This window comes from Melanotaenia boesemani, chromosome 8 (assembly GCF_017639745.1).
Source record: "Melanotaenia boesemani isolate fMelBoe1 chromosome 8, fMelBoe1.pri, whole genome shotgun sequence".
In the NCBI taxonomy this organism is placed as follows: Eukaryota; Metazoa; Chordata; class Actinopteri; order Atheriniformes; family Melanotaeniidae; genus Melanotaenia; species Melanotaenia boesemani.
This window is the reverse complement of record NC_055689.1, coordinates 1,942,783-2,003,730: the sequence shown is the minus strand read 5'-3', so window position 1 is coordinate 2,003,730 and position 60,948 is coordinate 1,942,783. Positions and strand designations below refer to the sequence as shown.

The 60,948-nt window shown below is 42.7% G+C and overlaps 4 protein-coding genes and 1 long non-coding RNA gene across 6 annotated transcripts in view; 1 reads left to right on the top strand and 4 right to left on the bottom strand.

The window, feature by feature from the left end:
• Positions 1–811: 811 nt before the first annotated feature.
• Positions 812–44,559, bottom strand: LOC121644860 (fibrous sheath CABYR-binding protein-like). Of its 2 annotated transcripts, none has more exons than XM_041993105.1 (13): positions 44,395–44,559; positions 36,208–36,369; positions 35,452–35,496; positions 34,627–34,695; positions 11,704–11,793; positions 9,742–9,834; positions 7,858–7,958; positions 6,635–6,718; positions 5,817–6,212; positions 5,453–5,759; positions 5,298–5,345; positions 5,139–5,183; positions 812–2,850 (listed from the first exon to the last, which is right to left on the bottom strand). In XM_041993105.1, exons 1-13 carry the CDS (start codon positions 44,435–44,437, stop codon positions 2,843–2,845), a joined length of 1,491 nt encoding a protein of 496 aa, XP_041849039.1. In that variant the 5' UTR covers positions 44,438–44,559; the 3' UTR covers positions 812–2,842. The 2 variants fall into 2 exon arrangements, with proteins under 2 accessions (XP_041849039.1, XP_041849037.1); XM_041993103.1 differs by lacking the exon at positions 44,395–44,559 and adding an exon at positions 38,830–38,981.
• On the bottom strand, positions 13,952–19,618 carry LOC121644862 (myb-like protein X). Its single transcript, XM_041993107.1, has 3 exons — positions 18,969–19,618; positions 16,486–16,986; positions 13,952–14,197 (listed from the first exon to the last, which is right to left on the bottom strand). The coding sequence occupies exons 1-2, from the start codon at positions 19,051–19,053 to the stop codon at positions 16,538–16,540; spliced, it is 534 nt and encodes a 177-aa protein (XP_041849041.1). The 5' UTR covers positions 19,054–19,618; the 3' UTR covers positions 13,952–14,197; positions 16,486–16,537.
• On the bottom strand, positions 16,981–18,603 carry LOC121644861 (uncharacterized PPE family protein PPE62-like). Its single transcript, XM_041993106.1, has 2 exons — positions 18,378–18,603; positions 16,981–18,226 (listed from the first exon to the last, which is right to left on the bottom strand). The coding sequence occupies exons 1-2, from the start codon at positions 18,453–18,455 to the stop codon at positions 17,366–17,368; spliced, it is 939 nt and encodes a 312-aa protein (XP_041849040.1). The 5' UTR covers positions 18,456–18,603; the 3' UTR covers positions 16,981–17,365.
• On the top strand, positions 31,201–46,787 carry LOC121644863. The gene is made up of 3 exons (XR_006011323.1): positions 31,201–31,211; positions 37,199–37,207; positions 46,712–46,787. It is a non-coding gene; the product is annotated as an uncharacterized LOC121644863 (long non-coding RNA).
• Positions 46,788–54,302: 7,515 nt separating this feature from the next.
• Positions 54,303–60,948, bottom strand: part of ttpa (tocopherol (alpha) transfer protein) — a 16,932-nt gene continuing 10,286 nt past the window's right edge. Inside the window, exons 3-5 of the mRNA XM_041992644.1 lie at positions 59,136–59,329; positions 55,027–55,137; positions 54,303–54,943 (exon numbers count right to left, since the gene is read on the bottom strand). Of these exons, the coding sequence (XP_041848578.1) occupies positions 54,695–54,943; positions 55,027–55,137; positions 59,136–59,329 (554 nt within the window). The 3' untranslated portion in view covers positions 54,303–54,694. The remainder of the gene's footprint in view (positions 54,944–55,026; positions 55,138–59,135; positions 59,330–60,948) is intronic.

Sequence of the window (60,948 nt, the reverse complement as noted above, 5' to 3'; positions counted from 1 at the left end):
TGTGGCTGCGGTGTGGACCCCGGCCTGTCCTGGCCTGGGTGGTTCCTGTGGTGGCGCCCTCTGGATTCCAGTGTGACTGGATCCCCAAGATATCATTTCCTCACAGCAGTGTCGAGCCAGATGTTTGCATTTTATTATTAAACTTTTAAGTTGAGAGACACTGATTAATAAGGGGAGGGTTAGTACAGAATGGGCTATGAGTGGGCGAGGCGAGTGTGCATGAAGCTTAGTTTGTATGTGTGGGTTTGTGCGTGACTGTGTGTGAACAATTATAAGGTATGCCTTTTTACTTTGTTATAATTTTTGATGTGAAGGCTTTTAAAATCTGTATTCACTATGTTTTATTTTTATTATGTACAGCAGTTTGTGTTGCCTTGTGCATGAGAAGCGCTCTATAAATAAAATTTGATTAATTTGTTTCTCCTTCTTTCTCAGCAGGAATCCCTGCTGCTCCTGCTGGTTGACCCCTTTCCTGTCCTCTCCACCCCCAACCAGTTCAGGAAGATGGCCGTCCTTTCTGGTGCTGGAGGTTTCCTTTCTGGTCCTGGTTCTGAGGAAGATCATTGGTTTCCTTAGCGAAGTCATTTTTTAAATTTGTTTATATTAACCCAGGTTTATAGGTCGGACTAATGTGGACCATATGATTATTTGTTTTAACTGGATTACAAGTGGACTGTGTAAAACTGCCTTGTGATGGCTGATAACTGGCAATGTATAAAGCTGAACTGAAACTAATCTGCAGTCTCAGAAGTCAACCTTCACCAGCTGATCTGCACGAATATCACAAAGACTGAAGAGTCAGAAGCCAGTGTTGTGTTTTCCCAATAATTTTATTGCAGTTCCCAGATCTTTACAGAAAACTTTGCCACTTAAAATCTCAAACATTTCACCAATACATCATATTTTAATCAGCACACTTAGCGTCCAGCCTTTGGCCTGCAAACTGAAGATAGAACCTGTGAGGCAGAAAGTCGTCCATCTTTTCCTGATGTGTCCCACCCCAGATGTCCTGCATGATTTCCTTCCTGTCGCTCGGCTGCCTTTTCCTTTTATTGCTCTACATTTTTCTGCTATAACACAAGTTTGTCCGGATGTTGTGCAGCCCCTTTAACCAGCCTGTCAAACAGCTTATGGCTTCTTAAAAAGCTTATTAAAGCATTTTTGGAAAATTAGATTTTTTTTTTCTCTAACTTCTTTTGTCTTTATTTTAAATAAACATTTCTTTTAAAAATCTAGAAGCTCTCTCTTGGTAAAGATTGTAATCTTCAATGTTAAAAAGGTGTTACAGGTCACACAGATGTACAAAGTGTTAGGAAGTAGAAAAGACCGGCTAGTGTTACAGGACAAACAGAAACAGCAACTCCACGCCACTGGAATGTCTTACGTCCTTAATGGTGAGATAGTTAGGGTACTAAAGGACCACGGACACAAAATGGGACATTTACGACTAAAAATGATGCATCAACGTTGTTTCCACACGTCTGTCAGATCTCCTTCACTTCATGGTGATGTGCACGTATTTATCTGCAGATCTGACCATGAAAACAAGATCTAAAATAAAATTATCTAAATTGCATTTTAAAGACTTTTGTGCCTAAAGGAGCCCCACTGCTGAGGATCCTTCATTTAATCAGACACACAAACGTCAAGCTCAGTTCCAATGTCTCCAAATAAAAGGGGAGTGGTGAGAAAGAAGAAGCATAAAGGTGTTTCTCTGTTTCCCTTTACGAAAAAATGAGGCAGTAAAGTTCCACATTTTAACCAGCAAGTTCTGGTTGGATTTCCACAGGAATACATCTGATCTGGATTTCCTCCAACAGACCTGCTACTGCTGTCTGCAGCAGTTTTTGTAAAAAAAAAAAACAAAAATAAAAACCAAAAAACATCTGAGTGTCCACGGTGTCTTCATTTACATCACAGTTCAAACTCAAACAGTTGAAGGTTTAAGTTCAACTTCACTCCATGGCCTCAGAATCATAGGAAAAAAACAGCTAGGAAATTACACACACTCAAAAAGTTGTAAGATTAAGAGTTAAACACAGTCTGAAACTACATCTTGACATCTACGGCTCAAAGAGAGGACTGATTAGTGAAACACTCGTCAAACACATACAGCATTTACTGAGTTCATGGCTCATCCTGGAGTCCACACATACTGAGTGGTAGGTTAGCTGGCTGCACCGTTGCATAGAATCTACAGAAGGACCACAGTGGAACATCTCCACATTTTCCAATGGCGCTCTAACGAAGGGCAGACGTGATCTGAACGACACAGAAAGAAGTTTGATGCTCAGATTTGTTGTCCAGCCTTTAAAAGTCTGATTCTTCTCAGAGCGCTAGGAAACAACTGCTGTTTTCCTTCTGTCCTGAATGTCTACGACTGGCAGCAGAATCCAGAAAACCAAACATGATGAAGGAGAATCGCAGGCCAAAGCTCCAGACTGCTGGATACACTCCTCGACATGCCTGGAAATCTGGCAACAAACACACTCAAGGAATAAAAAAACACCCTAAAAATGAAAAAGAAAAAAAAAATCTGCTTTAAGAAGAGAAAAGACTCAATGCAAAAAACAAAAAGAGAAGTTTAAGAAACCAAGGGAAGACCAAAGTAGTACCGTGTTACTAAACAATTCTTCAAATTTCACTAAGAGAAAAAATTAAGAGTGTGAAAAGAAAAATAAACATGGAGGGAGGGGAAGAAGGATGAGGGGTGTTGTCATGACGACTCAGTCATTTCTATGGAGGTGGAGAGATGCATTGTGGTTTAGCATGAGCCCGGGTGGTGCCGATGCTGCAATCAGGGGGGGTCTCTGCTCCATCACCACAGGGACTGCCGCTGCCTCTACGTTTCTGTAGAGAAAACAGACAAAAACAAGTCCACCTTTAAATCTGACTTTTAGGCAACTGCTGGATCTTCCTCATAAATATCTAACCTCTTCTCAACTGGACCCCCCCTATGCAGGAGGCAGCATGAGATCCTACAGTCCAGAAGATTCCAGTTCTAAAAAACTCTGCTAATGTGTTCTTCTCTGACTCTGCCTTTGGTTGAAATGAAACATGAAGGTCCTGCTAGTTTCTGTGGAAATGAAGGAGCAGTATTCCCCCTTCCCCCGCCCTGAGGTGGAGGAGTTTGCGCGTCACAAAGATCCCTGGCGCTGTTGTCAGGAGCTTTGTGACCATGGAAAGGGTCACACATGGCAAATAGGCCTCTAGGGGAGGGACCAGACCAAGCGCGGCTCAAAGACCCCGATGATGAACATAACCATTGGAGCCCAGTTTCCCCTTGCTGGACGCGGGTCACAGGGGAAGGGAAACTTGGGCCCCCCTCTGAGCCCGGCCTTGAGGTGAGGCACACAGGTGAGTGCCTGGTGCCCGGGCCATTGCCCATGGGTCACGTTTGGATGGGGAGACGGGCCCTGACTGTTGTTTGTGCCTACGTGCCAACAAACAGTTCAGAGTCCTCACCATTTTTGAAGTCCTTGGAGTGAGTCCTGCTTTTGGGTACTCCCTTGTTCTGCTGGGGGACTTCAATGCTCACGTGGGCAATGACAGTGAGACCTGGAGGGGGTGACTGGGAGGAATGCCCCCCCCCCCCCCCCGATCTGAATCCCAGTGGTGTTTTGTTGTTGGACTTCTGTGCTCGGCATGGCTTGTCCATAACGAACACCTTGTTCAGGCATAAGAGTGTCCACATGTGCACTTGGCGCCAGGACCCTCTGGGCTGCAGCTCGATGATCGACTTTGTAGTCGTATCATCGGATTTGCAGGCGCACGTTCTGGATACTCGGGTGAAGAGAGGGGCGGAGTTGTCAACTGATCACCACCTGGTGGTGAGTTGGCTCAGATGGTGGGGGAGGATGCCGGTCAGGTCTGACAGACCCAAGCGTGTTGTGAGGGTCTGCTGGGAACGTCTGGCAGAGTCCCGTCAGAAAGAGCATGGACTATGTCCTGGGTGAGGCAAGGGACATTAAGTCCGTTGTCAAGGAGGTCAGCAGGGCTGTAAGGTCATCTGTGCTCATCATGGCAGTAATCCCCAAACTCCTTGGTGGACACCAACAGTGAGGGACGCAGTCAAGCTGAAGAAGGCATCCTATAGAACCTTGTTGGCCTGTGCAACTCTGGAGGCAGCTAACGGGTAACGGCAAGCTAAGTGGAACGCAGCTTCAATGGTCGCTGAGGAAAAACTTGGGCATGGGAGGAGTGTGGAGAGGCCTGGGACAATAACTTCCAGACAGCTTCGAGGAGATTCTGGTCCACCATCCGGCGGCTCAGGAGTGGGAAGCAGTGCTTCATCAACACTGTGTATAGTGGGACATTGTAGGTTGATAGAAGGACTACTTCGAAGACCTCCTCAATCACACCAACACATCTTCTGATGAGAAAGCTGATTCAGGACACCTAATGGTCTCTGCTTTTTGCGGATGATGTGGTTCTGTTGGCGTCATTGGGACGTGATCTTCAGCTCTCACTGGAGAGATTCACAACTGAGTGTGAAGCGGCTAGGATGAGAATCAGCACCTGCAAATCCGAGACCATGGTCCTCAACATAGAACTCAGAGTGGAGTGCTTTCTCCAGGTCACCAATGAGGTCCTGCCCAAGTGGAGTAGTTCAAGTATCTCATGGTCTTCTTCACAAGTGAGTGAAGGATGGAGTGGGAGATCGACAGGCGGATCGGTGCGGGGTCTGCAGTGATGCGGACTCAGAGCTGAGATAGCTTCTCCGCTATCCCTGGTTCTCTTGAATGGCCATTGATAGAGGTCTCCATCATCAGCCTAATGGCTTCCCCAGATATTTACCTGCGCAACACCTCTATTAAAACACTTGGAAACCTGCTCATGTTCACTTTTACCTTCTACTGTAGCACAGTTCCTCCTCAGATATTACTTTACTCATTCCCTAGAACTACTTTACTCATTCCTAGCTGAATTGGGCTGCTGTCCTCTGGTTTTCACTGAAAATAATGTGGTCATCTTTTAGGAGGAGATAGCCATTTTCTACTGTGTTGCAGGTGAATTGACTGACATTGATGATAAAATCAGATTTGAGCTCCAGAGAATTTCTTCAGGATAAGTTTACTTCCACAGTCAAATCCACCAGAGATCTGATGCTTATATTGGTTCTGAAGTTGTTTGTTTACCTTTGGGTTCATCGTGAATCTGTTCCTCTGGTTCAACAAACTCAGCTGCAAACAAACAAGCAAATTATGAAGAAATGGGACCAAAGCTTAAAAAGTCCTCATAAAGCTCCTAACTACACATCACAAAAAATATCTAAGAAGTTATATGTCAACACCCACCTTCCTCTGCTGCCTCCTCCAACTTTTGTCTGACCTCCTCTTCTGTATCTGGGACAAGAAAAGCAAAAAAACAAAACAACAAGAAACAAAGTTAATCATTTCAAAGCAGGACCAGCCGCTGGGTTCTGACCCAGAGTGGTCTGGTATCTTCTCACCTGTTACGACTTGCTCTTCTACATCTTCTTGTTGAATTGCCTCCTCCAACTCCTCCTCTGTAGGGGCTTCCTCTTCCTCAGCTGCTTCTGAAGGAGTCTCCTCCTCTTCTAAAGCAGGTTCCTCTGAGGGTGCCTCCTCCTCAGCAGCTTCTTCTGCTTCCTCAACAGTTTCTTCAGTGCCTGCTTCCTCTTCAGTAAGCTCCTCCCCAGGCTCTTCTGAAGGACCTTCCTCCTCTTCCTCTGCTATATCCTCCACAACTTCTTCTGCAGCCTCCTCCTCTTCAGGTTCTTCTGCAGGAGCAGCCTCCTCTTCAGGTTCTTCTGCAGGAATAGCCTCCTCTTCAGGTTCTTCTGCAGGAATAGCCTCCTCTTCAGGTTCTTCTGCAGGAGCAGCCTCCTCTTCAGGTTCTTCTGCAGGAATAGCCTCCTCCTCTGCAGGTTCTTCTGCAGGAACAGCCTCTTCCTCTGCAGGTTCTTCTGCAGGAACAGCCTCTTCCTCTGCAGGTTCTTCTGCAGGAACAGCCTCTTCCTCTGCAGGTTCTTCTGCAGGAACAGCCTCTTCCTCTGCAGGTTCTTCTGCAGGAGCAGCCTCCTCCTCTGCACGTTCTTCTGCAGGAGCAGCCTCCTCCTCTGCAGGTTCTTCTGCAGGAGCAGCCTCTTCCTCAGCAGCCTCAGCTCCCTCCTCGGTCTCCTCTACAACATCAGAGACAGCTTCAACTTCTCTCGGCTCATCTGCCGCCATCTCCTCAGAAGGAGCAACCTAGATCATTGTTAGAAATAAAAGAAAATAATTCTTTATTCTAAAATATTTGAAAAGATGTTAGTTTAGTTTTATTATTGGAAAGATCACTGTTGATCCAAAATGCTGCAGGGAGGGTGCTGATGAGAATTATCAGGAATTACATCACCTACACAGTAAGCTATCCATCACGATTTACCCCACAGAGCTACACAATTCCAATACTGAGATGCTGGTGATGAGATAAGAAGCAGACCTCAGGAACGCTGGAGATTTAGTGGAGTTTTAATATTTAAAGTGTGTAGAGGTTTCATGTTGTGAATCAGTGCTGCATAAATTAAATCTGTTGTGTGTTAATGTGACTACAACACATCAAATTGCTACCACTTTAATCATTCCGACTTTTCTGTCTTCTAAAGCAATAAACATAAAAAACCACAAACCTCCTCCACGGTCTCCTCAACAGGTGCCTCCTCCTCTGCAGCAGGAAGCTCCTCCTCCAGCACCTCTGGATCCTCCTCGATCACCTGCATGACAAACACCAAACACACGTCATCAGTTTACTATAGCGACAGTAGTTTCAATCACTGAAAGGGGACATGTTTTACAAAAATCACTTTTTCAAATGCTTAGAAGTGTCTCATGTGACGATCCAAGTCACTAAAAGACAACAAACCCCTAGAAACTCTTAGAAAGGAAGACATAAATTCTCCTCAGTCATGACATCCAACCTGGGAAGTAAACTCCTCTCACTGGTCTTCAACCCCGCCCATGTGTATAGCTGATTTACTAGAGAGAGAGGAAAAATATCCAAGAGCAGAAGTTCTGAGAACTGAGAGCTGCAACCCTAAACTCGAGAAGAAGAGCAGAGTTTTGAGAGAGCAATATATTTGAGCATGAAAACAAGAAATCTTTCTCTCAAATCAAACAATTACATTCTTAATTGAAGAGGGAAATACCTCCATGTCCAATGATCTATTTATCTCCAATGAGCTTATTAAATGGTACTGGATCTAAAGAAAGGCCCCGGCCCTGCATGCTGCCTTCCCGTGCAGACGTAGCTACAGCTGCGGCGCTTCTGGAGGCAGCGATGCTGATTCTATTAAGAAACATGAAACGATTTCAGTCTCTGCATTTTCAGTATAGCCGTGGCGGCTGAGGCAGTCTGGGGGAAACAAAGAAGTTTCTTTTGCTAGTTACTGTGATTTAAACACGAGTTGTGTTTTTTTTTCATTAGAAAAATGAGGTGCGTCCCCAGAACGAATTGATAGTGAGTTTTCTGTGTCCTTTCACATTTAGCGTGTCAGGGAGGCAGGACGCGTACCCAGCAACATCACTGCACAGCTGCAGCCATTTTTCAAGTTCTCCCTGAAACTTCACCGAGCCCCACGTGGCTCAAGCATGAGCAGAAGCAACATCCACCACAGAAACGCCACAGAGTGTAGACATGCTTATTTTTCCCCGTTGATCAGAGGTTTAAACGCCAGGCCTCTGGATCATATAGATAATTCTTTACAATCGAATCCGCTGACGCATTTTTATTCCGACTAAACGTTTAATCGGATTAAAAGTGTCCCATGTAAACTCAACTACTGAGACAAAAGGAGAAGTTCACTGCTGCCAAAATTTCACTGACATTTTTATCATGAAAAACCACTTGACTAACCTCAGGACTCTCCACGGGCTCTGGTTCAGGCTCTGGTTCAGGCTCTGGTTCAGGCTCAGATGCCAACACCTCAGGTTCAACAGCTGCTTCAGGTTCAGGCTCTAGAAAGAAGAAGCTGAGAGCTTTACAAGCTTTCCTCTCCATACAGGAACCCCTTCCTATCAGTTGGTAACTACAGATCTACTCAAAGATGACGAGAAGTTCCCAGAGTCTCCACGCTGGACCTCCTGTTGTTCAGCATCTGGCAACCAAACATCCAACACGCATGGGAAAGCCACTTGAATTTTTAACAGCAAACAGCTACAGATGCAGAAAACATCGGTCTTGTCTGGCAACTCTTAAGAGTTCTAAGAAAAGTTTATTAAATAGTTTAATTAAATGTTTTGTATTTACATGTTTATAAACTTTACTGTTTATTTTTCTGAACCTTTTATTTTGAATGATTTTTATCACTGCATCATTCTATTGATCAAATTTCCATCTTTTTCAAGTCACTGCATTTTTTTATTTGCTTTTAAGATCTAATATTCAGTAAATTATGTTTTTATAAGCCTGATTTAAGCTTTAAAATCTGTTTTTGTGGGAGCCTGATATATTATTATCCTATTGAGCCTGATGTTGTATGTACAGTTTCATGTACACGTGATATATAAACGTCTTTTATTTTAAAGTTTTTAGCTGTTAAACTGCAAGTGGGTTTGGTTTAGTTATTGAATACGAATTATGGCCCATTAATGCTCCCTTACACACGTGAATCACGGTGTACGTTTCAAACATTGTCTATGTCGCCGTCCTCATACTCCCACGCGCTGTTTTCAGAGTTCACTCCACGACTTTCGGTGGTGTTGCCCCGTCTTCTGCAGATAGCTAAGCTCCCTGAAAACGGACCAAATTCTGCACGTAACCGACGAAGAAGACGGACGAAACTGTCCATTTGTCTGCGTCTCCGCCTTTCGGTGGAGCATAAATGGGTCTTTAAACCAAGAGTGAGGTAAATTCAACCAAAACAGCGTTAATTTCGGAAAGCTGCCAGAATCACTTTGTTCTGGAAAAGCTGGGCCGCAGCCAAGGTGGTGATTCCTACAGAGAAACTGAAAGTGGACCAAAATAAATAAGTGCTAATGGAATATTTTTCATCATAAAGATTTTAATTAATTACCAAACTACAAAAATGTAATGGTTTTGTTGTGTGTGCTCATGTCAGTAGAATTAAAATCCAGTAATATATCATCACTGTGCTTTAAGTAAATTAGTTCATATGATAAAAACTGAACTATAAGAGCATTTAAAGATATTTAGTTTAATTTTTTAAATGCATTTTAAACTACATCAGTTCTATGCAAAAACCTGATGAAGGGCCAAACACACTCCTCAGTGTGTAAATCTGACATCATTGTGGGTGAAGATAAATGTCCCGCTTCAGTCAGCAATGTTAAAACCAAAAGATCAATCCAGAAATCTTGGAGTCTTCTGGACTCTGAGCTAAATTTTAACGACCATATTAAGTAGCAGGAACCAAATGAGCCTTTTAGCAGCTGAAGAGTTTGCCGAGCCTCCAAGACTTCTAAGATTATCTGGGTCCAGTTTGTTCTCTATTCCGAGCTCAAACTAAACCTGAACCCTGGTCCAAACCAGAGTTCTGCTAAATCGCATCTGAAAACTTTTCATTTGCCACCATTTTTAATAAAGATGGAGAGTTTCTCATTTTTGAATATTTGCAGTGCCTGTATTGTTCTGTCTGAATGTTTCCTCTGGTCTTTGGGCAGAAATGTGCTGTATTCTGTTAAAAAAACCTTTTCTCTATGGTTATTAGGAACAATTGAGATAAATAAGACTGAAAAGTGTGACGCGATCAAACTGCTTTCCACCGGCTCACCGACCCACCTGGTGGTGGTGCAGCAGCTTCCTCTGCCACAGCAGCTTCCATCACTTCCTCCACCACTTCCTCCAGAGGGACGGGGTCGGGCTCCACCACAGCTGAGCACAGAAACGTACCATAAGAATAACAACAAAAGGTCAGTGTGTGAATTAATGTCCACTCACGTTATTTAACTAATCGACTTCTTCTGAATAACTCAGGCAGCTGGTTGATGAATGAATTAACAAACAAAAGAAAGCAAAGAAGAAGAAGTGTTTGTTTGCTCCAGAGATCTGACTTTATGAATCATCCTTGTTGCTCCTCCTTGTGATGCACACAGTGGGCATCGTGTGCTTTTCTGTGTTTATATCTCCATACAGTATTAAAACTAAAATATAGTGTGTTCTGGTTTTTCTAGCACTGCGTTTGTCTGCGATGCTAATTCTTCTTTTATTATGTAACATGAGGCGTCCAGCAGATTTAATGCTCTTACACCCAGAAATTTAAATTCACACACCTTTTCTATACATTTCCCACCATTACTTGTTTGTAATTACTTTTTTTTTCTAATCACGTACATTTTTTGCTAAAATTTAAAGACAAACAACAGTTTGTTTGTTTGTGTCCCCTGCAAATATTATAACTGTCAGTACGTTTGACACTCTGCATACTGACGCCTGAGCAACACCAGAACACCCATATATTCATATTTAGACCTGGTTCTACTGGCTCTCACTCAACACGGTCGACCAGAACACCTCACTAGACTGGCTGGAAAACTGGGTCGGACTTTCTGCCACTGCAAGTAACTGGTTTGAGTCCTATTTAAAAGACAGGGACTACTTTGTGTCTTTAGGTAAATCTGAGCGAACCAAAATAACTTGTGGAGTTCCCCAAGGCTCCATCCTGGAGCCACTGCTTCAACATCTACACACGAATGTGTATCATAGACCTCCAGTCAGATCTTTACACTGGCATCTAAATCCTGAAGTTGGTTTACAAAGAAAAGTCCACTCTCCATCTTCATTCATTTTGAACCTGATCACTCAGGTCATCAGGGTCAGGTCTACTTCCTGTTCCCAGAACTAAACACAGAGGCAGCGTTCAGGTTCTGGAACAAACTCCCAGAAACCTGCAGGTCTGCTGAAATCTGCAGCTTTAAATCAGCTTAAAAACTTAAATATTTGCTGCTTTTTATCAGAACAAATGTTAATTCCTCAGAATGGAACTTTGATTTCTGGCATTTTATCTTATTTTTGCTTTTTTCTGCTTTTGAATGTATTTTCAATGCTTCCTCTGCACCCTGCTGTAATGCTTTGAATGTTTTATGTCAAGCACTTTGAATTAGCTTGTATATGAAATGTGATGTACAGATAAATCTGCCACTGTTTGGCTTGTATTCTTCTTCTACAAGCTGCTTCCTGCTTGTAGCTCAGCACCAAATTCAGTCCAACCCGTCTGATTCGATACCTTCCCAACTTATTATCGACAAAAATGTCACAAGCTTGTTTTAGTATCTATAAATATAATAGCATTTATTGTTTACTTGGTTAGTCCTTGCAGTGGCAGGGATGTCGTGTTATTTCTGAGCCCATACTGGCTGTCTGTATGCAGCATGTGTTTCTCTGTGAAGTCGTCTTATCTGCTTGTTAAGAGTTTTTCTAGAATCTTGGAGAACTGAGAGAGAAAAAGACTAAATAAAAGGTATGTCTGGAAATACCGTTTGGTACCGTTTACTACCAACATAAATCAGAAAATGTATCTGTTGCCAAGTCTGAGATATGTTGAGAGTACACAGCTTTTACATTCCTGCCTTCTTCCCTCTATTCACTGTTGTTTATGCGACTAACGGCCCCTCACTGTGAGCTTCATCGAGATTATAAGTTCATTATAAGATGGAGCTTCATCATTGATCATCATCATCATCTCTGCTGAACTACCTCATCATTCTGAGAGTTTGTGGAGATGTCAGCATCATCATGCGTTACCTTCTGGTGTTGGTTCGGGTTCTTCGGCCTCCACGGGGTCAGCAGCCTCCTCGCTGTGGGAGGCGGCCACCACAGACCTCTCTTTCAGTCCTACATTGAACGATGTACATGTTGTTGGCAGGATTCACACACATGGGGACAAACAACATCTGACGTATGTGTTCAGGCCAGTAACTGCTGGTAAACCGGCCTTATGGACCATTTCATGGACATTTAGGTGAAATTAATCCTGCGCGTTCACTAACAGGACCTGGACCTGTCAGTTTCATGACTCAGTTTTTTCCTCGTTTCAGGGACAAAACATTGAAATTATTATGGCCTGTAACAAACAGAACATCCCCCGTCTGGCCCCACATTTCCAGTTATGAGGATTCAATAAAATAAAACATTGCTGCCGATTACATATGTTCTGGAAAACTTGAATTATCCTGTTTTCTGGCTAAATTACACTGTTCAGTGCCATTTATTATACACTCAAACTTGTATTTACACACAAACACCAAAAAGGATCAGAAACTTTATTAACGAGAGAAAATAGATTTTTCATAAAAACACTGAGGTTCAGTGTATCTAAATAAAACCTTCACAAAGAAAAACTACGAACCAAATACACTAAAATCAAATTTCACATCAGTGTTTCACAACCTAAACTAAAACAATTGTGCTGACTTTACAGAACATCAGTTATTAACACGGTATTTTTACGCTCAGTGTAAAATATTAACGGGCACAAAAAGCTGAACGGGAGGCGTTTGTGTTAGAAGATGACACACACCGGAGATAAAACACACCTTTCTCACAAGCAGAATATTCATCTCTGTTTATTACAGATTATCATATCTGTATTCTGATGGCCAATACGGATTAATTCCATTATTTATTGTAACTTCTGTATTTCAGAAATGGATTATTAGGAAAAAAAAATCTTTAAAGACTTTTTGTATTGAATGATTTCAGATTGACAACTGTTCAGCGCTTCTACGTGGCCCACAAAGAAAGAAAGAAAGAATAAATAAATAAATGGAGTCATTTCCAGAGAGAAGCAACACAACCAGAAGGCACCAGATGGAAATAAAACACCACCTTCGATTTACGTTGTTTACAGGAAAAAACGGAACGAAATATGAAGAGATTTTGGGCATTTTAAATGAAATAAAGCCAATAATGTTACTACGGTAGAGGTTGGTTACTAGAAAAACAAAAACAAAAAACACTGAAAACATCAAATCTGCAGCTGATAATGTAATAATACATAATTAAGACAGTATTTCTCCCCAAAAAATGGTACGATTACATTACCAGAAGTTATGGCGTTACTGGCTTTATTACATAATCCAGAACACGCGTGCATCCATGCTTACAGAAAAAAAGCCAGTTTTCTTAGAAATGTTTGAATTTATAGCTCGAGATGTTCAGCCAATGTACACTTTGTACATTTTCCATGCTCAACACTTCCTGGTTTCAATTCCTTTATTTTGACTCATCGTCTCCGTCCCGTCCAGCCCGAGATGTTAGCAGAAGAACCGAGTCATTTCTGACAAAGAACATTCTTATTTATAAAGCATCACCACGACACAGAACCCTGCAGACGTCACCGCGGCAGAAAAACCACAGAGGATCCACCGGTGTGTCCGAGATGACTTCTTTCTCGTAAGGCGTTTTTTTATCAGCCTGTGTGTTTTCTTTCCACACAAACAAACCAGAAACAAACAGCCGTGATTGGCTCGGTGCTGCAGCACAGACCTGATGCTCGGTACTGGACCTGGTCGTATGAACACAGTAGCTCTAAACTGGACTAATGTGGATCACAGTGAATCAAAGTGCTTATTTCTGTAAAGTTCCCATGATTTTGTTACGAACTGGCGCGATACGAATAAAGCTGAATTGAAGAGAAAAACCCCCACAGGTTTTTTTTATTTCATATTAACATGTGACAGCTAAATAAATTGTTGTTTTTTATTTATTTTATTAATTTTTTTTTACATATATTGTTTCTCAAAATCTTGTTCGGTCAAACATTTATTTTTACCTAAATAATTATTTTATTTAAAATCAACCACTTTAAACTTATTGTGGCAAATTTGCTTCAAATAATTTTTTTTTTAATTTATCCCCTTTTATTCTTTTTATCTCACTAATTTATTTTTTATCAACTTATTTATGCATTAAGATTCATAGTCTTTATTTTCTATTAATTTGGTTGTATTTTATTTTATCCTTTTAAAAAACTTTATTTTTTTACAGTATGTATTTTCTATAGTTATAATTAAACGTGGATGGTAAGAAGTTAAGCTGCTGGTTGTTTATGTCCCAGAACTGAAGATCTTCCGGTCTCGTTTGTGTCAGGCTTTACATGTGAAACCAGCATTAAAACGGATTTAAAATGAGTTATTTCATCTACACATCCCCTCCCAACTTACAGCTGAAAGATATTTAAAATGAACTCATTCCTTCGTCCAATCAGGGATTTTATTGATCCAGTCAGTAAATTAATTAAAGCCGCAAGCGGCATCCATGGGGTCCGAGCTGCCTGGACCCCGCCACCTGATGTTGCCATGACAACAGGTGGTGTAACGCGTTAAGGACCCAACCTGTATGAATCCTGTCAAGTTTGGTGCAGATCCCTCGTATTCCTATGGAGATATAAGCAAACCGTGTTTCATGGCGAGGGCATTTTTCCGTCGGTTGCCACGGTTACACGCTTTTTCCTATTAGAAAGATTTGAGGAGCGTTTGGTCCCCAACTTGTCAGGAAGCTTCCCACCAAGTTTGGAGTCAGTCGCACGAATCCCCTCAGACTAGTTAGTTAAAATGGGAGTGAAATCCAAGATGGCGGGCAGTCCGTTGCCATGGCAACAAGTGTTCTATTGACATCAATGCTGGACTTGGGGTGTCAGAAGTATGAATCCTGTCAAGTTTGGTGCAGATCCCACGTATTCCTATGGAGATATAAGCAAACCGTGTTTCATGGCGAGGTCATTTTCCATCAGTTGCCACGGTAACACGCTTCCTGCTATTAGAAAGATTTGAGGAGCGTTTGGTCCCCAACTTGTCAGGAAGCTTCCCACCAAGTTTGGAGTCAGTCGCACGAATCCCCTCAGACTAGTTCGTTCAAATACGATGTGTATAAAGTACAAAAGATGGCAGTGAAATCCAAGATGGCGGGCACCCCGTTCCCATGGCAACAGGTGTTTGATTGACTTCTTTGCTGCACTTGGGGTGTCACACGTATGAATACTGTGAATTTTGGTGCAGATCCCATGTATTTCTATGGAGATGTGAGCAAACCGTGTTTCATGGTGAGAAGGTCATTTTCCGTGGGTTGCCACGGTTACAGGCTTTCTGCTATTAGAAAGATTTGAGGAGTGTTTGGTCCCCAACTTGTCAGGAAGCTTCCCACCAAGTTTGGAGTCAGTGGCACAAATCCCCTCAGACTAGTTCGTTCAAATGGCAGTGAAATCCAAGATGGTGGGCACCCCGTTGCCATGGCAACAGGTGTTTGATGGACTTCTTTGCTGGACTTGGGGTGTTACACGTATGAATAGTGTCAAGTTTGGTGCAGTTCCTCTGTATTCCTATGGAGATATAAGCAAAACGCGTTTCATGGCGAGAAGGCTTTTTCTGTCGGTTGCCACGGTTACACGCTTTTTCCTATTAGAAAGATTTGAGGAGCGTTTGGTCCCCAACTTGTCAGGAAGCTTCCCACCAAGTTTGGAGTCAGTCGCACGAATCCCCTCAGACTAGTTTGTGAAAATGTGAGTGAAATCCAAGATGGCGGGCGACCCGTTGCCATGGCAACAGGTGTTTGATTGACTTCTTTGCTGGACTTGGGGTGTGACACGTATGAATACTGTCAACTTTGTTGCAGATCCCATCTATTTCTGTGGAGATATGAGCAAACCGTGTTTAATGGCGAGGTCTTTTTCCATCGGTTGCCACGGTAACACGCTTTCTGCTATTAGAAAGATTTGAGGAGCGTTTGGTCCCCAACTTGTCAGGAAGGTCCCCACCGAGTTTGGAGTCGGTTGGACCATTCCCCTCAGACTAGTTCGTTCAAATGGCAGTGAAATCCAAGATGGCGGGCGACCCGTTGCCATGGTAACAGGTGTTTGATTGACTTCTTTGCTGTACTTGGGGTGTCACACGTATGAATACTGTGAAGTTTGGTGGAGATCCCATCTATTTCTATGGAGATATAAGCAAACCGTGTTTCATGGCGAGAAGGCGTTTTTCCGTCTGTTGCCACGGTAACATGCTTTCTGCTATTAGAAAGATTTGAGGAGCGTTTGGTCCCCAACTTGTCAGGAAGCTTCCCATCAAGTTTGGAGTCAATCGCACGAATCCCCTCAGACTAGTTCGTTCAAATACGATGTGTGTAAAGTGGAAAAAATGGCCCAAAAATGGCCGCACACGCCAAGATGGCGGGCACCCCGTTGCCATGGCAACATGTGTTACATTGAGTTTTTTGGTCAACACGGGGTGGTACACGTGTGTGCCGAGTTTCGTCTTCCTACGTTGAAGTAGACTTCCTGTTCCCCATTCATGTGGTGATTTTTGGTGACTGTAGGTGGCGCTGTTGAGCCAATTTTGCACTGAATAGTATGCGGACCTTAGAATATCCGATTTTCGCCGGGCTTGACGTGTGTGCCAAGTTTCACAACTTTTCATGGGTGTTTAGGGGGTCAAATTTGGCGTCGAAATGCTTAGGAGGAGAAGGAGAATAATAATAAACATAGCAGAAACAATAGGGCCTTGCCATACTTTGTATGGCTCGGACCCTAATAACGTTCTCCTCCCAGTGAGACATCCATCTGGTTATAAACAAGACTCGGACTTCATTTCTTTCCTCCCCTATCGGATTTACTTTTCTTCTTTTCTTTCCCTCTTTGTTCATTCTGTGCTTCTTTTTCCTTCTCCTCCTTCTTCCCTCCTTTCTTTGGCTTCTTCTCCCCTTCTTTCTCCTTGCTTTCTTCTTCCTTGTCCTCATCGCCTTGTTTAGCCTTTTCTTTCTGTAGTTTCTCCAGAGCCTTCTCCATCTCCTCCTCCTCCATCTTCTCCTCCTCCTCCTTCAGCCTCGTGGCCACTCTCTCCTTCACTCGGGCTGATATCTCCTTCCTCCCCAGCTCCAGCTCCTTCTCCTCCTCCTCCTTCACCAGCAGTTCCCTGACCTCGGCCAGGGCCAGCTTGGCCAGCTTCTTTGCCTCCACACGCTCGTGGATAATGGCCAGTTGCTGCTTCAGAGCTTCCCGGAGCTTCAAGCGCACGTCCTTGGGTGAGGGGGTTTCTGGGATGGGATGACCAACAATACTGAAAGAGGACACTAGGATTCACACTGGGCATCACACAGCAGGCAGGCGGAGGAGTCAGGGCATGCCTTTCTTTATCTCTTGGAAGCTAAAACCATCACAGGTCACGATTCACAGCAGAAACTTACCAACATGTTCCAGTATGAAGCTGGAAAAGGACATGCATCTTGTATCTCCATATCAGTCAGTGTAACAAGTACAGGGACAAATCAAATCTACTCGCGTTTCCCAGACACGCGTTCCCCAACTCGCGTTCCCCAACTCGCGTTCCCCATACTCGCGTTCCCCAACTCGCGTTCCCAGACTCGCATTCTCTAGACTCGTGTTCCCAGACTCACGATCTCTAGACTTGCATTCCTAGATCCGCGTTCCCCAGACTTGCATTCCCCAACTCGCGTTCCCAGACTCGCGTTCCCCGACTCGCGTTCCCATACTCGCATTCCCCAGACTTGCATTCCCCAACTGGCGTTCCCAGACTCGCGTTCCCCGACTCGCGTTCCCATACTCGCATTCCCCAGACTTGCATTCCCCAACTCGCGTTCCCCGACTCGCGTTCCCATACTCGCGTTTCCCAGACTTGCATTCCCCGACTCGCGCTCCCCAGACTTGCATTCCCGACTCGCGTTCCCCAGACTTGCATTCCCCGACTCGCGTTCCCAGACTCGCGTTCCCCAGACTTGCATTCCTCGACTCGCGTTCCCATACTCGCGTTCCCCAGACTTGCATTCCCCGACTAGCGTTCCCCAGACTTGCATTCCTCGACTCGCGTTCCCATACTCGCGTTTCCCAGACTTGCGTTCCCAGACTTGCGTTCCCCAGACTTGCATTCCCGACTCGAGTTCCCAGACTCGCATTCCCCAGACTCGCGTTCCCCGACTCGCATTCCCATACTCGCGTTCCCCAGACTTGCATTCCCCAACTGGCGTTCCCCAGACTTGTATTCCCCAACTCGCGTTCCCCAGACTTGCATTCCCCGACTCGCGTTCCCAGACTCGAGTTCCCCAGACTTGCATTCCTCAACTCGCGTTCCCATACTCGCGTTCCCCAGACTTGCATTCCCCGACTAGCGTTCCCCAGACTTGCATTCCTCGACTCGCGTTCCCCAGACTTGCATTCCCCGACTTGCGTTCCCAGACTCGCGTTCCCCAGACTTGCGTTCCCAGACTCGCGTTCCCCAGACTCGCGTTCCCCAGACTTGCATTCCCGACTCGCGTTCCCCAGACTTGCATTCCCCGACTCGAGTTCCCAGACTCGCATTCCCCAGACTTGCGTTCCCCGACTCGCGTTCCCCAGACTTGCGTTCCCCAGACTTGCATTCCCCGACTCGCGTTCTCTAGACTCGAGTCATGAAACCAGACTTACGTTCCATAGACTCGCGTTTCCCAGACTCACGTTCCGACTCGTGTTCAAAAGACTCGAGTCTTGAAACAAGACTTGTGTTCGCCATATTCGAGTTTCCAGACTTACGGTCACCAGAATCCTATTCCCCAGACTCGAGTCTTGAAACCAGACTTATGTTTCCCAAACTTAAGTTTCTTGACCCACATTCACCAGACTCCCGTTCCCCAGCTTCCTGTTTCCAGACTTGCATTCCCCAAACTCAAGTATTAAAACCAGACTTGTATTCCTCAGACTTGTGTTTCCAGTGTCGAGTTTCTAAACTTTTAGAACTAACCCTCATAGACTGGATTTGTACCTATACTTGATGTTAGAAATATGTTATACAAGTTGCATGACTCTTGTCGCTTCTAGCTTCGTAATTAAGATTCTGTAACACATCGTCTTGTTTTTCTGTGCATTTTACTGAACACACAAAGGTTCAGTTGAACCTGTTAAACTGGGTTATTTTAGTTAAACACTCCAGGTTCAATGTAAGAACCACCACGCCTTGTGAGTGGGTCAAACTTCATCCGTTAGTTCAGTCCAAACCATATTAAAGCTTTAAGCATCAGAACTGTACCTTTCTTAGCTCCTTTCTTGGCTCCATCTCCAGGTTTTTCATCTAATGTTGCATGAAGAAATGAGTTAACACCCAGCTCTTTCATTTTTAAAGCACTTTGAATCACTTTGTCATTGAATTGTGCTAAACAGATAAACTTGCCTTGCCTTCCATGCTCAGATTATTTACACCATCTCTACTGGAAACACCCCATTCCCCATTGATCCCCATTGCAGGAAATTTACTTTTACTTGTTTCTAAACATTAGCGAGTGAGATTATGCTTCACATCGTCTGTCCAGAACAGACACCAATGTGGTTCCAGTGTTGGTTCAGGGCCAAAAACCAGTGCTGTCCTGGTCCCTGGAAACACAAAGCTACAGCAGCACCAGATTTAACGCTGTAACAATGAGCCACTTATAAGCCAACAGTCTACATACTAGCAACCAACACGGAACACTACATGTACTACAAACGAGTACAGGGCTGGGTGATATGGCCTATAACTGATTCACCAATATGTTTTATACATTATCCTGATAAGCAAATTATCTTAATGTTTTTAAATCTCCTCCAAAATACTGTAAATGGTGAATTTAACATTATCCAGCACAAAAAGACACCAGTAGTATTTAAGTAAACTCTGCCAAATTTAACTTCATTGTGATTTTTCACTTGCAATAAAAATTCTGAACCAGGGACCTGCTCTCATAAACTAAATAAAAACCAGTGCTTCCCCGACCATCATATGAGGGGTCACCCCAACCCTCTAACATTAACCCCAGCCACCCTTAGAGGATCAAGTTTATTCTATTTTCTATTATAACTCAAAATTTTATTTTTAATTAAATTATTTTATATTCAATAATCTTAATTTTTTTTCTAGTTTTCACCAGATCACAACAAAAGTAATCCAAGGTTTCTTCTCTCTAGAACATGTTTAAACTTTTCCTTTTATTATAAAAACTAAACAGCCTGATCTATTTTTTTTATCTTATTCTCATGTTGACATGTAATTATGAGAGATGAGTCTTTAACATGTTAATTCCGATTAATTAATTACCAAAAAAAAACATTACAAAAATAATGCATGTTTGGAACGTTGGTTAGTGCACGATGTCCGGTACACCAATTAAACTGAGACACACAGAGCTCGGCTAAATCATTATTTTTAATTTATCCCCCTTGGTGTTATTTTTTTTCAGAGCCATCGAGACACTGTTTTAAAGAAGTGACTAGTGACACAGCTAGAGACTTTATCTGGTGTTATTGGAGACTGTAGGAAACTGAGGTGAAAGCACGTTTATTTCTTCTGAATGAGCAGCTTCCGCCCCTCCCCCGTCCACAGGCCCCTCCCCCGTCCACAGGCTCCTCCCCCGTCCATCAGCTTCCAGCTTCAGATCCGGAGACGTTCACCTCTGCTCCAGGACCAGACTGGAAGCTGCTACTGGCTGATCCCATCCTGGCTCACTGTCACATATTAATGCTTATTAATGAAGCGTGTGAAGGAAAACATGTAGAAAGTTCTGTCCCGTGTTGTAAACTCTTAATCAGAGAACAGCTGGAGCTTCTAGTTAAAGGACTTAAAATGACTCTTTAGCTTTAGGTCTGTTCAGTTTTGGTTAGGGATGTTTTCTATTTCTTTATCAACTGTTTTCAACTGAAATGCAATTAAATGCATTTTTCCAAACATCACTAGAGCTGAGTTTACAATATTAATGTCTGTGTCTTTTATTTGGTTCAGTCGTCCACTAAAATCCATTTAACTGTAAAAATGTACCTTTTTGTGACAAATAATGTTATGCGATTAAAATACGACTAATCAAGATTAATTACAAAGCCTCTATTTAATTAGATTATTTTTTAATCAAGTCCCACCCCTAGTAATTACTTGATGTCATGTCTCTACAAGCCACGTGCAGGTGAGCTACAACAGGTGAGCTACACTCCCACCAGCACCTGTAAAACAGACACAAATATCTGCTTTTATAACGTCTGCTCAAAAACAGCAGCTGAAGGAGTTTCCTGCTCTGGTGTGCGAAGAACTTCATCTCCATCAGGAAACACGAACAGCTGAACAATCTGTCTCGTCCTCATTTCTGAGATGAATTACTGATTAAAATGGACGTGTCACATTTAGCATGCTTCTGTTAATATTCGTGGACTAGCTAGCTAGCTACATCCTCCTCCCGTCTCTCCTGAAACAGCAACCCGCATGTGTGCCGGAGTTTTCTGGATGGTGGGGCGAGCTGTCTGGTTCGTGTCATGTGCGATGAGCTTCAGTCTGACCAGCAGACAGGCTACGAAGAAAATCCCACGAAGACGCTGAAAATGCTGCTACGATAGTTTATATACGATGTTCATGATAGAGCCATTTTGTATATCTACGTAAGACATGTTGGAATACATCGAGTATACTCCCTATATCACCCAGCCCTAAACAAGTACTAGAGAGTATGAGTAGTATAGATTCGAGTTTAGAAAACAACTGGGTGCTGTGTAAATAAAAATTTCTCCCCACTCTGTGACGTCCTACACACACTCAGATGGTAACTCAGGGATGTTGTGATGTGGCCCAGAACTGGTTCTTTATTGAACCAACTTAGAACTGGTCACAGCACCAGCCCTGAACCAGAACTGAAACCACTTTGGTTTAGGGAAAGAAGCATCCAAAACCTGTAGGACAGTGGCCCCTGAGGACCAGGTTTGAGATCACCAGACTACACAAAGTTTGAATGGCACTCTTCTTACTTTCTCTTCCTCTGCTTGGCCGATGAAAAGAGGAAAAAGAACATGAGAGGAACAGACGGAAACACGCATACTGAAGTGAAGCTCATTCATGTCTCAGGTAGAGACGGTTAAAGACCATCATTGTGCATGACTTGCACTCAGTTATGAGACTATCCATGTAAAGGGTGTGTTGGGAAAAGGATGCATGTGCAGTCAGGCCATCCAAGCATGCATCAGCTGAGTAAATATCAGGATTATTGAGGATTTTCTGTTATTAACAGCATAACATGATTTCATACAAGTCAGTCAAGTTTCTCTTTCATCAGCATTAACGTCAGAGAGGAGGAGAATATCTGGAGCTAAAAGGTGGAGGTTCAGTTAAATCAAAGCTGCAGTGAGGTCTGGTCTGAATCTTTAACCCTTAAACATCCAGCAGATCTTCCCAAGCTCCATCACTTCTACCATCACCAGCATCAGCAACGGTGGTGTGCAGCTCTGTGGGGTAAACTGTGATGAATAGCTACCCTTTAGGAGATCTAGAGACGTTTTCCAGGCATTTCTATCCCGTCCAGGAGGTTTACAATGCAGCCACTAAATGTAGTTTTATTCAGAGACTCTATCTGGTAAATCCACCATGATCCATGATAACAGCATTATTTATCACATTTCACCATAAAAACATCACCATCACTACTATGTTGCTAAGAGACCTCTATTTAGACCTGGACATGATGATGAAGCCACTTCCTGTCAGACTTTCCACCAATCAGAGAGCTTAGATTGACGGTAACGTCCAATCAGGAGCAGCCAAAGATCAACCAGTGAGCAGAAAGTTCTGTGTGTGTGTGAAAAGAAGAAAAATAATGCTCCTCTATGGCTGGAATAAAGCCAAGAAGACGTTTCTGATGCACGGTGGCGCCACAAAGCAGCTGAGCTGGAGTTGGTTTAGTGAGGATAGCAGGTAAATAGTAGCAGGAATAACTGGAAATGAGGAAATTATATAATTATATATATATATATATATATATATATATATATATATATATATATATATATATATATATATATATATATATATACATACATGTGGACCAAAAGTAGCTAAAAACAGTTTGGAGTTTAAAGGGTTAATGTGTGTGACCAACTAAAGCTGGAGAGACAACAGGAAGAGCCTGTTTCTGAATCCACATCATGCAGAGCTTTCCTCTGAGAATGCGCCGCGGTGGAAACACACCCTGACTTTAACCAGACACACCTGCAGTCAGCTGCATGTGTCTGAGCGTACGCAAGTCAGCCACCTCCCTGATGGTGCTCCTCATCAGGTTAAACCAGCTGGATGCGACCAGCTGCATTCAGTTCATCTCCCCCAGCACCCTCCCCTTCTCAACCCTCTCCTCCCTGGCGCAATTTTAGTATTTCAGACAAATATGTTTTGGTCAGTGTTTCCACAGGTAGGAAGGTGGAGGAGAGCAGCATTCTCTCACCTCTGACCTCCCACTTTTCTGAATTCTGAAAGTATGTGGAAACAAATCGATGAAATCAATGAAAGTTTGAAACCGTGGTGACCGATGGGGTCAGGGTTGGTAGCAGATGCTTCGGGGTCTGCTGTGGTTCAGGAGAACACCAGCAGGGCAGATTCAGGTGGAACATGTTTGTATTGAGCAGACAAATGAAGGACTTGGATTTCTACAGATAACACAGGGGCCTGACAGATGGGAACCACCATTCTGGCTTAGTTATGTCATCACAGTACGATGATCAAGTTTCAGGGTCAGGTGAACTAACTTCACATCCTCCTCATCAGCTCCATGTGACAGGGAGTGGTGGTCAACCAGCTCATTGCAGACCAGAACGTGGTAAACGTGGTCTTGATCTCTGAAAAACTCCTCATGTTTGTGCTCAAATCAGGAAATCTTAATATCACCAGAATAAAGTTTCTGAAATGAAATGAAAAATGCTTCATTATCCTGGAGGGGAAAATGAAGGTTGGTACTGGTTTGAAGGTTCATAATGTTCCTGAATATTAATCTGAGCTACTTTTCCACGACGAGCCCGTTCAGGCTCCACGAGGAGAGAAGTTTCTCTTCCCATGATCCACGTCTGAGATCCGAGGACAGCAGCAGACATGTTAAAACTAAAACCACCTTTTTAACCTGGATGCTATCTGAAGTGATATTATTTACATCCTAACTGCTTATTAAAGTATTTCATTCTATTTTTTTAGCTTTATTTTACTTTATCTCCTATTTTTTTTATTATGTATTTAATTTATTCTATTTTAGTCTTTTCTAACCCATTGATACCCATTTTTATCTAATCAATTTATTGCTATTTATTTAGTATCACTTCTGTATTTGGTTTTATATTTATTCATTATTTGTGTATCATCAGTTTACTTAATATTTAATCGCATTTTTATCTATTTCTATTTTTTCCCCTCATTTTTACTGTATTTATTTTGTTTAACTAAATAAAACCAGGTTTTTGATTTTATTCACATACAGTTTATCCTCACTGATGTATGAGTGTGTTACAGATACTGACAGGCGTTTTTACTTTGTTATTTCTGTAAACCACTCTGAGTTACAATATGATGTGAAAAGTGCTGTATAAATGAAGTTTTCAGTGATTACTTGGTTAAGGTTAGTAAATGACTTCAGTTGGTCTCTGTTAGCTGACCAGATGTTGGGGCTAAATTAAAGCTCACGTGGAGGTAAAAAGCTTTCTAAAGAAGACGATAGACTGGGTTCCTACGAATAATCTAGACCAAGATAAGAGTCAAACAGCTGGTCCTGGTTTTTTTCCACCAAACGCGTATAGCAACACCACTATAAAAACACCAGACTTCGTACTTCCAGGAGCAGACACATTGCTGGATTTATCATGAAGGGTCTTCATCACATCTTCCACCATCCATAGACCAGGAAGACTAGACTTCTAGACTTTCCATCTGCTTGGCCGTGCCGAAGCCAGTCTGAAGCGGCAGGCGGTTCCAGGTATCAGGAACCAGTCCGGAAGCCGGTCTGAAGCGGCAGGCGGTACCAGGTATCAGGAACCAGTCCGGAAGCCGGTCTGAAGCGGCAGGCGGTACCAGGTATCAGGAACCAGTCCGGAAACCGGTCTGAAGCGGCAGGCGGTACCAGGTATCAGGAACCAGTCCGGAAACCGGTCTGAAGCAGCAGGCGGTTCCAGGTATCAGGAACCAGTCCGGAAGCCGGTCTGAAGCGGCAGGCGGTACCAGGTATCAGGTACCAGTCCGGAAGCCGGTCTGAAGCGGCAGGCAGATATCGGGAACCGATCCAGAAGTTGGTCCAGAAGCCAGTTCCGGGTATTTCTCTGATTTAAAGATTAAATGTTTCCTGGATAACGTAGAAGGCTCAGTGACATCACATAGATGAACTTGTTAAGGAATCTAGAACTGAACTCACATCTAAACTGTGGAAATACTCAGACAGTGTCTCACATCTTTCTTGCAAATCAGTCATTTCGGTTTGTTTGACCGGCGCTTCGTCAGACAGCTCACATCTGACTGAGAAGCATCACAACACGGGAAGCAACGCTTTACGACAAGCCGACTAAAAACTAAGCTTAGCCTAAATTAACACCTTTTTCCCCCTTAAAATTAGGACAGCACATCTTTACAGAGTAGAAAAAGGAGCAACACAAAATCTAAAGAGGCTAAAATGAAAAAAGTGATTTTTAAAATTTGCCACGTCACGCCAATTGTCCAAAGACCAGCATGGGTTGTTATCCATGCAGCAGCAGGACAGACGAGGACAACGGTACAGTTGTCCACATGCAGATCATCTTTAAACTCCAGCTTGTTTACAGTGTAGCTGGCTGGGTTGTGCAGAAAAAGGCTAAAACAGACAACTTATAGAAGTTTTCCTGAGTTTCATCTCCATGTCCAGGCAGAGGAATTGACAGACAAAAAGATTTCATGGTCAGATTTTGACACAAACGTCATATTCGATGTTTTTGTTTGGGAAGGGAACCGGGGGGATCGACTAGAAGGACAAAACCTGCAAAAGTAGGAAAAGAACAACAAAAAAAAAAACAATGTTTTTTCAGCTCTGTCGGGATTATTGGTTATGGAGGCCGACTATAACAATCTTTTGTCCCCGACTTCCGTCATCTTTGTCTCCTCTTTGTCTGATCTTGTCCTCAACTTCATCGTCATCCTCCTCTTCGTGCGCCTTCATGACTCCTCCCGTAACGCCGCGTTCGTCCCCGTCCTCCAGCGGGTTTATCAGACCGTACAGGAAGGTGAAGAAACCATTTAACCAATCAGAGCCAACTTCCTCCACCTCTTCTAACCAATCCAGAACCTCGGCTTGACCCTGACCATCGCCCTCACTGGCCAGGCCTACGCAAACAAGAGGGGAGGGGGGTGTATGGGGGATGGAGGGGGAGTTCAGGAACCAAACATGTGGAAGTGAAGGACGGAATGAAAAAGAAAAAGCATTAAAAGAAAGGTGGAAACAGATGAAGAAAAACAAAGATGTTCTGAAGAGGGTTAAGAAAAAGGAGGAAAGAGAAGGAGGGAAAGAAGAGGAGAAGGTAAGAGAAGTTTAAAGTGTAGCGGGGGAACGACTGCTTCATCCCTTCCAGAGTCAAACCGGCTCCACAGCCATCGTTTCATCACGATGAGAAGTTCAGAAATAAACTAAATAATTTAGTAATCATTTCTAACAAAGACATGAAACAAGGAGGAGAAGCTGATCTGGGTTCACCTGAATATCTTCACAGATTCATTTTTAAAACGTTATTCTGCTGCAAACCAAGAAAAATGAGACTTAAACATGTATAAAATTGAACATAACGTGGATAAATGAATAAACTAGGTACTTTTCGTTGCTGGGAACAGTCAGTATCCGGTCTATGGTCTAGCATGTCTCCAGTAGGGGTGGGCTCCATGTACCCCGGGTTGTTCTACATGTGATATATAAAAAGGCTAAATCACTAATATGGAGTTTTTTAAGTGTGTGATTCTTGTGTTTAGCTTCTCTGACAGCAGACTCCTGAAAAATCCAGAAAACTGTCCTGCATGTTTCAGGAGGGATGGGAAAGCAGGGGGACCCTTAACGCTGGGGAAACACTACAGGTACCCGGTTCTAAATAAAAACTTTGCTGAATAAACTTCACTGATTTTTCCCTTTTAACAGAGTTTACTTAAATCCTACTGGTGTCTTTTTATGCAGGATGATGCTGAACTCAACATTTACACTGTTTTTGAGGAGCATTTCCACCAGGATAGTCCAGGGGACTGGTCGATGGGTGGGGAATTCCCAAAAATGTCCCACCTTTCTTTGATTTGGTTTCATGCTGAATTTTATTGAAGTGGACCAAACCGCCTGGACAACGTCATGAAGTTACAACAACTGCTACCTAGGGGGCAATATTCCCTGAAACTACCACTGACCAAGAGGAGAGAAGCTCAGCTATAAATACCTGTCGCCAAATGCTAATTAATCTCTTTCTCATTGGACTCCAGATGTTAGCAACTTTTTACTTGAGTCAGGTGTGTTGGAGCAGAGAAACATTGAAAACCAGCAGGACTGCGGGTTTTCTGGTACGACTGAATTGAGTAGCCCTGCCATAGAGACAAAAACAGAAAACTTATTATCTGGATCCCATGAAAGGCATTTTCCTAACAAGAGCTTCGGGAGCTTTGACATCGACTCCTGACAATCTGAGGAATGTTTCCTGGAGGTTTAACCTCCTCCTGCTCGCTGAGGTTTGCATTTCCAGAAAACGCCCAACGGGCTGCAGCGACTCAGCTAATTCAGCTGCAGAGAAGAAACTAGCTCTGGTTTCATGAAACTACTCGTCTGTAAATCTAAAGCTGCTCTTTCCTGTTTCAGGTTTTTAAAAAAGTGGTTAGTCAGGACTGAAAACATCTCGGTCACCACCAGAAAACTTGGAGCAACAATAAATTCCTGCAGTCTGGTTTCTGGTTTGACTTTGCTGTTCAGACCTGATCCGGTTTTCACCAGAATGTGTTCAGTACGAGCAGCCGGAGGCAGCCCATGTTGAATCACATCACTTCCTGTCTCTGCTTCACTGGAGGCTCTGTTTGCTTTCACACTGGAAGACACGCAAACCAGGAGACCCCTGGTTTTCATGTGGACCAGAGGTCGCTTCTTTGGTTCGAACCGGGAGACCCCTGGTTTTCATGTGGACCAGAGGTCGCTTCTTTGGTTCGAACAGGGAGACCCCTGGTTTTCATGTGGACCAGAGGTCGCTTCTTTGGTTCGAACCAGGAGACCCCTGGTTTCCATGTGGACCAGAGGTCGCTTCTTTGGTTCGAACCAGGAGACCCCTGGTTTTCATGTGGACCAGAGGTCGCTTCTTTGGTTCGAACCAGGAGACCCCTGGTTTCCATGTGGACCAGAGGTCGCTTCTTTGGTTCGAACCAAAGTCTGAATGAGTGTTCATAGTGCTCCAAAAGGAAGCGATTTTAAAACATGAAGATATTTTGCAAAACATATTTCGTTAAAAGCTATAGGCCATATCTCATAGTAGTCTCCAGTATGATTCCAGGGATGAATCCCGTTTCTCTGGTGGTATTCCAGAGTAGAGTAGCAAACTGCAACAACAGTATATTTCATTCTTTTAGCTCCAAAGTGACTTCAGTGGTGATTCGTTTGTTAGCCTGATTTAAAAAAAAAACTATATCAAAAAGCAAAAGTTATTATACGATACAAAAACAAATGCAAAAATACTTTGTTATAAGCTAAACTGTGTGATAAAAGTAGGCTGGTCTGCATACAGCCGAGGTCTGGCATCATGTAGGAGTCAGAACAGAACTGCACTCTAGTCTTTACATCATTTTTACTCCAAATATAAATTTGAGCGTTTTTAAAGGGGGAGAACTTCTGCTGCAACAAGCCTGTAGAACCTTTTAGGAGACGAACCACAGCGTCATGAAACTGTGGTGATGACACAGCAGGACTAACAGCTGTGTTGAAGACTGCTTAAAAAATAAATAAAATAAACTTATCTTTTTGTTGCTTTTTAAAGTATTTATATGAGACATCATGCTTCATTAATGCCATTCTGTAAAGAAATACTCTTTCAGCTCGATGGACGTTAGTGCACACCAGCGTTGCAATCGATGCCGATTGGAGGCGGAGCTATAAATACCTGTCGCCAAATGCTAATTAATCTCTTTCTCATTGGACTCCAGATGTTAGCAACTTTTTACTTGAGTCAGGTGTGTTGGAGCAGAGAAACATTGAAAACCAGCAGGACTGCGGGTTTTCTGGTACGACTGAATTGAGTAGCCCTGCCATAGAGACAAAAACAGAAAACTTATTATCTGGATCCCATGAAAGGCATTTTCCTAACAAGAGCTTCGGGAGCTTTGACATCGACTCCTGACAATCTGAGGAATGTTTCCTGGAGGTTTAACCTCCTCCTGCTCGCTGAGGTTTGCATTTCCAGAAAACGCCCAAGGGGCTGCAGCGACTCAGCTAATTCAGCTGCAGAGAAGAAACTAGCTCTGGTTTCATGAAACTACTCGTCTGTAAATCTAAAGCTGCTCTTTCCTGTTTCAGGTTTTTAAAAAAGGCTTTTCTATGTTTGACCACTTGGTCCTGATCAGATCAAACTCCATCCTAAAAACCCCTGAAGACAAACTGTTAAACTCCCTCGCAGGACTTTTTATGGGCACAGCGCTAAATACATGAAATACACCTGTTAAGGTGCACATGGAAAATAATTCCTTGCATCAAAAATAGTTTCAGTTCACAACCCAAATTTATTTAAAAATAACTAAGTGTATCAAAAAAGTACACATACAAACGTGTATTTAGTTTAGTTTTCTTAAGTCAAGTTTTTAATAATGACTACATGTTAAACATTTTGAACGTTTTACATAGTTCTGTGTGCAGAAGCCACTCCGAAGCTGCCACTTGTTGACTCTAAACATCTGCTGATGTTTTCCACACTCATATAATCACAATAAATATTAAAAGTATAAATTAACACCAGAACATTTTTCTGAATTTGCTGCCCCAGTAAAGTTCAAAACTACACTGGATGTAACCAACTACATTTAATGTAAAGGTGCTCGTCATAAAATTAGAATATCATGAAAAAGTTGATTCATTTCAGTAATTCCATTCAAAAAGTGAAACTTGTATAATGTCGACATTCATTCTCACAGACTGACATATTTCATCAGTATCTCAGAAAATTAGAATATTGTCATCAAAGACATCTGGTGCCACACAATAATCAGCTAATTAACTCAAACACCTGCAAAGGCCTTTAAATGGTCTCAGTCTAGTTCTGTTGGCTACACAATCATGGGGAAGACTGCTGACCTGACAGTTGTCCAAAAGACGACCATTGACACCTTTCACAAGGACGGAAGACACAAAGGTCGATGCTAAAGAGGCTGGATGTTCACAGAGCTCTGTGTCCAAGCACATTAATAGAGAGGCGAAGGGAAGGAAAAGATGTGTAGAAAAAATGTACAAGCAGGAGGGATAACCGCAGCCTGGAGTGGATTGTGGAACCAAACATATTCAAAAATGTGGGGGAGATTCACAAAGAGTGGACTGCAGCTGGAGTCAGAGCTTCAGGAACCACCAGCACAGACGTATGAAGACGTGGTTTCAGAGGTCGCTTTCCTGGTGTCAAGCCACTCTGGAACAAGAGACGGATCAGAAGCGTCTCACCTGGACTAAAGACAAAAAGGACTGGACTGCTGCTGAGTGTCCACGGTTATGTTCTCTGATGAAAGGAAATGTTTATGTCCTTTGGAAATCAAGGTTCCAGGGTCTGGAGGAAGAGAGGAGATCTGCTGGTGTTGGTCCACTGTGTTTTCTTAGGTCCACGGTCAACGCAGCGTCTACCAGGAAGTTTTAGAGAACTTCCTGCTTCCTGCCGCTGACCAACTTTATGAAGATGCAGATTTCATTTTCCAACAGGACTTGGCACCTGCACACAGCCCCAAAGCTACCAGGACCTGGTTTAAGGACCATGGTATCTCTGTTCTTAACTGGCCAGCAAACAGACCTTGACCCCGTAGAACATCTATGGGGTATTGTGAAGAGGAAGATGTCATACACCAGACTCAACGATACAGAAGAGCTGAAGGCCACTATCAGAGCAACCTGGGCTCATAACACCTGAGCAGAGCCACAGACTGATGGACGCCATGCCACGCCGCATGCTGCAGGAATTCAGACAAAAGGAGCCCCGACTTAAGTACTGCGTGCTGTACATGTTCATACTTTTCATGTTCATACTTTTCAGTTGGCCAACGTTTCTAAAAATCCTTGTTTTGTGTCGGTCTTAATATTCTAATTTTCTGGGATATTGAATTTAGGGTTTTAATTAGTTGTCAGTTATAATCATCAAAATTAAAAGAAATAAACATTTGAAATATGTCAGTCTGTGAGAAATGAATGTCTAAATCAGGGGTCTGCAACCTTTATTATCAAAAGAGCCATTTTGCCCCCTCTTGTACCAAAACAAATCGTTGGGAGCTGCAAAAAATAACAGAGCTTGTAAACTTTTAAAAGTTTTCATCTTTTATTTATTTTACCTGTTACAACCACTGAATATAACAACAGAAGTGCAGTGTGCATTTGTAGGCATACTTTGAAATAAATTAACTGTGAACTGTAGGCCTATTTAAGTCCTTCCTATATTTGTGTAAAAGTAAAATAAAAAACTACCCCACTTTAATATAAATAAAACATTTAGCTGCAGCATAGCAGCTTTAAAAATAAAATTAGGAGCGTCTTTGACAAGCCCATGTCAGTGTTTTCTGGTCCTCTTTGGGTTTTTTGCTCAGCCTGCAATCAACTAAGCATCTGAACATACAAAAAAAACTACATAATCTGATCAGAGTCTGAAATAAATGTTTGTACGTTTTTTGGGGAAAAATTAGCTTTTTAAATGCTATTGTTCTTGCATGTTTAATGTGACTTCTGTGTCTGAAGTTCGCTGCAGATCTTCCCTATGTCGGGGCTGTAAGACTTTAATCTTTAAACAGGACTGGAGGCTCTCATCTGTGAGGCGGGAGCGGTATTTGGACTTTATGAAGTTCATGCTTGAAAAAACTTGCTCGCACAAGTATGTTGAGCCAAAGATGGACAGGACTCCAAAGGCATATTTTTTCATGTTAATATACGTGTCAGGAATGGCTCTCCATGTTTCAAAAACAAGTTTGTCGGGGTGTGGGAGTTTTTCCATATCACTCCATTTGTGCTCTTTAGCGTGAACAGCCTTCTGACGGGCGATTTCTTCGAGCTCCGCCGTCAGTGATTTGAACTTATTTACCCACAAATCTTTATCCGCTATGTCAGCCAGTTCAATTTCTAGATCAGGCTTACTTACTCCGGTGAATGCAGCTGTGTTCAGAAGGGATGGGTCGATGTCCAGCGGTGTGACAGGGAAAGAAAGAGTAGGTTCCTCCTTTCTGAAATCACTGAATCTTTCTCCAAATGCAGCTTGCATTGCAATGATGGCACGGTAAAAATAATCAATCTATTTGATTGTTCGTTTCTTTGAACTCTCTTAAGGAGGGGAAGTGAAAGAGCGTACCCTTTTGCGCATCTCTTGCAAACACCGTCATCTTGCGCTCAAACGCTAAAATATCCTCCAGCATCTGCAGGGCCGTGCTTCCCTTTCCTTGGAGATTTTTATTCAGCGTGTTCAAGTGGCTTGTCATGTCTACCATAAAGTAAAACTTTCCCAGCCAATTGTAGTCTTCCAGTTCAGGATAGCTGAGGCCTTTGCTTTCCAAGAAGGTTTTCACATGCTCCAGACAGGCAGCAAAGCCTTTCAGCATCTCTCCCCTGGACATCCACCGGACTCTGTTGTGCAGCAGGAGATCTGAATATTCGTTGTCGACTTCTTCTAACAATGAACAAAACTGGCTAAATTGATGTCCTTACTTTGCTTACTGGTGACGTTTTCTGCCATTCTAATGGTCCTGTCCCTGACGGTCTTTGCGGAGAGAGGCATTTCTTTAATTTTCCAAACTATTTCCTGCTTGTTTTTAAAATCGGAGAATAGATGCTCTGATATTTTTATGAAAGAATCTTTCATATATTCCCCGTCTGTGAACGGCTTCCCCCTCTTTACGATCTCCAGAGCTGCCACAAAACTAGCTGTGCTAGTTGACTGTGGAGAGGTAATCCACTTCTTGAAAGATAGTTTGCCCTCTTCAGCTTTTCGTAGCAGTTCTGAAATTGCTCTCTTTCGCTCATCTTCGGTTGGGTATTTTTCGGCAAATGTAGAGTGCTTGTTTTGGAAGTGTCTTTCATTTTTTGTTGTTCGCTATCTTCTCGCCACATATCAACCCGACCCCTGGTCTAAATTATACAAGTTTCCCTTTTTGAAAGGAATTACTGAAATAAATCAACTTTTTTTATGATATTCTAATTTTAAGACGAGCACCTGTAGTTGAAAAGGTGTGTTACATTTACAGTGTAAAGTGATCAAGTACCAGTAGTCCTGTGGTGGTCGGGGGTCCCCCGCATCATATTCTGCTTTGGGCCCCATAAAGTCCTGGGCCGGCCCTGGTCTACAGTTGGTGTTAATAGACATTATTTTATGACTGTGAGCCAGGGCGGACCAGCCAGCAGCAGCTTCACATACGAACAGCTAATTTTCTCCGTGATGTGGAGCAGAGACGAACATCTGCTGGGCCTGCCGCTGGGAGGACCTAGCCCCCTGTAAGTGTTCTGGGATGGGGTCTACGCTCTACTGCTGCTCGTGGAGCAGAGTAAGAACCAAAGGTGCGTTCACATCAGCGTCTCCAATAACGCCAGAAAAGTTTAGCAGATTTGTTCCGCTTTCAGAAAAAGTCTCTGGAGGGATCTGGATACTCACTAAATCAGTTGGCAACACTGCAAGTTTTTCCATGCTTGCACAGGTGCACGTGGTCCAAAATAAGGTCCAAAACCCCAATTTTACGTGCATAGACATGCACATGCATGTGGTATTTCTGGTCTAAATAATGGGGCTAAAAACAGTTTAAGAGAGAACATGTGGTTGGAGAACCAAGTTCCCTGATCCCCAAGGAGAAGACACCACAACTGAGATATTCCCTGAGTTTAGAGTCATTCGTAAAGTAAAATCTCTTTATTTCCCACCCGTTCCTGTCTGTGGTTTGCTTCCAGTTTAGAAAACTACAGATTAACTGGATTTCAACCAGTAACAGCGTAGACATGAGGAAAAGTTTAGTTCAGAATTAAGACGGATTTATGGTCGCACGGTGTCAGCGTCACCGCCGTAGGCTCGGCGTAGCTCCACAGCAGCTCGACGCTCCTCTTCCAGACCAGACGTACACCCCTGCTATGCAGACGGTTACGCAGAGGTACTCCCTCGTGATTGGTCAGTTTGGGATCATGTGTTGCCGGATAACTGGATCTTCTCGCTGAGTTTGTGTGGTAAACACCGCTTTTTAAAACAATAACCGGAGGATCAAGTTGATGAGAGGCTGATTTTTTTCTACAAGCTAATAAAGACACTGAACCATGCTGGCCTCCATTGTTGTTTTAAAACTGGAACTGAAGTAAACCATGAAAAGAACTCCGACCTGGTGAGTTTACTGGCCGATACCCCCCTGCTGACACCTTCAGGTTAGGAGGAGAAACGACGTGTACTCCCTACGCTCGAGTGTGAGACCAAACTCACCAGCGTCAGCTACGCCGTAGCCGACCGCACGCAGACGCCACGAGAGTATAAATCCGCCTTACACACTGTCATAAAAACTCAAACTTTTGATGTTTAAAGGTTGAAGGAACTTTGTTTTTCTTGGTTTGTTTGTGGGCATTTTTACTGTAACAATTCTAAACTGGTTAGTCATGCAAAACAAACCCAGATCCACCAGCATGCAAGTCACAAACACAAAGTCATTCAGATTATTTCTTCCTTCTTCTCAGGACAACAAACTGTGATAAGTCAGAGATAAATCCACTTGCCTAGCAGAACTTTAGCATCCTCCACATCGAAATCACCATCGCCGTCTGTATCGTAGGCCACCAGTTTACCTGCAGCCGTGACAGGAATACACACTCAATTTTCAACAGAATAATAATTATTCTAAAACTAGTAAATAAATCAAATCTGCCACGTCTAAGTGTATAATCTGAATTAATGTTCCAGAACAGTAAGATAAACACATGTACTGGGTCACACTGGCCGAGTTACTCATTTAAAACCAGGAAGGTTAAACACGTCATGCAAACAAAAGATCTGGCTCGAAATACGGGACAATCGGTTTAGTGGATTGTTTCCAACTTCCTTACAAGCTTTGTCCTACAAGATGAGATTAAAGGAAATTTTAATCAAATTCATTAGTGGATTTAATCTTAAATACCCTGATTAAAATTATTATGAAAAATAAAGACAATTTTTATCCAGGCAGGACTTAGAAAAGGTGAACCTTCACTAGCACTCGTCTGTAAACCCAAGCACAGGTGAGAGCACATCACACCTGTTCTGGCTCCCTGTGTGCCACAGAACTGATTATAAAACGCTTGTACTCGTTTTTAAATAGTGTAATAGCTTTGCTCCACTGGAACAACAAAAATCTATATTTTCAGTACATATATATGATGTATATCTGTAGGAGGGGCTTAAAAAGCTTGTAAGGAAGTTGGTTTTGTGTGTGTGTGTGTGTGTGTGTGTGTGTGTGTGTGTGTGTGTGTGTGTGTGTGTGTGTGTGTGTGTGTGTGTGTGTTGGGGGGGTTGAAATACAACATTTAAGATGAACCAGGATAACAGAAATATGCAAAGAGCTTTACCTTGCAGCGTCTCAGACAGGTTAATTTGCAGGCCCTTAGCCTTGTCTGCATGCAAAACACAGAACATACATGTTGGAGGATTAAGAAATAAAACTTAACAGATTCAGGCTGATACACACAATACACACAGGAAAGGAGTATTTATTATCAAAGGTCAAATGCATGAGGGAACAAAACTAAAGATGACTAGTCAAACCCAAGACTAATGAGCAGGAGTCTGCAGCTTCTGTTTTAGAAAGCCAAATACTGGATATGCTACACACCTGTCAACCAATAACACATTAATAACAGATTAGGAGGTATTATTATTGATCAGGTATTATGCTGCTATTTTACTGGTCGGACCCTCTGGAGATCCCCCTGTGCTGCATGTAGAGTCAGAACTGGATGAAACTGGATAATTAAAACTTTATTAACCCAAACAAGGGAAACGATGGCATCTGATTTGCTTTCATTGACCCAAATACAAACATAAAACCTGTATATGATCTCAGAAAGAGACTTAACAGAAGCAGAACAAAGGTTAATGACATGGAGAAATATGACGGTTAAACTGGTTAAACTGGGGTTAAATCCAACTCTGCAGACACATGAAGGTAAACACAAACTAGCTGCTGCCACGCCGCCAGCAAGGCAAATGAGGCAGTATGATCCCATTCACCCTGAGGACACACACGTGTGTGTGTGTGTGTGTGTGTGTGTGTGTGTGTGTGTGTGTGTGTGTGTGTGTGTGTGTGTGCTGCAACATGTACCCACCAAGAACTCCTTGATAGTCCACCAAGTCAAAGTAGACCACAGCTACAGATGTCCACACACCCAGCAGGGCCAGCACGATGAACCAGGTGAAGAAACTGGTTCCACTGGGCTTGGAGTCAGCCTTCTTCCCATTCTTACTGGCTGACTGGGTTTTATTGCCCTCTGGGGAAAAAAAAGCACACTTTATTTATACAGCACTTTTCACACAACACTGAACGTGATACAGACAATAAATCCGACTCAACAAACAGGACTGGGTTTACACCGAATTCTCAGGCTCAAAACGGTGGTGCATTCAGGAAAGAAGGGAAAATAATTTGTTACCTGAACACCTGAGGCAAATAAAAGAGGACAACCTAACCAAACATTGATCCATTAAAACATGCTGCTTGTTTGCTTAGCAGAGCAAATCTTTCAGAAACTATGATGAATCTTATTAAAATTTGTGGAAGTAAACCCGCCGGAGTCAGCTCTACCGCTGGGTTTGGGTACGTACAATAAATTATTACTACATCATTTACCGTTATCATCACCATTACTTAAAAACATTTTAACATAAAGTTTATTACTATTATTATTATTTAAAGGAAAAGGAAAATGCTTTTTGCTCTAAAGTGGAGTTTTCTTTCTTTCTTCTTGTTCTTGAGGCTCAAGAACAAGAAAAAAGTTTCTTTTGGTCCGGCCAGTTCATACTCCATGACGTGAAGCTTCGGCGGCGGCAGGGCGGGTTGTGCGCGCGGCGGCGTCTGTCTTTAATGCCACGTGTTGTTTACATTTACATACTTTCTCACCACCCTGATCAGCTGTTCAGGAAAACTGCCGTTCAGCCTCGCATCAGGGGAAATGTGGAAGCCACAACTTTCCGTTTTATTCTTTTCCACGTTAATCACGACCACCTCAAATGTCCGGCCAATCAGTCTCGGAGCCCCACGAGGAGAAAGTTCTGCTCGGTCGCCGTGTGGAGAACGGCCCCCGTTCACGTCCACGAGAGCAAAATGACGTCATTTTCTTCTCATGGCCTCGAGAACAAGAAAAAAGTTCTGGCTTCTCGCGGAGGAGGAACAGCCTTTCGTACAAACGTTAATGGTAATAACGGGTTAACATTTCTAGGGGGTATCAGGATAAAAATCTGAATTATAACAAATCATTCTTGTTAGTGAAACAGTGAAATAACACTAACAAGCAATATTACATAAACCAAAAAGTACAATAAAATAATTTGGAAAAAATTTAAGCTATCTAAAGAATTGGTGGATAAAATAAAAACATTTTTCAAAAAGATGTGAAATTAGGTGGATACGAAACAGAAATAAATGAAAACCCTAACCCTCTCCGGAGATGTTTACTTTGTTCTTACGGCTGGACTTCTCAGGCAATCTGTGGACGTAAATGGTCCTTAAATCATAACACGGCATCACAGGGAAACAGCACACGCAGCTGAATATTACACAAGTTTAAATTAAAAATACACAGCTTTACAGCTCTACGATCTTCCAACTGTCCATCATCTGAGTGGCTGGCTCCTTTGTTTCCATGGCAACGACAAACTGTGCTGGTGCTGATCCTAACAGGAGTAGACTTCTTTTTAAATTACCTGTTTAATGATAATAATACTAATCTATCTGTTTGATAACACAATGTTAAGGGAAAAAAAACGGAACTAGAAATTGTGGGATTGAGGCGCCTGTGGTGTGAAACCAAATACAGGAAGAGGACTACAACACAAGGCATTGTGGGTAAACAGAATCAAAACATACTGACATGCAGTAGCTGACTCTGGACGGCTGAAATGTCTCAGACGTAGAAGGACTCGCTAATAGAAACATGGTCAAACTGAGACCACCAGGATCTGATGCAGCACCATGTTTTACTCCTGCATATCAACCAAAACATGAGAAGCCGTTACATGTTCCACTCAGACTGCAGCAGTAGTCACGCAGGGAAAAAGACCAATAATCGTTTTATAATCGCATCACGAACATCTGAATCATAATCGAATCTAATGGTGATGTTCCTGATGATCCCCACCCCTACTGCAAGTCATTTCTAAAACCACCACCTGAATAAAAATGGCTAATTCTGCAGAACTGCTCCAGTGTCACGAGGACCAACTGGACTAATCGCTCAGCAACATTTAGACCCTGCTGTTCAACTAAAACCAGAACAAATCTGTTAGGAATCATGTCATTGGTTGAACCTGAACTAATCCATCGGACCTTGTTCTGGATGCTGGAGCAAACAGGCAGATGGAAGGTAAAACACAACACAGCCAACAAGCTATTCTGGGAGGGCTGAAGATATCCTTCAATGCATGATGGGAGAAAATCAGGAGAGAGAATGAACAGGTGTTGAAGCAGCTACGTGGTGTGGGTCAAATTTCAGCTCCCCGTGTTAACCCTGAACACTGTTCCAGGCTAAAACCCGTCCAACGCTGCGGATGACCGGAAAGATTCACGTTTCCAGACCAACTTTCACTGTGTCTAATATTCATCTCCGCTTCATTTCTGTAACTATAACTATAACACACCTATCCTGGACATAAAAGTGAAGCTTGAAAAGACCACTGGCCTTCCCACAATGACCTCCAAGCCGCTCCGTCCTTCCCTGGTACCCGCTTCTTACCTTGCATTTCCCCCACAATCACTGCAGGGAACGCCGTGACAACGGGGGAAGCAGTGGACTCTACCAGGGTCACCGGATCACCCATCCTTGCCGTATGATGACTAACAAGTTGGCCAAGGACGGTCTGCAGTGTCAACCAAGATCTGTTTGAAGCGTCCCACTCTCTCCTCCTCCAGGACTATATCTGGCCCAACCCTCCTTCTCCTCTATTCACTGGCTTTCTATCAGTTCATCTGTCACTCGTTCAAGTTTGTTAAGCTTTCTTTCCTCTGAGCCTGGCATGGCTGGAGGTCACTGACAACTATTTATAGTGCTGTGAAACCAGCTGGCCCTGACATACAGAAAGAAAAGAACACAGGCGGCAAGGCAGACTCGACACAAAGGAAGGACCTACTAAGCTCATCTTTGTTTTCTGTTAATACTGAAATGACCCACTGACCTTTATGTAAATATATATATATATATATATATGTATATATAAACTTCCAGCAGATCTCCCCGAGCTCCATCACTTATCACTTATCCAGGAGGTTTACAATCCAGCCACTAAATGTAGTTTTATTCAGAGACTCTATCTGGTAAATCCACAATGATCCATGATAACAGCATTATTTATCACATTTCACCATAAAAACATCACCATCACTACTATGTTGCTAAGAGACCTCTATTTAGACCTGGACATGATGATGAAGCCACTTCCTGTCAGACTTTCCACCAATCAGAGAGCTTAGATTGACGGTAACGTCCAATCAGGAGCAGCCAAAGATCAACCAGTGAGCAGAAAGTTCTATGTGTGTGTGAAAAGAAGAAAAATAATGCTCCTCTATGGCTGGAATAAAGCCAAGAAGACGTTTCTGATGCACGGTGGCGCCACAAAGCAGCTGAGCTGGAGTTGGTTTAGTGAGGATAGCAGTTAAATAGTAGCAGGAATAACTGGAAATGAGGAAATTGTATATATATATATATATATATATATATATATATATATATGGAAAAACATCCATTACTACTAGAATGTACTTCATAGATGTACATAGATGACATAAGAAATTCTGGTTTACAACCGGTTTAGATTTTTGGATTTTGTATTAAAATCAGACGGGGACAGAACAGGATGACAGCTGGGAATTGTTAATGGTCCAAACTGAAACCACATCAGTACGCTGCACCAGATAGACTCAGGATCTGGTATTACCGCCTGTTTGTTAATCATTCCTGCACACCTTGCAGGGACCAGCAATCAACTGCACGACTACTAACTAGGGCTGGGCAATTAATCGAATTTTAATCGCAATTACGATCTGGGTTTTCAGCGATCATAAAAATGAAATGGTCCGATTATTTTTTGTCCTTCGATTTGTGCTGTTTTCAAATTGAGCGCAGCTGTCATTGCAGCGCTTTGCTGCAGACTCCTCCCACTGCTACAGACTCCTCCCACTGCTGCAGACTCCTCCCACAGCCCCGACCGCTTTAGTTTTATTCAGAACGAGTTGCAGACACCTGGACATACGGGAGGCGGCGTCGCTCCTTCTCCATCATTTTCTATGTAAACTTGCGCGAGGAAGCGAAAATCGCTGCCCTCCTCCAGCCAAGCGACAGTCGACAGTCGTGCATGTAAAATGTTGCGTTCGTGCACACAGACGTGCACATGGGGGCTTGCGACGCAACACAAAAAAATAGAAAAATGTTCAATTTTTGTGAGTCACAACTAAATAATCCACCAGCTCCCTGAGTCACAGAGAGAAACGTTATAAACAGAACTTTTTTCTCAATTAACACAGTGAACAATCCGGGATTTAAGAAACTCATCAACACTTTGGACAAACGGCATCACTGCCATCTCACCACCATGTTAGTGGACTGTCTCTTTCTTCCCTGTCTGATGAGTGTAGTGAGGGTGTGTGAAAGACGTGGTGACAGTCCGATGTTTCGCCACCACTACAGACCTGTGGTAAAGCCTCACCAGAGCCGTAGAGAAATGTCGCGCTACATTTTATTGACGCGGATTTCAACGTGAAAACGAAATGTCTCCAGACTATTTTTTTCCAGATCACACCAGGCGGAACATAGCTGCTGGTCTGAGACAAACAATAGCTATGGGGACCTGGTGGAAAGAAACTAGTCGGCATTACCACAGTAAACACTTCAAATGCCCCCCCCCGTTAAATAATCGAGATCTCAATTTCAATCAAAATAATCGTGATTATCATTTTTTACATAATCGAGCAGCCCTACTACTAACAGAAACATGTTATATGTAAATCACAAAAAACTAGCTCCAGCGTCTCCATGCATGTGCACAAAAACAAAAACCATGCAATGCCATACCCCTTTGTTCTTCTGTAACCTCCATACTGACTACCACAGCGGTTAATTCACACTGTTCGTGTCCATGACGTCTTCCCGGAGCAAATGGAAACCTCCCTTCTTCTTCCTCCAACTCCCTGTACACATTGTTCAAGTCTGCAGCTCTTCTTCAGTCTTATGTAAGCACGGCTGGTTCCTGCCTCCAAAACCTCAACTTTCTCCCTGTGGGCTTTTAGCAGGCATGCAGGCTCACGCGTGTTGTATCATATTTATTGTGTAAGGTTTTATTGGGTCTAAGCAGATGCTTTTACAGGTTTTCTTCTGGATTTATAAAATTATTCTTGTCTTGTTTCAATCATATTTAAATGAATGTTAAATTAGGAAAATAAGCTGGATGTGTAAATGACAGGTGTGATCATATTTTCCTGAATGTTTCTGATCAAACTTTGGCTAAAACCCCACCAGCTTGGTGATGATAAACTATTTCACCCTGAACTGTAGAGTTTTATTTATCGGCCAGCAGCAGGATGCAGCTCCAAACCGCGGCGTTGTCTCAGATTAACACAGCACTGCACATCCATGCAGGACCATGCGGGTCCAGGGACAGCACAGCACACCAGATCACACACAAACAGACGTTACCCCAACTTCCCTCTGCCTCCGGGCAGATCCCCGCCTTCTGGAGGGGAGGGAGAGTCCTGAGGAGAGGTTTGAAAGAGAAATAAACCAACCACCAGAAGCCCACTTTCCACCACGTGTAATAAACAAATACAGTGATGACAACAACAAACAGCTGATGAGTTTGAAAATTAAATAAACAAATAATTAAATAAATAAATTCTTCTGATCAGCAACCACCAGTGTTGGAAGTAAAAGGAAACTTGATTCATGATAACGGTTTTAAAACGGTATCTGAAACCCATCGATCAGCTCAACTCCTGCGCGGGATGAAAAGGCTTTTTTTAATCCACATACGCGCTCTAGCTTCTTTGGTTCTGTGTCAAACAGCAGCTGTTCTGCGAAAGCTGGAAGTCAAAGCTAGCTACACGTTTTTCTGTGTTTCTGAAGAAATGTTCACAAGCATGTTTATAAGCTGTGTCCCAACTCAGGGTCGGCACACTTCGACGTGCAGAGCTACATCGTGTCGCACAGCACTGTCCCATTTCGAAGGAGCCTCCGAATCCACCCTACAAACCCACACCCATCTGCTGCTGGAGGATCCTCCGCAGCCTCTTTTCTCCCAGAATTCCCTGTGCACTAGACGAACGAGCAACCAAGCCTACGTTGTTTTTTTTTTAACTACACTTTAGTAGAAACGTGATAAAACCAAGTACATTAAAACATGCTTGTTAAACGGTGGCATTAAAATTCTGTAATATATATTTGTGGATTTCTAAGGAGTTAATGAAGAGTCTACAACAGAGCCTCGGTTTTGTTTTGTGTACATTATTACTCGTATTAACTAATGGTACCAAAGTGTCCTATGATATGCAAACTTTCAGAGGTTTAAGTCAACATCCTACGTTGCTGCTACGGGACATTCTCATTGGCTAGGTAGGCTGTCCCATTTCACGAACGTTAAGCAAACTTTGAAGTGTGCAGACTACGTAGGACCCTCCATAGCCTACGACACCCTGAATTGGGACACAGCTAAAGTATCCAGAAAGAAGCCTCCCAAGTCCAGGTAGAGGTCCTGTAGTCCTTCATCTGGTTTCCATGGGAGAAATCCAGAGTTAATATGTAAGATTTATTTATTCTGCACACAGCAGCTGAGTTGGAAATTACTTTGCTGTATTATTTTGTTATGATGGCATAAAATGGAAAATAAATAAAAATTTTAAAATCTATAAAGATCTGATTTTATACATTTTGTTTTGAAATTAACGAATAATAATCATGTTTCTTTCTCTGGCAGTAATCATACTGGGATAATCTATAATGGTGACGCTGCTAAAACAGATACGCGGAAGATAAATTATCCAGATTCCTGATCTAAATCAGATGTTCCAGAAGAACATTTTTACTTTAAACATCCCCAGTTCCACGTCTCCATTTTCCCAGAGCTTTCTCCAAAAGCTCCGATCTTCTCAACTCCTGGAGGACACTTTGATAAATGTAAATATTGTTTATGAAAGTATAGTAGTAGGAATGAAAAGCACTTCACATTCACACCTATGCGTGTGTGCGCGCGCGCGCTGGGTCTGTGGTGGGCGATGTCAGGAAGAAGCCATGAGGAAAAAACATTTTGTTCAGTTAACTTTCCCTCCTTCACTCTGCTTCTTGATTGGTTTCAATCCTACAGATCAACACGCAATCACTCACATTAAAAAATAAAAAGCTGCACATTATTTCTGTTTGCGCCGTACAGTTTACCATTTATCTGCAGAAATTAACATAACACTAACATAACTATAGAGCCTGAATACACACATCTACAGCCACGTGTCCCGCTCTAACTTCTGTATTATCACCGCTGAACCAGGTTTAAAAGTCCCATCACACACAGGGCGCGTGCCACGCAAACACCCATGTGCGCAGCATCTAAATGAAGGTGCGCGAATCTAACAGCTGCCGTGTTAGAGGAGATGAAAACACAAGTAAACAACGAGAAACTGCTGCACGGGGGTCCGGAGACCCTCGAGCGCCCCCCCCCCCCCAGGCTGGAATAGTGACACGTGAGCGTTAGAGACGTGCTGGTCCAACTCAGCGTGTCTGATGGTGTAAATGCCCACAGGTATGAAGCTTCACGAGAAAAGCAAGCTAACGCTACCTCTCGCGTGGATAATCCCAGGTTCTGGGTTCGCCTTCGTCAACAAGCCCGTACACACGAAAGAAGAAGAAAAAAACTAAAAACACTGCGACACGATTTACGGAGTTTAAAAATATTATTTATTTTTCAGGAGCCTAGAATCGTATTTATGGATTAAATTATCCTGAACAAACTGGATTAAAAAGCTAGCTGGTATTCGCTTTCACGCGGCTGTGTTGATGTGTTAGGGCAGGGAGCTCGCGCTCCAACTGTTTACATGCTCCATGAATCCTGTTTCAGGTACAAATAAACCAACTGACCAGCACCTAGCAACTATCAGGGTGACATGACGGTGTAGAGCCAGCCAGCGGAGACCAGGGCCCTGAATGAAACAACAGCCTAACACCCGATTAACTTTGAAAGGCCTGGCAGTGAAATCTGGAGGCTCGAACCATCACCAACCACTGCAGCCTACAACAGAATGACAAGGACGAGCGGAAACGCACCTTTTAATTTCATGCCCTGTTTCGTGTTTTTCTTTTGAGCCATGTTGAGTCTGCGGCAGCAGGGAAACGAACCAGAAACCGGACTGAAGCGGCCTGGAGCTGAATTTCTTCCAGTGAAAAGAAATCAAAAACTGTCCTCCTGCCTCATAATACTCAGAACCAAAGAAACCCCGTCCACATGAAGACTGACAGCTCTGTTAGCCAATGACAGGCTTGTTCTACAAAAGAAGGCGGGGACTAAGGGACCTTAAGCCCAATTAGATTCTAGATGCGCTGGGCTTATTCAACCGTGTGGATAGTCCTCTGTTAGCTCCGCCCACCCTTTTCCTCTGGAACGTGGCAAGATGGTAGATCCTCTGGCATCGCGTTGTTTCCCTTTACACCATTTTAACATTTAAATCTCTGGAAGCTGATCCGCTCCAAGCTTTTCCCCCTCCAACACATCCCATTTATTCACGACTTTTAATGTAAAATAGTTTATTATTAAATTAATTAAATATAAAAACATTTTAAATATGTAAACTATGATAAAATATAAGGTCAGTGTAAAATTTATAGTGATTTAATAGTAAATTAATATACATTATGGAGGGAGAAAAGTCTCATAATGAGTCTCGCGATACATAAGTACAGTATTGAATAATTAATTGAAAGTGTTATGAGTTTATAAAAAATAACACATTAAATAAATAAATAAATAAACATAACAACTTAAATTCTATTAATTAAGTCATTGGAATTGATTACATGTATTGTGACTCAAATATATAACTAATTACCTAAATATATGAGTAATTAGTACAGGTGGCATATACATTAATACATTATTAAATTTATAATCGATTGAATATATCTTATGTAATTTACATTGATTTTAAAATAATTTATTTATTCAGTCATTTCATGTGTCCTGAGCTGCAGTACATCATGAATTAATCCTGCTCTGCAAGTGAATATAAATTCCATATGAAAGATCCCTGCAGAGCCAGCAGTATTTACCTGTACGTTTGTTATGTTGAAAATAAAAATGAAAAGGTCTATGTAAAATGAAATTATATTTAATCAATCATTACTTTAATCATATATTCATGCCCCCCCATCAAATTTTCTTTGTGTATCTGAAGCTGGAAAGACGTTTGTGTCACCACATCAGACACCAGGACACTGAAGCTATACCTCAAACTTAGCGAAGAGTAGAAAACTTACTTCAGATGGCAAACTGCTCTCCAAAAGAGTATCTCAGGTGTAGTTGATGTGAGGCCGTTTGCATGTGAACCCCACCTCATTTTTTTTTTTTTTTTATTTCCTTATAACAACTAACTCTTGTGGATTCAGTGTATCATCTAAAAACTAAAATAATGTGCTGAAATATACCATTAAACTCTTCTAAGGCTCTTTAGTGTTTAAAGATGTTGTAATTGTGGGTGTCGGGTTAACCAACACCTTTCTGTGTAGATGATTTGTTTATTTAATTAAATGATAAAAACTAAAAGAAACTGGTATGTAGTAATTGGTCTGGCCTTATTGAACAGGCAGAGTTTAAAATGGTACCAAGAGTCTGCTCGGTCAAACAGAAACAAGAATTTGCATGTTGTTCGTCTGTCGGTCACGTTGTCCTGAGCAGCTCTGGCCGTTTTATCTGGTAGATATCTCTGACACTGAGCTGCTCACAGACAAAGCAGTGTCCTTACATCCGCCATGAGCAGGTGAAAGTGGAGTTTTAAGGTCAACATTGTGTGCATCTGTGATCCAATCAAATGAGTGGAATGTCATTTGCATGATGTTTGCACAACGCTGTTAAAAGAAAAACTTACTCAGTCTTTTTCTCTAATGCGTTTGTGTGCACAGCAGAGGGCAAAATATCATTTAACAGAAGCACAATGGTGTCTAAAAGTAGGATGATTAGGTCACCATGGCAACTGATCAGGGTTAAAAATCTAAAGAAGTTCAATATGAGATGACAGGGTTGGGTACAAAGGTGTCTGTAAAGGCAGTGGGACTCCACAGAGAGACAAGCATGCACTTCGACATGGCTGAGCACGTTTGTCTAGGAAGTCAGAAAAAGCTAAAAGGAAAATCTACGACCTCACACACGGCAGCCATGGAGAGGTGAGGTGAGCCAGAAGAACATCGAGGCTCTACAAAGTAAAATAATTTCTTTACTTATTGAAGATTGGAGCTGTCCTCATACATATGGAAAAACACCAAACTGTAAGGCAAGTTTATCTGCAGCACGATTCAGCGACGGGCGATCCAACGTGCTTTACACAATACAAGAAGCATAGTTTAATAATAACAACAGAAGAAAGGGGAAAAGAAAGAACACTCGATAAAAACAGTAAAAACACGATCAAGTTTATAAATTCCAGCTTAACAGAACCAGATGCAGATCTAGACTCTAAATAAAAACTAGTCCATGCAGCAGAGAACAGGTGGGTCTTTAACCTGGATCTAAATAAACTGTGTGTTTCAGCTGATCTGAGGCTTTCTGGGAGTTTGTTCCAGACATGTGGAGCATAGAAGCTGAATGCAGCTTTTCCATGTCTGGTTCTGACTCTGGAACTGATAAGAAACTGGAACCAGATGACCTGAGGGTTCTGGTAGGTTCATACTGGGTCAAGAGGTCTCTGATGTATTTTGGTCCTAAACCATTCAGAGCTTTATAGACCAGCAGCAGAACTTTAAAGTCTATCGGATCGGCAGCCAGTGTAAAGACCTCAGAGCTGGACTGATGTGGTCCACTTTCTTGGTCTTAGTGAGGACTGGAGCAGCAGAGTTCTGGATCAGCTGCAGGTGTCTGACTGATGTTTTAGGTAGAACCTGTAAAAACACTGTTTCAATAATCAAGCCGACTAAAGATGGAAGCTGGACTAGTTTTTCCAGGTCCTGCTGACACATCAGATCTTTTACCCTTCATATGTTCTTAAGCTGATAGTAGGCTGACTTTGTAATTCCCTTAATGTGTTTCTAAGGTTAAGGTCTGAGTCCATCAATACACCCAGATTTCTGGCCTGGTTGGTGGTTTTTAGGTCTGAGTCCATCAGTACACATAGATTTCTGGCCTGGTTGGTGGTTTTTAGGTCTGAGTCCATCAGTACACCCAGATTTCTGGCCTGGTTGGTGGTTTTTAGGTGTATAGACTGAAGCTCTGTGGTGACACTTAATCGTTTCTCTTTGGCTCCAAAAACCATCACCTCAGTTTAGTTTTTATTTAAGTTCAGACACACCCAGTCATTAATCTCCTCAATGCATTTACCAAGAGCCTGTACGGGGAATAAAGTTTCCTACTGGTCTTGTCAAACCTGAACCTGCTCAGTTCATGTTTATAAACCCTCATATGTTGCAGAACTAGAACAAAGAACACTGAGAAAAAACTTTAATATTACAGCTTTTCTGTATAATTTCACTGTTCATTTTTTTAAAAAGAAATATAATTTAAGTTCACAGAAAAAGACTGTTGAAGTACATTTTCAAAGTTTCATATATATATAGTATAAATAAGTTCACAGTAAAATAACAGTAATATGGATACCGGGCTTCTCTTTGAGAATCTTTGTAGCTTATTTTCAGCTCCTATGTGAAAATCCTGATGAACTGAGTTGATGTGTAGTCCCTAAATACACTCCCTGAAAGCTAAATATGTCCTGGTTTCCCAACAGTAGATTAAAACTAACCTAGTGCTAGCATAGAACTAGATTAACACAGCTATGTGGCTTCATGCTATCATCACATTAAGAGTCTTAAATAACATTAGTAGTTGCACAGGGACTAAATCTCTTTTTTTTCTGTATTTTTAAAGGATGAATAATTAGGAAACTACTTTAAACTGGTGTGGTGATGCTGGTGATCCATGCAGGTCTGGAAAGATGTTTATGGCCTCCTCTGTTGACCTGTCAGTCACCTGAGGTGGCACCTAGGATGTCCAATCAGATTTCAGAGGTGGCCAGTGCCACCTTGGTCCCCCCCTCTAGCTCGGCCCCTGTATCCTGTATGAAAAGGCATTCCAGTGTGGCCAGTCCCCTAACTGTTTATACCAGTAACAGGGTGGAGGGCGCCTTCCTCTGGAGAGCAATGAGTTTATACCCCAGCATCAGCATCGGTCAAGTCATTTTTATTGTCTTTAGTGTACAGACAGATCCTCACAATATCAAAAACATCAAATAATACAACCCACTCACACACAGCAAACATGATTGTCCACTGGAATCACCAATAAAAACCCACTGAGGAAATAAAATTACTGCAATGAAAATAAAAGAGGAAACAGTACACCGATGATCTTTTAATAATTAAAATGCTCAAGATTGAAACAATAAAAAAAAAAAAAAAAAAAAAAAAAAAAACATTACAAAATGATGATTCAATGAAATCATAAAAAGAATAAAAATCATCTGTAGCTAATAAAAAATGCTATTGTACATGGAACAAAGTAGTTTTTCATTCTGGTTTTAGTCTCTGGGTTCTGCATCTCAGACCTGAGGGAAGCATTTTAAAGTCCGGATGTAGAGGGAAGTTCCAGTTTCCCACAATGCCTCTGGCCTTCCTGAAGAGGCCTCCTGCACCACCCTGCTACCGTCTTTTGGCTGCATCCGTTCAGCAGTATTGGGTGAAAGATGTTTGGGGGAAGGGATCAATCATCTCTGCAAAAAGGAAAAGTCCTGACCTGACAAATTCATCAATTAAGTCCCAAAACTTTTGGATTTTGGGACATCTCCAAATGATGTGGGTCAGTGTGCCTTCCCCAGTCGGACAGCTTCAGCCTTCGGGGACCTTCATGAGCTTTGCTCCATATTATTTGTACTGACCAGTAAACTGTGTACTTGTCCTTATTAAGTTAGGCCTGTTCTAAGTTCCCTGGATATTTTTCTGGTGTTCAGTAGAATCTTAGTCCATTCCTGATCCATAAGAGAGGTACTAAGGTCCGCTTCCCAGGCTGATCGTAGGACGGGGAGCCCCCCCTCATGGCCTCCACTAGACCTCCGTCATGCAAGTCAGGCAACCTATAGATGAAGGAGGTGTGGAAGAAGAGGAGAATGTCTGGAGCAGTAGATGTGTTTCCCAAACTGACACTGTGGAAGCTGAAGCTGGACTTTAAGGTCATACAGGACCTAAGACCCCCCCCAACTCCCAGATGAAGAATTCCTCTCTGGATGAACAAATTCCAGAAAAGTGGAGATTTATCAGTGCAAAGTTTTGGGTTAACCCATATAATAATAATAGATTAGATTTAAATAGCGCTTTACATTGTGTTTACATTATTCATTCACCCCTCGCTCATACATGGCCATCACCAAACATTCATCCACATTCATACCCCAGCGATGCCAACACCAGAGGCAAGGAGGGTTAAGTGTTTTTCTCTAGAAGTGGGAATCGAACCGCCAACCTTCCGGTCATCGGACGACCCGCTCTATCGCCTGAGCCACTGCCGTGGAGGTGTGGAGGTGAAAATATAACAACTTAGTCACCCTCTTCCACACCTCCTGCTAGGAGAGCCTAGCATGGGTTTGTGCCCGGTGGAAGCTCTGTGGAGGTAATGTGGATCAAAGGGAGTGGACTAAACCACGGAGGAGCTCGTTCAGGAGGCAGAGCCCAGTTCACCAAATGCCTGAGACTAAAGGTGTTATGGTAAAGCACAAAGTTCAGGACCCCCAATCCTACTCAGTTCTACTCTTATTCAGGTGTCTTGTTCCGGGAACAAGAACCAAACTGACAAAGATACTTAGATGAGATCTTCACATCATTCTTCCTGTCAAATCAGAGGCTGCAAGTTTATTATTATTATTATTATTAAAGTTCAGCTTGTTAAAGCAGGGTCCCAGCAGCAGCTCCGTGTGATACCCTAAACGCCCAACAGATGGCAGAAGTTGTGTTTTCATCTTCTGGGATCTGAATAAAAGACCTTCAGTCATGTAAAGTGTTACAGTTTGCCCCATACATGAAGCTCTCAACTTGCTGGGACCAATGGCTTTTACTGGTAAATAAATTTGTGTGTGTCGTCGGCATTAAAATCACACTTAAAATCATTTCTTTCAATAATATTCGTACATATATAATTCACAAACATATACAATCACCTCAAACTCATGCAGAAGTTTTTTAATGTGGTTTTTAACAGAAAAAAACTCAAATGTTTAATTTGTTTTGTTTTTTGTTTCTATTTTTTAACAGTCATGTCTAAAATGGCTCTACTTTCTCATCATCCAAAGTGTTCCAGTTAAGACCCCCGTCACCATCAGCAGGGACTCCTTCAGTTTTCTGGGTTTACACATGTCCTAAAACCTGAAGTTGCACACAAACAAACACCAAATGTGAAGTCATGCAGTTTAGAAAGAAGTTAAAGTTCAGGCTCAGATGATTCCTCTGTAAATATGAGAATAATCACAGATTGTTGTGAACCAGAAATCCTGAAATAATCATCTTTCTCTACCTGTTTGCTTGTCAGTGTGTTTAATGATTAACTGCTGTGCTCTGATCTCGCTCACAGTTCAGATACAGACCTGTTTCCACAGAGTCTCGTGTTGGCCAACCCGAGGAGAAGTCAGTGGGTGAAACATGACTGGGTCACCCTCCCAGCCTGCAGCAGCGGCTCATTAATGTGTTGTAAACTGGACGGGAGGTCAGGACGACCTGCTGCTGACACCAGGTTTATTCTCTGAAGCAAGAACACACTTATCTGATCATCAGAGATCACACCATGTGGAACAACAAAGAAAAGATGCTGGTTCATAATGAAGTGGGTGGATTTCCAGTTTCATGTTTACCAGAGCGAGGCTGGGCTGGCTAACAGGATCCGATCAAAGGTCTCCAGTGACTGTTCAGCCTGTGCAGACAGCAAACAGAAAAACAAGGAGAGGACCTCGGACACGAGGGCAGACAGAAAACACATAACACAATGTCCCTGTTTTTAAACGGTTACTAATGCTGATTAGAAATAAAAACTAAACCAGCCCCGCTCTCCCTCCTGCAGTCAGGGTGGCACCGACATGATCGACGTCTTTCTTCAGCTGTTTATGAGCCTGAAACCTGCAGGTGAAAGTAGACGTCGTTTAGCTGGTGTGTCCTGATCATTTACTGGCTTCTTCCTGCAACTCAGGTCTTTCTCCTCAGACTGCAGCAGATCCAGAATCAGGAAGGAAAACCTCCATCAGAACCAGGAACCCCCCCCCACACCCACACACACACAAATAAAAAATAAAAAGCATAACTAAATAAAATAATGATAATTAAAAAAAAAATAATTATTATTAAAAAACATAATAAAAAAAATAAAGAACCAGGAAGGAAAACTTCCATCAAAACCAAGACCCCAAGTTTTTACCATGAAATGATGCAAAAGGTCTCACTAACTGTATTTATCAATTATGATATTTAATTATGACATCATACAAAAATACATAAACAGATCAAATCATACATATAAAATCATACAACATATATATGTAAAACACTTCATTTTAAACAGAGAGGAACAGATTTTAAACAGATATTGAGTAATGATCATTTACAGCAGATTTAATTTCAGCATCATGGTGATATGATTTATAGATCATATCAGTGACCGTAAACACAGTGATTTAACCCGTTTAGCCAGGAATTATTTTAAGTGTAATTTTTTAAACACTTTTCACTCGTTTCTGTTCATTTATTGGTCAGTGGGTGGACTGACGTGCAGGTTTATTAGGGCGGGAACACAACACCAGTTTTAAAATGGCTGCGTTTCAGGATCGATTTTAAGCTTCTTTTACTGGTTTATAAATAAATGAATGGTCCTGGGCCTTCTTATTTATCTGACCTACTTTTATGGGGGCCCTCGCGGACCCTGAGGTCCTCTGGTACCGGCCTTTTGGTTGTTCCTGAAGTCAGGACTAAAACCTGAAGCGAGGCCTCATCCCACCACTACGGTCCTGGAAACCACAGGGCAAGAGTTTCAAGATCTGTTTAGCTTCTACCTTGTTTAGGCTGCTTCATTTTATTATTTTTTATTATTTTTATTTTATTTTACTTTTTCATTAACTTATTTATTTAAAACCGCCTGTTTTTGTAATTTTGTCAGTTCTGTTTTTTATAACTTTAACTTAAGCATGTTGTTTTTATGAGTTCCTTTAGTTAAACGTTTCATATTTGTACCTTATGAAGAAGAAAACCATGTCGGGGGAACTGGAGCCTCCCACACTGGCTGAACCCGGCCCGAAGCTGACCCCGGGCCAGAGTTCTGAACCCGGTCCGAAGCTGACCCCGGGCCAGAGTTCTGAACCCGGTCCGAAGCTGACCCCGGGCCAGAGTTCTGAACCCGGTCCGAAGCTGACCCCAGGGCCGAGTTCTGAACCCGGTCCGAAGCTGACCCCGGGCCAGAGTTCTGGATCCGGTCCGAAGCTGACCCCGGGCCAGAGTTCTGAACCCGGTCCGAAGCTGACCCCGGGCCAGAGTTCTGGATCCGGTCCGAAGCTGACCCCGGGCCAGAGTTCTGGATCCGGTCCGAAGCTGACCCCGGGGCCGAGTTCTGAACCCGGTCCGAAGCTGACCCCAGGGCCGAGTTCAGCCAGTGGTTTTGGTCGGGTGGAACCCGATCTGAAGCTTACTGTGGAACTGAGGTTGTATTTTGTGTCAAATTTCTCAGGTAAACTGGTTTGTCACAAACATTTGATCCAGAAAAATATTCTGACTTTAAACCGAAACTGAGCAGAAATAGAGAGAATAGTCTGATGACAATACATTCATTTAAATCATATAACTGTAGATAGTCAAACCTACTACATTATAAATACTCTGGTTCTGTGCCTTCTACCTACAGTGTCAATAAAACGGAGGAAACAGACAAACAACATCAGCCTTTCCAGTGGAAACAACAGCAACTAACACCTGTTAAAAGTTTCTTCTTCGTATACCACACCTGTTTATCTCTGGTAGATAAAAATAATCATTTCTGATTTAGGAGGAATTCTGGATGAATATGTTTTTCACCAACTTTTCTAGGAGCTGCTGTAAAGACCCAAAAGTCTGGATAAATATTTCTCTTCTTGCAAGACGGTGTTTAAGAGACCCAAAGAGAAACCTGAACTTTTAGATTTTATAACAAAAATAATAAAAGAAAACTCAAGATCCAACTGGTACTGGAAAAAACAACCAAACAAAAGAAATGAAACTAGATCTCCCGTTACCCACCATCCACGTCATCAGGTCCACCTTCTAGTACCGGGTCGTCCTCTTCATCAGGACCACCTTCTAGTACCGGGTCGTCCTCTTCATCAGGACCACCTTCTAGTACCGGGTCGTCCTCTTCATCAGGACCACCTTCTAGTACCGGGTTGGACCTTTTTAATCCTGGTGTGATAGATGAAGCAGGTGGTGGAAACCTTCCTCAGAGGTTTTCTCCATATCGACATGACAGCATCACACAGCTGCTGCAGGTTTGTCGGCTGCATCCATGATGAGAATCTCCCGTTCCACCACATCCCAAAGCTGCTCTACTGGACTGAGATCTGGTGGCTGTGGAGGCCGTTGGAGTCCAGTGAACTCATCGTCATGTTCTAGCCTGTTCGAGCCGAGCATCTGAATGTGGAGCTGAAATGGAGACTCATCAGACCAGCAACGTTTCTCCATCTTCTATTGTCCAGTGTTGGTGAGTGTGTGTGAATTGTAGCCTCAGTTTCCTGTTCTTAGCTGGCAGGAGGCACCCGGTGTGTCTTCTGCTGCATCCTGGTCCAGACAACTGCTGCTCTGGATATTTTCTCTTCTTCAGACCATCTCTGGAAACCCTGGAGATGGTTGTGGGTGGAAATCCCAGTAAACACTCAGACCAACAACCATGCCGCATTCAAAATCTCTTAAATCCTCTTTCTTCTTCATTCTGACGCTCAGGTTGAACTTCAGCAGGTCGTCTTCACCACGTCTACATGACCACATGCTGCTATGTGATTGGCTGGTTGGATATTAGCGTTAACAGGAAGTGGAACAGGTGGAGCTGATGAAGTGGACGGTGAGTACAGGTATTGAACAATAAAATCTAATAGAAACAGGCTGGACATGTAGATGACCTGAACAGACAAGGATGATCCAGCTGGAGCCTTTCCCCGCAATTAGCAGGCAAGAGGCAGGTCCACCTGGACAGGTCACCAGGCCATCGTAGGGCTGGATGATAAACATCGTGTAAACATAGTGGGATGCTTGGTGCTCAAAGGCAGTGTCACAGTTTTACACTGACACTGTTTATTATAAAATCTAATATAACTAATAAAGTATATTTAACTCATTCTTCTTTCCCTCATACGAGGAACCCGACAGGAAACTGCCTCAAACATCATCCTTCAGAAACCTGTTCAGTCCCAGCTTCCTCTGAGATGACGGAGTCACCGGGACTTGTAGAGATGTCACCTGTTGGGTGAGCTGCGATCTGCTTCAGGAGGTCCTCTGATTCTAGCAGCTGATTGGTCCAATCCCGACACGCCTCCTCTATCCCCAGCCCCTCCCCTCCATATTCTGGAGGCAGGACATGTGGGGAGAAGAAATCACTCAAAGTGTGGTGGAATGCAGAGCCGTGCATGTGGACCTACAACAGGGAGTTAAAAGGTAATCTAAAGGCACGTCTGCTTGTCATTCATGATGGCTGCAGGAGAGGATGGCGAGTCTCACCCTGTGTTTGATCTTGTCTGGGAGGAAGCGGCGAATCATGGCAAAGACCGGACGGAAGAACATGGGTTCGTTGACCAGATGGATTCCTCTAACCTTCAGAGGAAAAGAGTCCTGAACAAAGAAAACACACAAAAACATAAAAATGTCTGCACGGCTTCAGGATTTCACTAACAAAGATCACGCAAACGAAAATAGTGACCATGAACAACCATAAAGTCTTTATAGATGGTACATGAAGCTGGACTGAAGAATACTTAGTTCATCCTAAAAGACAAAGTATTCTTCCAGCTTAAAGAATCAGCTTTAGTTATGAGTCACGTGTCCCTGTGATGGCAGGAATGCCTCCTGTACCACATTACAGCTGAGCTGAAGAACCCTCTGACTGAACACACCTCAGTGTTTAATGACCGTTGTATTTAGCAACTAGTGCAGCAGTTTTCTATCAGTTTTCAGTTTCTGCTTCTGCTGACTGAACTCTCCACTAAACCTACAAATGCAACATTTCTACAGGCTCTAAATGACCAACACTTCCTCCAGAAGTAGACTCTGTTCTGTCTTTTCTTCCAGAAGCTTCTATGTTGCTGTTGTCCAGCTGAACTCCAAGGTGTCATGATCTGTGAGATTGGGTTGGATTTACTCTTGCCTAAGGTCATGTTTACACCACGTTTCCACGCAAAACACAAAACTTTTTCATTTGCATTTTTTAAAAAATGCATTTACGCAACAGCAGAATGAAAACTGTGTCCGAGCAGGAGAAAACGCCAAGAGGACCAGAACCAAACGCATGCCAGGCCTCTAGTGGGCGGTGAAACTTTGCAATAACGCATCCTCATAAGATCACAACACACACCACAACAACAACAGAAGCGTTACGTGTCAGCCGTTGGTGATCTGGCACGTGTAACCTCTGCATCTTCGCTGACGGCGTGAATACTCCACCAGAAACAGGTTTTACTTCAACAGCCCAAATAAATTAAAAAGCACAAACATGCACGGAAGTCGGCTGTTGTTGTTTTCACGGGTTAAGCAGGGTCTGAGTGAGCAAGTGCAAGATGACATGAAAGACGTCATCTTCTTCCAATTTACACTGATGGGACTCACTTTGCATGGTGAGATGCAAAACTCTGTTACCGTGGAAACGAGAAGCATTTTACTGTCTCAGCTTCGTCAGGTAAACAGGACCTAAGCTGCTGTCCTGGTTTCCTGTTTTTCATCCCTTTGTGTTTTACATTCTGCTTTACTTCCTGTTCTCACACACCTGCTTTAATTTGCTAATTGGCTTCTCGTTCTCATTAGGTTGTTTTCCTCAGTGCGTAACTTACCTCTTTGTTTCTTTTGAACATTGTCAGATCATCGTCTTTGTGTTAGTTTGTGTCTCTGTTTAAGTTTTCCAGCCCTGTTACCTTCAGTTATTACTAGAGGTGGTTTAAAGGTTTAAAATGGCCTGAGCAGGGCTCACAGCTGCTGCTGGTGTTTTCTATGTTGACGACTGAGGGGGAAGCAGTGAAACTGAGGAGGTGGACACGTTATGTCACAATAAAAAAGACAAAAACAAAACATTATAGCCTAAAAATGATTAAAGCCCACATTACTTGAAATAAAGAAGTAATAATTCTAAACAGGACTTCAAGTCATGAGCCTTGTCCTCTGCCATCTTTCCATTTGTACCACATTAGATTCTGGGACATAAGGCTGCCCGAAGTCCAGTTCGAAGTTGAGAAACAGCTAGGGCAAAAAGTAATTCACGCTGGTGGATCGTAACCAGGCTGTAAGAAGAAAAATAACAAAAAAAATAGAGCAGGCAATGAAAACTGTATTTAAACTCAAACAGGCTTTTTATTTTCATATTCACACAGCCCTTTGAACGTGATGGGATCACTGAGCTGCACCAGCATCCTTTCCAGACGGTGAACGCAGTAAAACCGTTTTACGTTTCTTAAAGGATCCTGAGGGTTGTGGGACAAAAAAGAGTTTCCCGTACTGAGCTGGAGGATCCAACTGTCCATGAGGACACGGGTCGAGTTATGGGCTCAATATAAAGCCATAAAGTTGTGGTAAATGAATGTGTGCAGAAAAGGATTTACATGGTTGTAAAACGATTTGTTTTCAGTTCATCTGCAAACATCTTATTCACAGAAGCAAAGCACAACACTGCGTGCAAGACTCTGAAGTTACGGTTGCGAATTTTGTTCCTGTAGTTTTACGTCTATTTGATTAGATGGTGACTAATCAAACTGTCCAATCAGAGAGCTTCCTGTCCCGTACCACTGCCGACTCTTAAAGGGGAGTAGACACATTTAAAGAAGGATCACAATCACAATCACAATCAGTTTTATTGCCATTGTCAGTGAAGGTTTCACAGACTAAGAATTTTTTCTTGGTGCAATGGTGCAACATGGAACATAGACTAGTAAGGGGAAATAAATAAATAAATAAATAAATAAATAAATAAATAAATAAGGGCATGCAATAAAGACAATAAAGACAGATGGTGGTGCTGTTGCTTCTCAAAGTGAATGTGATGAACCGACTCAGTCTGAGACTCGAGCAGCAGGTCTCTCTCGAAGCAAACCGCCACTTTTGCCTCCACCTGGGCGGTACTGGTGGTCGCCTGCCTCACTCTCCTCCAGCTGGTGGGGGATGGGGGTAGGAGGGGTGGACCTACTCCCCTTTATGATTTGGCGGACAGGAAGCTGCCTGCTCTCTGATTGGAAAGTTTGATTAGTCACCATCCAATCAGATAGAAGTTTACAGACATGAACAAAAATCAGCATCTGCAGCTTCAGAGTCTTGTGTGCAGTTTCTGGCTTTGCATCCCTGAAAAGAAGTTTATAAAAAGCATCTTTTTCACAACCAGGTAAATCCTTTGCAAGCTTTAATTTTTCTGGCAGATCAATTTTGCAGGATAGCAAAACTTGATTTAAAAACACAAACTAAAATTATTTGCAATCATCCATTTACAGCTGCAAAATCTTTATAGCTTTTAAATTGAACCCATACCGATCCTCAACCTACATTAAGGCTCTTACTGATGCTGACATCATGTTCTGACATCTACAAGAGAAGGACTTTAGGAAGAAAAACATCTTCAAATCTCTCCTCCCACACCACAAACTCACCTGTTTGGGACGCAGCAAACATGGGAGACTGAAAGATGGAGGAAAGTTTTAATCTGAGGAGATGATGTATCCTGGATGGTCCTGATGGCTTCCAGCGTTACTGGCATGATGAGGAGATCCTAGTGGAGATCATGGAGGAGGTGCCATCATGTCTGGGAAGCTTTTTCCTTCAGGTTGTTTCAGGCTGTAAAACGAGCATGGAGATGCTGCAGAGGGCGTCTCTCTGTGTGGTAATAACCAGGTCTTTCAACACGACAACACCTGCCTCACTAAAGACTTCTTCCTGCAGAGGAACGTTGCTCTTTGGACCATCAGGAACATTTTGGGATGGATGGGAAGGGAAAGTTTACAAGAACAGAGGTCATTTCTAGACGGTGGATGTCCTTCATCTGAGCCACATTCCAGCATGGCTAAATGAACGAGAATGGTGGAGCTGCTCACTACTGACTTCTTTTTGTTTTAAAGCACTTTTAGGTCTGTTTTGGGCTTTTTTGGTCTTAAACTTTTGTACAACTGATGAGTTTAAATGCAGTTTTCAGTAAATCCCAGCCTCTCTTGCTCCAGTTTCTTCTGTTTGAGTTTTGAAGTAACCTGTCTAGGATCCACCAGCAGGAAATGTGGATACTTCGTCTTCCTGTTCCTACGTTTTTGTTCAGGAGTCTATTCTCCTGCTGTCATGTTTTGTGAAACACAATTCTTAATATTCTCACTGTGTCCTTATCAGTGCTCCAAACATCTCATATTCTCCACCATAGTTAGAGAGAAAAGATGGTTCAAAGTTTCTGGGTCATGTTTAGTGGGGAAAAAAGGTGAATAAATACACCCAGTATGATCAGAGCTGCTGCGTCTTGTTGCAGATATATGACAAAGGCTCCTAACAGCAGATATTTAAGCCTCCCACCAATTTTTGAATGGACTCGGTGACATTACAGGTAGTTTTCATGTATTACAGGATGTACTGCAGTGTAATTAAGGGCTGAGTTGTCCTACCGAAAGAACAGAGGAAATCTTTCTGGCGAGGGAAGGGTTAATCTGCATGGCATGGCCTAAACACCACCCCTGCAGGTCAAATATGGCCTTCAGACCTCGCCTTTGTGTTTCTGTCTCCATGGAGATTATCTCTGATGTCATCAGGCTGACCCTGAACACCTGGAAGGCGGACCAGTCTTTGGGGTTCCACTGTCCTGCAGACAGAGAAGAAGACATGGATCAGCCCAGCCTGAAGGGACAGATCTGAAAGACATCACAAGGCTTTGAAACTACCTGGAGGTCTAACGGATTCATGCAGCATGAAGATATATAACATCCCCTCAGCATGATGCTGCCACCACCATGTTACAGTGTGCTTGATGGTCATAAAGTTTATCGTATAAGATAGCTGTCAAAAAGACGTATGCATGATTCTAAGATTTGTAGTCGTATTTTTGTGTTAATAAAAGTTTTGTACACAAATCAAGGCTGTCATATATGTGCGTCTGGTCAGTTTTGTGGATTAGGAGTTGTTTTATGTGAGTATGAATCTTAAAGCTGTGAGTGCAAAATCTTGTGAATACAACTCCAATTTCTACGAAGACAAAGTCTCCTATTCTGTGTGGACACGAATTCACGTTTTTGGGTACGAGTAGAAAAGTATTCAGATGACGTCACAAGGGAGGAGTAATCGATCTGCCGATTGTACAAAACACAACAAGCTCCAATTTCAAAGATGGCTGAAGAAATTGCAGCGGGAGGAGCTACCGGCTCAAGTGAAGCATCACAGGTAAGATGTTCAAGCGGTCTTTATTTATATATTAAAGAAAAACATACTATTTTCAATAATATTCTTTGATTTAAAGACGTACTGCTATAGTTTGCCATGTCGGGTAGTGCTAGCATTAGAAGCTGGCTTGTGCTATTAGCATTGATGTAGCGTGGAAACTATAAAATGTTTATTCTTAGACAATGTCGATTGAAATGCGACTTTTATGGATTTATTAATTACGCTATTTAGTCGATCAGTCTGTCCTCGCCAATCCTCTTTTCCATTTACCCCACTCCCTTCGCCCGCCGAAGCTGAGGATAAATCAATCCATGTACCGGTGAATAACCGTATTTATTATATATGTCATGATATGCATATTTATGTAATCTTCTCTGCCATAAACACGATATTGCGGGGGTTGCGGGGGCGTTTGAGTGACGTGACCTGGGACGCCGATGGAGTGAAAAGACTTAATTCCTCAACCAGCGGAGCACCGTTGCTAGGGGCATTGGCGTCCCTAGCAACGGTGCTCCGCTGATTGATCAGATGACAAAGATGATGCTCAGGGAGGAAATATGCCAGATATTTGCCCTATGAGGTTTTACGCGGTACTTAACCAACTTCAGAGTAATAGTGATGGTTAAAGAAATCCATTGCAACTTTCTACTGGGAGGAATTAAGTCTCTTCACTCCATCGGCGTCCCAGGTCACGTCACTCAAACGCCCCCGCAACCCCCGCAATATCGTGTTTATGGCAGAGAAGATTACATAAATATGCATATCATGACATATATAATAAATACGGTTATTCACCGGTACATGGATTGATTTATCCTCAGCTTCGGCGGGCGAAGGGAGTGGGGTAAATGGAAAAGAGGATTGGCGAGGACAGACTGATCGACTAAATAGCGTAATTAATAAATCCATAAAAGTCGCATTTCAATCGACATTGTCTAAGAATAAACATTTTATAGTTTCCACGCTACATCAATGCTAATAGCACAAGCCAGCTTCTAATGCTAGCACTACCCGACATGGCAAACTATAGCAGTCCGTCTTTAA

Coding starts and splice junctions, on each gene's coding strand:
- LOC121644861 (XM_041993106.1), bottom strand. CDS start 18,455: ATGGCGAACACAAGTCTTGTTTCAAGACTCGAGTCTTTTGAACACGAG. Junction 18,227..18,377: donor AGTCTGGGAAACGCGAGTCT/ATGGAACGTAAG, acceptor AATGCAAGTCTG/GGGAACGCGAGTCGGGAATG.
- LOC121644862 (XM_041993107.1), bottom strand. CDS start 19,053: ATGAAAGAGCTGGGTGTTAACTCATTTCTTCATGCAACATTAGATGAA. Junction 16,987..18,968: donor CAAGAAAGGAGCTAAGAAAG/GTACAGTTCTGA, acceptor ATCCCATCCCAG/AAACCCCCTCACCCAAGGAC.
- LOC121644860 (XM_041993103.1), bottom strand. CDS start 38,914: ATGGGTGATCCGGTGACCCTGGTAGAGTCCACTGCTTCCCCCGTTGTC. Junction 34,696..35,451: donor CCTGTCTGAGACGCTGCAAG/GTAAAGCTCTTT, acceptor TCACGGCTGCAG/GTAAACTGGTGGCCTACGAT. Junction 11,794..34,626: donor GGATGCTAAAGTTCTGCTAG/GCAAGTGGATTT, acceptor CGTTCAATGTAG/GACTGAAAGAGAGGTCTGTG.